The sequence below is a fragment of the Mercurialis annua genome, linkage group LG5 (assembly GCF_937616625.2).
Source record: "Mercurialis annua linkage group LG5, ddMerAnnu1.2, whole genome shotgun sequence".
In the NCBI taxonomy this organism is placed as follows: Eukaryota; Viridiplantae; Streptophyta; class Magnoliopsida; order Malpighiales; family Euphorbiaceae; genus Mercurialis; species Mercurialis annua.
In genome coordinates this window covers 17,716,318-17,788,406 of record NC_065574.1, presented here as the reverse complement: position 1 = coordinate 17,788,406, position 72,089 = coordinate 17,716,318, and the positions used below count along the sequence as shown (strand labels likewise).

General features: G+C 35.2%; 2 protein-coding genes across 6 annotated transcripts; one reads left to right on the top strand and one right to left on the bottom strand.

The window, feature by feature from the left end:
* Positions 1–1,414: 1,414 nt before the first annotated feature.
* On the bottom strand, positions 1,415–4,100 carry LOC126681617 (uncharacterized). The gene is made up of 2 exons (XM_050377162.1): positions 2,218–4,100; positions 1,415–2,141 (listed from the first exon to the last, which is right to left on the bottom strand). Exons 1-2 carry the CDS (start codon positions 4,098–4,100, stop codon positions 1,415–1,417), a joined length of 2,610 nt encoding a protein of 869 aa, XP_050233119.1.
* Positions 4,101–17,594: 13,494 nt separating this feature from the next.
* LOC126680693 (zinc finger CCCH domain-containing protein 37) lies at positions 17,595–61,121 on the top strand. 5 transcript variants are annotated; one of them, XM_050375858.2, is made up of 12 exons: positions 17,595–17,933; positions 53,673–53,917; positions 55,946–56,005; positions 56,101–56,175; positions 56,252–56,314; positions 56,392–56,610; positions 58,006–58,043; positions 58,122–58,168; positions 58,312–58,418; positions 59,501–59,554; positions 59,985–60,101; positions 60,769–61,121. In XM_050375858.2, the coding sequence occupies exons 1-12, from the start codon at positions 17,633–17,635 to the stop codon at positions 60,910–60,912; spliced, it is 1,470 nt and encodes a 489-aa protein (XP_050231815.1). In that variant the 5' UTR covers positions 17,595–17,632; the 3' UTR covers positions 60,913–61,121. The 5 variants fall into 5 exon arrangements, with proteins under 5 accessions (XP_050231815.1, XP_050231819.1, XP_050231816.2 ...); XM_050375859.2 differs by lacking the exon at positions 17,595–17,933 and adding an exon at positions 50,304–50,746; XM_050375860.2 differs by lacking the exon at positions 17,595–17,933 and adding an exon at positions 50,305–50,746 and having other exon boundaries at positions 58,315–58,418.
* Positions 61,122–72,089: the final 10,968 nt, after the last annotated feature.

The following is a 72,089-nucleotide window of genomic DNA, read 5'->3' as shown; positions in this document are numbered from 1 at the left end:
AAGACGGAGTACAAGATTTTGAAGGGAAAGTATGACTCCCTTCATACTGAGCATGGCGGATGCGCCCTCAAGCAGAGCTCTCTTCTTGCTGATGTGGAGAGGTTATCCAAAGAGAGGGAGGATGCTATTAAACAGCAATTGGCGCTAACGGAAGAGGTCGCCCGCCTAAAAAGGGAAAACACTAGTTTGGCGGCGGCGGAGGTGGTGGTGAAGGGGACTGATTATAACGATCTGAAAAAGGAGTTCGACACCACCGTCTTGGCTCTTACCGAGAAGTTGTCCGTTGCTGAGAGGAAGCTTTATTTAAAGCGAGGCAGACTGGCTCGTGAGAAGGAGAGGCGTCGCCGAAATACAGCCCAGCCTGCTAATGACCTGACTGACTTCACTGAAGCTATTGTGGGTACATACTTAGAGCGTCATCCTGAGGGTGACACCGACTTTTTGTATGGCTTTCCCTCCATGGTCAACAGTGAAAGTGAGCCAGACTCTCCTGAAGACTTGTTTGTCTCCTTCAAGTCTGAAAAGGGTGAAAGTGCTGCGGAGGTCGCCGAGTAGTCTGTCAAAGTGGCCAGTGATTCTGCCAAGGTTGGCGAGAAGCCACTTGTTCCTGGTTTGGGGGGTAGTCCGAAGAGAAGGACTTTGGCTTGATTATTTCTTCTGAGCGCCCTTTTGCTGCTCTAGAGTTATTGGATCGGCCTTCTGATTTGGAATCTATTCTTCTTGGGACCGATCCTCTTAGTCTTGCCGATGTCCCTTCTCCCACCTGTTCTGGCAACATTGTTGTTAATGCTTCTTCTTCAGCCATGCGGAGTTCGCAGGAGGGATTATCTGACCCGGCTGCTTCTGAAGGGGATAAGGAGGCTATCCCGGAGAAGATCGAGCAGGAGATTAAGCTTTAGGCCCCCCCCCCTTCCCCTCTTTTCTTTTTGTTATGTACTGTGTACATGTATTATTTTTTATTTTATTTTTTGTACAGGAACTTTTATTTTTCCTTGTAATTTTCCGGAGGGCGTATTTTACCCTCTTTTTAATATATATATTCATTATGCTTTCTTCGCATTCTTTATTTTGAGAAATGCTTGTTATTTTTCTTCATTATGCTTTCTTTATTTTGGGCGATCTATATTTAGATCGCGTGTTTTTGTTGTTTCCTTTGTGGGGTTGAACTCGTCAGTTCTCCTTTTTGGAAATATTTTGAATAAATAATAATTATAACGAAGAGATAGTATCTGTGAATCTTCCTTGTCCGAGCAAGTGTAAATTAAAATACTTGGAGAAATTCGAATACAATACTATGATGAAATATCACTTGGGGGAATTCAAATACAATACTGTGATGAAATATCACTTGGAGGAATTCAAATGCATACATAGTAATTCTTAAAGAAAATGAAATTGAGGAAATAATAGCTAATCATGCTGAGTGGCAAACTATTTTTGCTAAATTTTCCTTAGGTATGATTCTTCCCATGGAGTTGGCGTTCCATGTCCTTGGTATGATTCTTCCCATGGAGTTGGTGAGTTTGAACGTTCCTTCCTTAATGACCTCGCTGATGGTGTAAGGTCCTTCCCAGTTTGGTTGCAGCTTTCCGCTCCCTGTCTCTCCTTTTTTGACTTCGGTCTTCCTCATGACGAGATCGCCTAGTTTGAACTTTCTTTTCTTCACATGGCTGTTGAAATATTTGGCCATTTTTTGTCTGTAAGCTTCCATCCTGATATCTGATTTGTTGATCTTTTCGACCAAGAGATCCAGATTGTTCCTGAGTTCTGCTTCGTTTTCTTCTAGGTTCAGCTGGTTGTCTTCTGTCCTTGGTGTAGGTGCGCCAATCTCTATAGGAAATACAGCCTCCGTTCCATAGGCTAGGGCGAATGGAGTTTCGCATGTTGATTCTCTAGGGGTGGTACGGTAGTTCCATAGGACGCTGTAGAGTTCTTCTACCCATCTTCCTTGGTATTCGTCTAGTCTTCTTTTTAGTCCGGCCAATAGAATTTTGTTGGCCACTTCGGTTTGCCCATTTGATTGTGGATGGTAAACCGAGGTGAACCTTAGATCGATCTGATATTCTGCACAGAACTTTATGAATTTTGCTGAGTCGAACTGCTTTCCATTGTCTGTGATCAGCACCTTCGGTATTCCAACCCTGCACAAGATAGATCTAAAAAAAGTTAGTTATTCTTTGTTGGGTGATTTTTGCCAGTGGTTCTGGTTCTATCCACTTAGTGAAGTGGTCAATCGCCACTGCTAGGAAGTTTCTCTGTCCTGTGGCCGGAGGGAGAGGTCCCAGGATATCCATCCCCCACTGGGCGAAGGGCCATGCACTGCCGATTGGTTTCATTTCTGAAGCTTGTTTTCTAGGTACCAAAGCATGTTGTTGGCAAGGCCAACATCCTCTTACCAGTGTTGTTGCTTGCTCTTTCATCATAGGCCAATAGTAGCCTTGTAATAGGGCTTTCCTGACCAGAGTTGACGCTCCGTCATGTGCTCCGTAAGTCCCCTCGTGTAGTTCCTTCATGATATACTCTCCTTCTTCTTTGTTAACACACCTCAGCCAGGGATGGGTGAATGACCGTTTGTATAGCTGGCCATTGTATATTCCGAACTTGGATGATAATATCACTATCTTTTTGGCTTCCTTTCTGTCCTCAGGGAGTATTCCATCAGCTAAATATGTCGTGAGGGGAGTCATCCAAGTTTCTTCTCCTTCCACCATTAGTACTTCGCCTTCTTCAATTTCCTCTTGGAAGCTGGGTTGTCGTTTGATTTCGTGAGGGATGTTCTTCATTGAATCGTAATTCCTTGTTGCGGCCCACTTTGCCAATTCGTCTGCCCTTCCATTCATTGCTCTAGGTATTTGTTGTAATGACCAAGATCGCCCATTGGTGACGAAGAAGGTTTTGGCTTGCTTGGCGTATTTCTTCAGTGTAGTTTCCTTTACCTCGAAATTCCCTGAGAATTGGTTCACGACCAGTTGTGAGTCGCTGTAGATCTGGGCTTTGAAGATATTGAGTTCTTCACACAACTGTAATCCTGTTATTAGTGCCTCATATTCCGCAACATTGTTGGAAGCTGGAAATTCGAGTCTTGCCGAGTATTCCATTTGGACTCTCCCTGGTCCTTTGAGTACGACACCGAATCCTGCTCCTTCTCCACAAACTGCTCCGTCAACGTGTATTTCCCAGGGAATCGCTTTCTTTTCCATCGGTTCCATAAATGTTAATTCTGCGAAGAAGTCGGCTAGTGCCTGAGCCTTCAAGGCTTTCCGGGCTTCATAGATAACGCCCAAGCTTCCTATCTTGACAGCCCATTCTGCTATACGTCCACTTGTTTCCGCCTTCTGGAGGATTTTTCGTAATGGTTGGTCGGTCCGTACAATAACCTGGTGTCCTTCGAAGTAATGCCGGAGTTTAATTGTGGCGGTGTATACACACAACGCCAGTTTCTCCAACTTTGGGTATCTTAGCTCTGCATCCCTGAGCACCTTGCTGATGTAGTAGATCGGGTATTGTTCTCCTTCTTTCTCCGATACTAGTACTCCTGCTATTGTTTCGTCAGAACAAGAGATATATAAATATAATACGTCGCCCGGATCTGGTCTCGCCAAGAGTGGGGGTGACGAGAGGAAGCTTTTCAATTCCTCAAACGTCGTCTGGCATTCTGCCGTCCATGTGAAGTTCTTGATCTGTTTCAGCATCTTGAAGAAAGGTAAGCATCGCTTCGCCGAGCAGGACATGAATCGACCTAGGGCAGTGATCCGCCCGTTGAGTTTCCGGACTTCGTGTATGCTCCGGGGCGGTGTCATTTTTAGGACTGCTTCAATTTTGTCTGGGTTGGCTTCGATCCCACGCTGAGAGACCATGTATCCCAAAAACTTGCCCGCTGGTACTCCGAATACACACTTCTCTGGATTTAGTTTTAATTGGTACCTTTTCAGTGTCTCTAGGACTACCTTCACATCTGCTGGGTGGTCTTCAGTCCTGACGCTCTTAATAATCATGTCATCCACGTAAACTTCCATGTGCTTTCCGATCTGATCTCTGAATATGGAGTTCACCAGCCGCTGATATGTGGCTCCTGTATTTTTTAAGCCGAATGGCATCATTTTATAACAAAATAACCCCTGGTCCGTTACGAAAGCCGTTTTTTCCTAATCTTCTGATGCCATGGGTATTTGATGATATCCTTCTTTGGCGTCTAGGAACGCATATAGGGCGTGGCCTGCTGTGGAGTCCACTAATTGATCGATGCTTGGCAGCGGGAAGCTATCCTTGGGACATATCTTGTTCAGATCTGTGAAGTCTACACACATTTGGTAAGTGCCATTGGAATTTTTCACCATTACTACGTTTGCCACCCATTTGGGATAATATGCGTCTTTGATCACGTTTGCTTCTTTTAACTTAGCGATTTCTTCTGCGATGTCTAGTTGTTTTTCGGGTGAGTGTCTTCTCTTCTTTTGTACCACGGGCTTTGAGTCGGCCGCGATGTTTAACCGATGGCATATGACATCCGGTTTTACCCCGATCAGTTCGTCTGTTGTCCAGGCAAAGGAATCTCCAAGTGCTCTGAGATTTTCTGTCAGAGATCGTTTGATTTCTTCCTCCAGCTCGTCTCCTACCACTATCTCTTTTCCTGGGGAAAGTTCTATCTTCGAGGTTCGCCCATAATGTTCCGCTCTCTCTGTCTTTTCTGGAGGTTCCACTGTTAATACTGGCAAAGTTACGTGAACTTTTCTGAGAGCCGTAAAGTATGCCTCTCTGGCTAATTTTTGGCATCCCCTGACTTCCGCATCGCCTTCTCTGGTCGGGATTTTCATCAGTAAATATCTCATGCAAATGGATGCGCGTGTGTCATGTAAAAGCGGCCTTCCGAGAATCGCGTTATAGGCGAAGTCCATATTGACTATCATGAATTCCGCTCGGACTTCTTTATAGACCTCTCCATCCCCCAGTTGGATATTTATTTCCAATGATCCTTCCACGTGTACAGATTTGCCGCCGAGTCCTACCAGTGGAGTGGATACGCGTGTCAAATTCTCCTTTTTTAGTCCGATTCTATCAAACACCTCCATCGTGATCATGTTTACCGAACTTCCCGTGTCTACAAGCATCCGAGATACCTCGAAATTGTTGAGCCGCCCCTTAACTACTAGGGCGTCCTCATGGGGGAGTGATAAGCCATGGCTATCACCTTCTGAAAAGATACGCTTCCAAACTTCTTTACGTGTGGTGCACCTGGGCTGACAGAGTAGACCGTTCTAGCTGCTTTCTTTCTGGTAGTGTTGATGTCTCCTCCGGTTGATCCACCCATTATTATGTTAACCACGCCTGTCGGCTCCGGCCTAGGCCTTCTGGTAGTTTCTTTTTTTCGTTCCTTCTTTCTTTCTACTTCGGCCTCTTTGGCTTCGGTATCCCTTTTCACGAACTGGGAAAGGGACCCCCTTTCTATCAGCTTTTCTATCTCTTCCTTCAGGTGCCAGCATTCGTCTGTGGTGTGGCCGTTGTCTCTGTGGAATTCGCAGTATTTGCTATTGTCTCTTTTGCTGGCTGATGCAACATTCATTTTTCTTGGCCATCTGACCTTCTCCCGGTTGTCTTTCACCCAAAATAATACGTTGCTTCTGGTTGTGTTTAGGGGGGTGTATCGCCTATCTTCGTCCATTTTTCTCTTATTTCTGAAACGGCCGTTGCCTTTCTCTCCGAACCTTTTTCCTATGGGCGATCTGTCTCCATTCCTTCTTTTTGAAAACGATCGTTCTTCTGCTCGTCCGTGTCGGTTCTCTATCTCTCTCTGGCCGTCATCCACTCTGATTTGTGTATGTGCGATGGTCATCAGTGTAGTAAATGATTTTAGTGATTTGGCCAGCAACTCTTTCCGCAGGTCAGAATTAGTTGTCCCGTTGAGTAACGCTGTATAGGCGATCTCTTGGCTTAGGTCTTATATTTGCATCGCCTCCTTGTTGAACCTCTCTACGTATCTCCTTAGCGTCTCTCCGTCTCTTTGCATGATAGCCAGCAGATCTGTGGACAACTTCTTCTGAGGGATGCATGCTACGAATCTGGCCTGAAATAGCCCTGAGAATTGTTTGAATGTTAGCACCGATCCTGGCTTTAAGCTTTGGTACCATTCCTGCGCCAGACCTTTTAGGGTAGTAGGAAAAAGCTTGCACAATACATGATCCAAGTTTGTCTGAACATTGATTAATGCTTGGAATTTATGCACATGGCTCTTGGGGCAGCCAGTCCCGTCATAGGATTCCAGATTCGGAGGATATTTGAACTTTGCAGGGAACTCGTGAGAGATGATAAAATCCGCAAGGGGTGAGTCACTTCGAAGAGAAATGTCTACGTCTTCACATCTTATTCCGAGCCTGCTTATGACTTGACGGACTTTTTCCTCCAGATGTTCTTCTCTATCCTTGGGGGTGTATTGTTCGTCCATCCAGCGTTCATCATCCGGGATTGTTATGGGGCGTTTTGTTTCTTTGTGGAATTTTCTGGCGCCTCTTCTTGCCGCACTGGTTCCTTTCCTTTATCTATGGGCGATGTCGACTTCTGTGCTGATAATTTCCCCGATTCTGGCCCTTGCGATTGTAGCGATACTGTCTGTTTGATGTCCTTGAGTTAACTGGTGATCTCTAGGAAAGCTTTGAACATCGCCTGATTGTTGACTGGCTCTTCATTAGGCGTTCTTGTAATCGGAGGGATCGTCTGTCTTATCGCCTGAGGGTCGCTAGTTTCTCCTTCTTCACTGCCTGGGGGGAACAGATTTAGGGCCGGCAGCTCTGTTTCCCCGTCTCCTCTGTTGGTAACTGGTGGGGTATTATCTCCCGGGGGATCCATTCTTGAAAAGCAAACTCTGAAAATATCAATAAGGAACGACGAAACTAATAAGTTCCACGTTCACCGCACCAAATGATACAGGTCGAACTACGAAGGTCGCCCGTACTGTTTTCATGCACAAGTAACAAATGTAAGCTCAAAGGACCTCAGGTTGATTCAGCCTGGAAGGCACTCCGATGCTTAAGTCAATAAGGGTTTTTTGGTAGGTAAATGAGTGTTGATGTATTTAAGTCTGATTTGTGCGTACCTCTCTAAGCATTCTGTGGCTTCCTTTTATAATGAATTTATGGCGGTTGTTATCTGGTAGTTCGTGGGTTTGTCCCACGAACTTTGATAATGGTTAGGGCACGTTTCCCGATTATTCCGGGTAGTGGGTGTAAGAGAACGAAGTGGATGAGGTCAGCTCAATAGCTGACCAGGAGGAGTCTAATTAAGACCGATATGGGCGACACTTGTATTATCTTTGGGCGATGAATCTTTCGGAGACTCAATGGGCGAGTATAGCATTTTCTAAGCGATGCTTGGAGTTCGGATATTTTTAGGTCGGTATCACCTACAATGCGGAATGCGTGGGACCAGACACTTTCTTGGAATTACATTCCAAAGAGACACACAACCGGAATTTTTGGTGCCTATGAGACACCCAAATATCAAAAACCCTAAAATCATAGCAACAAATACTCGTTTTGTATTATAAAGTGACATGTATTGATTATGGACAAAAACAATTTATCAAATCGATAAATAGTACATACCGGAGGGAATAGTATAAAAATTTGAAAGATAACGTACATAAAAAAATGTTTAATTTTATTTTATACAAAATGTAACCTTATTTTATTAGTTTATTAATTAATTATAAATAATTTTGAAATGTAAAAATTATTTATGAAACATTTAAAAACAAAAATAAAATATATTATTCTGAAGGGGCCATATACTAAATTAATAATATTTAATAGAATAAAATTTTAAAAAATTCCAAAGCAATAAACAATAACACCATGTCATTATCGAAAATAAATAGAATAAAAAATTAATATATAGGATAAAAAAATTAAAAATTAATTAATAATAAGTATTTATAAATTATGAGTATATGCAAGTCTAGTTGAACTCTAATTACACTAAAGTTGAACTCAAGCTTTCGACTTCCAGTATGTTATATAAAATTGTGTCGAGATCAAACGATATTTGGATTTTTCGAATTTGACTCGAGTTCAATAAAGTAAAAAAATATGAAAATAATTATAGCCAATTTTATTATAATTTAATCAATTAAAATCGCGAGCCTCATGCGTCTATTTAATTGATTCTCGATTTGAGTTTGACTTGAATTTTTTAATTTTGTAATGGATAATGCAATATATATATATGGGGGCGATTAAAGAATGACCTTTTTGATACGAAATGTCAATTTTTAAATTTGTTTGATGTACTTTGCTCGAAAATATTTTTTTTAAAAAAAATTTATATCAAGTTGACGGAGTAAAGTGATTCGTTGTTCTTTATTTTTGTATAAAATTTACTTCAGTTTATACTGGTTAGTTTAACTTTTGCAATAAAATTTACTTGATAAAAGATTGCTATATATCACTAATTTTTATTTTTTTATAAATTATTATAATTTGATTGAGCTGTAAAATTCATTTTATGAACTTTGTGGTAGAAAATAGAATCAAATAATAATTTTTTTATTTCTAACCTAACAAAAATTTATATAAAATAAATATATTATTTATCTAATTACTTCAATATTAGTTTTTTATTCTTACATATATCAATAGTAATTTATTTATAATTTTAAAAAAAAATTACTGAAATAAAAAATTAAAATTTATTGATTATACAATATATGGTATGATACATTAAAAAAGAATACAGTGTTGGATAATATAAATACTTATACTATAATTATATTAACATAGGAGATCCAAATAAAATTGATGTGCAATTATGCATTATAAAGTCACGGTAAAAAAACTGAAGAGTAAAAGAAAAGTTATTTTCAAGTGTTATCGTAGCATTAAATGATCAAAGAAATATATTGTTTTGTTTTTTGCACAAATAATAGCATTAATTGGTCAAAGAAGAATGGGATAATTAGTCCTTTTTTTTTCAGAAATAACCTCTGTTATATTCTCAATTGAATTAAGTCCTTCGGGCCATTTTCTGGCCAAACAATTCGGTCCAAATAGAATTTCCCTTTTGCAAAACAGTTCTTTTTGGTCATTTTGTGTCCAACAAATTTTCTTTGGTGCAATCATGATCTATGACTTACTTACTTGAGAAGAAACATGACAGAGTAGCTATTTGTTGCTTTAACTCGTTATAAATGGTAATTAGACAGTTGACTTGTAGTTTCTTCACTAGCTTTTAAATTTTTAATACTGCTACACTCCATGAATGGATGCGACTTCTTCTGTCAACTCACAATTTAAAACTGCTTCACCCTCTCAGCTCTTTATCCAACTTTTTTATTTGGGAAATGGGTCCAACTAGACAATACCATCTTAAAAGATTTCACAAGATTCTAGCCGCTGCTAGCTAGATCTTTTTTTTTGTCAATAGCAAGATTTAAAACGTTTTAAAACAACTTATCCATTCCAACGTTTCTTAGCTGCTAGCTAGATCAAGGTTAACTTTTTTTCCCATTAGATATAGAACTACTCCCTCCAATTTTTTTATCTGTCCAATTAGAAAAAATTAGGCTAAATCTATTTTGAGGTCCCTAAACCATATATTTTTGGTTCATAGGTCCCTTAATTTTTATTCGACTTCTTCGGGTCCTTAAATTCATTTTTTGGTTCATCAGGTCCTTCAACTTTTATTTGTCTTTCTCAAGTCACTAATTGTTTATTTTTTTATTCATTGGGTCCTCAAATGGATCTTCGTTTAAGGACCTAATGAATCAAAAAACAAAAGTTTAAGAGCCTGAGAAAGTCAAATAGAAGTTGAGGGACTTGACGAACTAAAAAATGAAAGTTTAAGGATTTGAGAAATCCAAATAAAAGTTGAAGAACTTGATGAACCAAAAAATAAAAGTTTAAGGACTTTAAAATAGGTTTAGCCAAAAAATTACACATAAAAAGATTGTGGTCATTTTTTTCTTAAATTATAAAGAAAAATACTAATATAACCCATTAGTTAATAAATACTAATTTGATTTGAAAGATAACGTACATAAAAAAATATTTAATTTTATTTTATACAAAATGTAACCTTATTTTATTAGTTTATTAATTAATTATAAATAATTTTGAAATGTAAAAATTATATATGAAACATTTAAAAACAAAAATAAAATATATTATTTTGAAGGGGCCATATACTAAATTAATAATATTTAATAGAATAAAATTTTAAAAAATTTCAAAGCAAGATAAAAAAAATAAAAATTAATTAATAATAAGTATTTATAAATTATGAGTATATGCAAGTCTAGTTGAACTCTAATTACACTAAACTTGAACTGAAGCTTTCGAGTTCCAGTATGTTATATAAAATCGTGTCGAGATCAAAAGATATTTGGATTTTTCGAATTCGACTCGAGTTCAACTGTGTCGAGATCAAACGATATTTGTAATAAATACTAATTTTATTTTAGAAAGCATTTATTAACTAATGGGTTATATTAGTATTTTTTCTTTATAATTTAAGAAAAAAATGAGCACAATCTTTTTATGTGTAATTTTTTGGCTAAACCTATTTTAAGGTCCTTAAACTTTTATTTTTTGGTTCATCAAATTCTTCAACTTTTATTTGGATTTCTCAAATCCTTAAACTTTCATTTTTTAGTTCGTCAAGTCCCTCAACTTCTATTTGACTTTCTCAGGCTCTTAAATTTTTGTTTTTTGGTTCATTAGGTCCTTAAACGAAGATACATTTGAGGACCCAATGAATAAAAAAATAAACAATTAGTGACGTGAGAAAGACAAATAAAAGTTGAAGGACCTGATGAACCAAAAAATGAAAGTTTAAGAACCCGAAGAAGTCGAATAAAAATTAAGGGACCTAATGAACCAAAAATATATAGTTTAGGGACCTCAAAATAGGTTTAGCCTAATTTTTTCTAATTGGACAGCTAAAAAAATTGGAGGGAGTAGTTCTATATCTAATGGGGAAAAAAGTTAACCTTGATCTAGCTAGCAGATAAGAAACGTTGGAATGGATAAGTTGTTTTAAAACGTTTTAAATCTTGCTATTGACAAAAAAAAATCTAGCTAGCAGCGGCTAGAATCTTGTGAAATTAAGATTGTATTGTCTAGTTAGACCCATTTTCCAAATAAAAAAGTTGGATAAAGAGCTGAGAGGGTGAAGCAGTTTTAAATTGTGGGTTGACAGAAGAAGTTGCATCCATTCATGGAGTGTAGCAGTATTAAAAATTTAAAAGCTAGTGAAGAAACGACAAGTCAACTATGACGAGTTAAAGCAACAATTAGCTATTCTAATGCAACATATATATATATATATATATATATATATATATATATATATATATATATATATATATATATATATATATATATATATGTTGCATTAGAATCAATTAAATAGACTCATGAGGCTCGCGATTTTAATTGATTAAATTATAATAAAATTGGCTATAATTATTTTTATATTTTTTACTTTATTGAACTCGAGTCGAATTCGAAAAATCCAAATATCGTTTGATCTCGACACAATTTTATATAACATACTGGGACTCGAAAGCTTGAGTTCAAGTTTAGTGTAATTAGAGTTTAACTAGACTTGCATATACTCATAATTTATAAATACTTATTATTAATTAATTTTTAATTTTGTCATCCTATATATTAATTTTTTATTCTATTTATTTTCGATAATGACATGGTGTTATTGTTTATTACTTTGGAATTTTTTAAAATTTTATTCTATTAAATTTTATTAATTTAGTATATGGCCCTTTCAGAATAATATATTTTATTTTTATTTTTAAATGTTTCATAAATAATTTTTACATTTCAAAGTTATTTATAATTAATTAATAAACTAATAAAATAAGGTTACATTTTGTATAAAATAAAATTAAACATTTTTTTATGTACGTTATCTTTCAAATTTTTGTACTATTCCCTCCAGTATGTACTATTTATCGAATTGATAAATTGTTTTGGTCCATAATCAATACATGTCACTTTATAATACAAAGAGAGTATTTGTTGCTATTTTTTCAGGGTTTTTAATATTTGGGTGTCTCATAGGCACCAAAAATTCCGGTTGTGTGTCTCTTTGGAATGTAATTCCAAAAAAGTGTATGGTCCCACGCGCTCCGGATTGTAGGAATGCGGAACACGTGGCATTCCACATTCCTACAGCTGCTTAGCAACGTTTCGCATTGTATCAACGCGGAACGTTGCTTCTCTCCAATGATTGGGGAGCACTTTTGTCTCCCCAATCATTGGAGAAATGCAATGATTGGGCCAATCATTGCTCAAAAAAAGTAAATTAAAAAAATAATATAATATTAGCAAACGATATAAATTAATAACAATTTTAACAAACGATCTAATATTAATTTTATTTAACCAACGATTTTAACAAACGGTTATAAAAATTAATTATTTTCATGAGTATTATTGATGTTTTATTTTCATTATTCTTAGAGACGATGTCGAACAATTTAATTAACAAGCAAACAAACTCCTACCACAGGTTTTCTTGGCAGAATATTGATAATGTATTTATAATTATAGGTAGAAGGCATTGAAAAACCTCACCTGCTGCTATCTAACTAATCAAATGTTTATGATTTCTTGCATATAACTGAAGCTAGCTAGCTAAAAGTATAACTGGCTCATACCAACCAAATTCCACCACCCGACCTCGGCCATTGAAAATAAATATTTATAATATTTTCTTCCACCAATCTTTTATATTTAACGTTTTGGATTCTTACAAAGTCGACCACTTTCAGTGTTTTTATTTTTTCTTTTATTTATTTAATGCAGGTTCAATAGAAAATCGTTTATTAATTTATATCGTTTTTTAAAATTATATCATTTGTTAATAATAATTTAAAATCGTTATTAATTTATATCGTTTATTAATATTATATTTTAAAAAAAAAATTATTTATTAATTTTTTTTGGGTTTTTTAGATAAATACCAAAAAAAAGATAAAATATTCTCAAGAATACTACCTCACAGTTTTTTTTTGAGAAATACAATCTGTACTTTTTTTTTTGCAAAAATGACTTTTATTATTCTCATAAATATCTTTTTTAATCTCAGGAATACGATTTTGGTTATCCAGCGGTATACTAACACTGTTGGTTAACCAACAAACAAAACTATTACAAATTCAAACCTCTATTTTTATTAAACTAGTTGAAAATTGTATTATAAACCCCTCCACCTTTATCACCGCAAGAGCAATCAGCAAATAAAACCTAAATCGTCTTTTTTTTTAAATCTAAAATTATTGATTAACCATTAGTTAATCATTTGTTAACCAACAATTTATTAAAAACAAAGGTCGTTGGTGTACCTTTAGTACACCATTGGTTAAATAGCAAAAAAAAAATCAACAACAGTTAACTAACGATTTTATTAATAATATATTCAAAATAACATTTATTATAAGTTATCCAACGGTTTACCTAATGTTAACCATTGATTACCCAACACCCAAATATATCACTTAATTCTCACAAGCATTTTTTCAAACACCTACAGTGCAACATGCTGTTTAACACAAAAAATCGAACCAGAAACATAAAATTCAGTAACGGTGTTTACTAACGATTTCATTAATGATATATCGCAAATAAAAATTACAGGTTATCTAACGGTTTACCCAATATTAACCACTGGTTATCCACCACCCAAAAAATATTACAATTCTCATAAGCATTTCTTCAAACACCTAGAATGCAAATCTGTGCAACACCAGAAAATCGAACCCAGCAACCATAAAACATATAATTTGATAGTTAAGCAAATCACCATCTAAACTTATACATATCAACAAGTTTAGAAAAAAAATTGAAAAGAGATTAAAACCAAAAATTTGAAAATCAACTTTTATCCTTTGATTAGCAATTTATTTTTTCTATGGCAGCGGAGGTTCATGGATCTTCATCGTCGACAGTGGAGGCTATGCGTCTTTTTAACTAACAGCGGCGATCGGTGATTTCTTCGGCAACGACAATGACCTTAATCCAGTAGCAGTGACAGTCAGTCCGATTAGAAGATGAAGAATCGAACAAGAAATAATCAGCGTCATGAGCCCCATGAACGGCGGCGGCTTCAAGTCCACCGGCGAACGGCGTCAACAGTTGCTTCCTCTGCTTCCCCTCTTATTTACTCTTTGCTGTTATGGCTTTAAGTTTGATTTGAAGAAATTAGGTTATGAAAGGATTAGAAGAGTATTTGATATTTGTGTAAAATCAAAAGTATAGAAATCAAAAAAGAAAAGAACAAATTGTATTTTTCGAAAACAAAAGATATGGACGTAATTATCTAATTAAGTTTATAAGTTGTAGTATTTTGTCTAATTAACTCATTTTTTTTTAGCAATAATTGGCCCAATCATTTGCATCTCCCCAATCATTAGGGAGACAAAAATGCTCTTCAATCATTGGGGAGAAGCAACGTGTATGGTCCGCTTCAGATCAGACATCTGGTTGTATGTTTATAAATAGTTTTACATGCGATTTATATTTTAATTACTGTTCATTAATAATTATGTAAACTCACTTAGTTTTAACTGACTCGTTAATATTTTCCCCTTTCAGGAAAATAGTGATATTGGTGTGACCATGCTTCCATTCTTTGATCCGAAAGTCGTTTATAAGCAATGTACTCAATATTGTTTTTAAGTCAAGAGCTGTAGTAGTTGGGTATTCTATGAGTTTGTTATCCCAGTTATCAGTAATTCATTTTATTTTGTATGAATATGATATGGAACTATTATATTTGTAAAGTTTTTGAAAGCTGCGTGGTTTTATAGTATATGGATGGTTTTCTAGTTATTGCTTATATGGAACGGAATATATAGTTATGGTATTGTGTTTGAGACAAGGCAATTTATATTATTGAGACCATTATTACAATACCAGTTTTCAGAAAACGTTTTCTATAAGTTAAAGAAAAGTTTTAACAGAGTTTTCTAAAAACGTATTATATTGTTGTATTGGTTTTGAAAGCAAAAATATTATAGTGATTTCAGGCTTGCTACGAGTTTCAGAGTTTGGGTCTTGACACCGACGTTCTTCTTCTCTAGACCTCCCAAACCCGTTTTATTCGAACTCATTTTGTTTTTGTGTTTTCAGGCTCGTTTGAGCTCAAAATTGGGTCCCGTTTGAGCCGACAAACTTGTAATAGTTATAGGATTTTACTTTTATAATTTTCCAAACCCGTCCCAGTTAGCATCAGCCCATCACGTCAGATCTAGTACACTCCCACATCACTATGGGCTTTGAAGCCTAAGCCCATTATACCAAAAACTTCCAAATAAGATTCCTGGTCCGTTTGAATTTGAAATCGACTCCGGTTTGAACCATCAGCTTTGTATTGACCAGAGGAACAATTTTCATGTTCTTCCGGATCCTGAATCTGACTATATTGATAGAAAAATGCCAGCCAACTACCAAATACCCTAGACTTAAGGTTTAAAAGTATTTGTTACCTTGTATATATATCACTTGTATATGGGCACGCTTAAAAAATTTATCGCTTTCCGAGCACGTCAAGATCCACCATTTAACAGGCTTAATCGGATAATCACGTTAATTAAGTTTAAATCTAACAAATCACCTATGAATCTTAGGACTGTCACGAAAATATAATATAGGTTGTATAACCTTTTAAGACGGTAATAACTAAAATCAATCTCACATGTACATCCAGTTTAGGCTTTATGCATGTAAAATGAAATAAAACTCACCTCTATCTACCTTCGTCCCACAAAGATAGGCTAAATGGCTATTTTGGAAGTCTCAAAATATAGGCAAAGTTACTATATTAGTTTGAATAATACCAATATTAACCTTCATCAATTTCAATCACTTTTGCTATATTCTATAAATTATCATTAATTATCACTTTATACAATACAAAATTAATAATAAATTTATCTTTTCAAAATTTAATTACAATTCCAATACAATAATTACCTTTCCCATAATATAAATTAATAATATTTAAAATATTTAAATAATTAAATTAAGACTAATATTGGAAGTTAATAAAATATAACTACTTTAACTATCATTTTTAATTCATGTGCAAACTCTATTTTTCCTATCTTTATAGGATGGAGGGAGTATATGATAAAAATCCAGGGATTAGATGCTTGTTTTCGGAGCAACTGTTACGTGCTCACATGCTAATTCAGATCGAGTCATATGTTGTCATGCATGTTTTCCAGTTTTTTCATTTTCGGTTTTCCAGACTTGTTTACTTTCCCGCACTTTATCCTATGAACTACTTTGTACATTGAGATAAGATATTCCAAAAATATCTTATAAATCGATTTTATCAATAAGCAAAGTACAAGAACTTTGATAGTGTCCACGAACCCGATTATTTGTTCTGATGCACGATGATCTCACCCATTAGCGTATGATGTTGTCTAATCAGTATAAAAGGCATTTTCTAACTGAGTTAGGTGGCGACTCCATTATTTTCAAAATCCACCAGATTCTAGATCAGCTATAAGGTTGGGCGAGTGCCCCAGAAACTCGCTCCGCTCACAATGATTATGAAGGATGTTTAAAATAGCATTTGGTCGTGTATTACGCAGGATTTATCTGGCATTCGTTTGTAATAGTAAAACTGCATTTTTATGATAAACAATAAAGATAGTATAAAGATCTTATTCGGAGTTTAGCCAGAAGAAAAAGAAATTAGGAAGGGATAAGGTACAAAAACGGCCTTAATATCTATCGAAAATCTCTCTTAGCCCTTTTATATTTTTCGGATCTCAACTAAAACTCGCATGTTTCTTCCATTAAAAAGAACACATGACTTAGTGCGAACATCCTGTTAAGTTGTTTGACGAGACACTTCTTTCATATCACAACACTCCAACATGACAATGCCTTTTAATAAAAAAGATACAAAAATAATTCTAATGTATACTCTGATTCTTATTTAACCATTTTAACATTTTTTGGATCTTAATTACGATCTTAATATTTTTCGAATTTGATGTCTCCATTAACAAATATGACCTGACATCAATTTATAGACTTTGTAAAATCATAATTTAATAAAATTTAGTAATTAAAAAAAATTGCAGTACCAATTTTAACTAAATCTAAATTTTGTACGCTCATAAATCCTTAAATTACTAATTATTTTGTCATCTAATTTTTTTTATATATTATTAATATAAATTTTTTACTTTGATCATTGTACTTTGATTTTTTTATTTTAGCAATTAAGTTGTAATTTTATATACATAAAATAAAATCATGATTTAGTTAAAATTAACAGTATCAAAAATTTACTATCTAATATCTTTTTTATCACTAACTTTTACCAAATTATGATTTTGCATGCTCATAAATTTTATAATCAATGCTACATCATATTTTTTAATGGAGACCTCCAATTCGATAAATATTCGGACTATAATTGAAATCGTATGTTTTATCGCCATAGGAAGAAATATGGGGGTTCTAATTGAGATCCGAAAAACATAAAGGGCCAGGTGAGATTTTGAATAAACATTAGGATTTATCTTTGTACCTTATCCTAATTATAAACGAAATAAAAGTGGGCCGGAGATAGATAGATAGGGTTTGCGTTTTTGTTCCACGAAATGGCTAATTCACTGTATGGCTACAAAGGCGGAGGAGGAGCGGCGGCGTCGACATCATCATCACTCACCGGATCCTACTTGTTGGAGAAGACGTTGAAACGATACTTAGAGGGGTTTCCAGATTCTGATCCTTCTTCAAAGTACAAGCCCTCGTCCTCTTACTCAATGTATCTGCCACACTATACTAATGAATCCCTTAGGTACAGCACCTACGCCTCTGACAGAGCTACATGGACTCCGCCGCCCGGCGTTGATGTCGCTGAACCCTTGCTTTCTGCTGCCCTCAAACGCTCTTCTGAAGGTAACTTTTACTTGTTTCATTACTCTATCAATACATTGTTTAGTAATCTAGGTCAGAAGTTCATTTAGCACTGTTGTACGGGCGCAAGTGTAGATCTCCTATCTGTTGGGAGGAGGTTGGAGAGCGCAAACTCTCGGGAGCAGAGATTATTCAGATTACCTCAAAGAAGGTACCGTTGATCAAACGGAGGTTAGAGACTGCTTTTCGTCGGCATAAGAGTTATGTTGATCCGAAGAGGAAAGACATTGAGTTTCATGTTGGTGATTTCGTGTTTCTTCGGGTTTCGCCTATGAAAGGCGTGGTTCGTTTTGGTGTCAAGGGAAAGTTGGCACCGAGGTATATTGGTCCTTACGAGATTTCAGAGAGGATTGGAGTTGTGGCTTATCGTCTGGTTCTGCCTCCAGACATGTCGTTAGTACATCCTGTGTTTCATGTTTCTATGTTGAGGAAGTGTATTTCTGATCCTTCGCACGTGATTGTACCTCAGAACGTCGAGATTGACCAAGAGTTATCGTATGAGGAACAGCCAGTGGAGGTTGTTGATACGCAAGTGCATAAATTGCGGAACAAGGAGATTCTGATGGTCAAAGTTCTCTGGCGCAATCATTCTATAGAGGAGTGCACTTGGGAGACCGAGTCGGATATGCGGAATCGCTATCATTTTCTTTATCCGTGAGGTACGATGCTTTGTTTTTATATGATTTCTACGGTTGATGTTTATATACGTGTTATTCTGGTGTTAATTGTTGTCATGTTAAATTCAAGGACAAATTTTTGATTAGTTGGGGATAATGTAATATCCCAAAAAAAATTTAAAAAATTTTATTATTAAGTTGCGGAAACAATTTGAGTCGTTCTCGGTATCGTGGATCGTTTTGTTTGCGTGTAGGGTTTTAATTAGGTTTGGTTTTAGCCCTATATAGGTTTGGTTGGCCCATGGGGGTTTGGCCCATGGGCCAAATCAAATCTCTTTCGGCCCAACACAGGTCTCGAACGAGACCTGTGCCATTAGAGGCCGGTCTCGTTCGAGAATTTCATTCTCGAACGAGACCCTAGCTGAATTCAGCTAGTCTCGTTCGAGAATGGCAATTCTCGAACGAGACATAGCCTAAACCAGCTGGTCTTGTTCGAGAACAGCCCTAGCCTTGCGTGGGGGCACTTTCGTCTTCCATTTCTAACCTAATCGACCTACTTAAATACCTAAACTACAACTCTAATTCATTCTTCATGCTACAAACAAACTCTACCCTCCATCATCTTCCGTTTTCGCTGAGAAATCGTTGATCATAATCGCTCTCAAAGTTTCAGAAAAACTTCGGTAAGTTATGTTCTGAGAATTTCAGTTTTTGGTTTAAACGGCAATTCCGTATTTTTGATCGTTCTATCTCGTTTCTAGATCGAAATTGATTCCGCTTGATCCCGGAGATTCTAGACTCGCGTATCTACGTTTCCCTATCTCGTTTTCATTGAACGGTACACTATCGATCTCGTTTCAATCGCCGTACGGTTACCGTTTTGAAATTGTTTCCACTGTTTTGAGTTGTTATATGGTTTCTGGAATTCATGTGGCTGCCGAATACTTGCTTACTCCTTGGCCATGATTTTGCTATATGAATGGTTGTAAATCTCTTGAGTTAATGTTTGTTTGAGCTTCAATGATTTGTTTCATCGTTTCAATTTTGTTGTTCTTCGTTCTCGGGATGAATAAAATTTAGCAGTTAACATTCTTGATCGGTTCTTGGTGTTTGATGTCAAAGGTTGTATTGGTGATGTTACATGTAGTTTTTGGATTGTTAATTGATAATAGGTTGATTAGAAGAATGAAGTATTGGTTGGCTTCATGAATTCTGCAAACCAAATTAATGGCTTAGGCGGGTTTGTTTAATTCAAATGTAGGGGATGGCTAATTGGCCATTTTCATCACCAATATGTTTTGCTTATACCAAATGAATGATCAAAGTTTAACTTTAGCACTGTTCTGTTAGTGATATGCACTAGGTCAATCATGTTTGACCATGTTTTGACTTTATCATTTTATTATTTATTGATTGGCAGTTTTTATCATTTTATATTAATGATTAAAATACTTGAATGGTTAATTCATTCTAAGGTCATCGAGTATGTGACTTGATAGTAGAACCCTTAGGTTTAATAAAAGAATTATATACCATCTATCCCTAGTCTTAATAGAACATTGAGACTAGTATGATGTTGACTGATGATTATGTTTTACTAATCATGTATATGAGATATTAAGTCAAATCATAGGTGCTATTTGAGAAATAAGGCACTGGATGACCCACTGTGAGAATACTATATAGATCACTGTCATAAGTAATTCTCATTACAGTTCTATTAGTATAATCCTTTGACCTTGAAATCATCATGGATTTCTACATAACTATTTCATATTTTGATACAGTCTTACATTATCTTTAACAGGATAATGGAATAGATTGTCATTGGATATGAAAGTAACTATGTGAGAAATGTGAGTGACTGAGAAGGAATTTGTCCCTCATTTATTTGAGTAAGATATCTATGGGCCCCTTGAAGAAGATAGACTGAAGAAAATACATGGCCATGCTAATTGATAAGAAGTTATCATTTTCAGTCTACTTAGAGTCAAGAAACTAATGATTGAATGTTATAAGGATGACATAACTATGCCTTATATTCAATCTGGATATCGAGAGACAAAGGGATTAAAATATTATTGTAAATGGTTAAATCGGATTATCGATATTCATATAACTTGGGTAGTCATAATGTCTTGCTAGAGGCCACTTATGACTTGTGGGCTAAAATAGGGATTTCGAGCCTACTGCCAACGTTATATGAACCTACAGGGTCGCACACTAAGAACAGGCCCAAAACAGTTATGGGTTGTACAAGCCCAATGTGATTAAGTGATTCTATATATATATATATATATATATATATATATATATATATATATATAATTCGTAATATATATATATATTAATAAATATATATATTAATTCGAAATTTAAGGATAAGTGTTTTCCTTAATTTATTATTTTTGGAAAATAATAAATATAGTAATTAATATATATGGATAATTATCAAAAAGGAGTTTTTGATAAACATAAACTTGTAGAATTGCAATGAGATTGAAATTCGAATTTGTCTCAAACCCTAGTGTTATTTATCACTATAAATACTCATTAAGCAGTTGGTTTGAGAATCACGAAATTCATTATTCACTAAATCACTAAAATTCGAAATTGCTTGTGAAGCAATAGTGCTAGCACACAAGCACTAGTTTTGGCTAAGGTCTGTTCGTGTGGATACTCGTAGAGGACGCGTTCTTTTGGAGGCGTTTCTGATCCGAGGCTAGGTATCACCAAAGTGAACCACCTCCTTCCTTCCTACATTGCTGTTGAATTCGACATACAAGTAAGTAATTATTCTGTTAATTCGAATTACATGGATCTTGGTTTGGGTTTTTAGATAAACTTTTGAAATTCCGCTGCGTTATGAACCTATAAAACCCAACATGTTCTTAATAATAACTTTTGCAATGGTTTTGATTTGATTTGTAAACTTATAAGTAATAATTATTTGCAATTAAGTTAATATAATTACTCGGGTAATGATATTGGGTTTCGAAATTCAAAGTGGCAAAAGTACAATTTAGCCCCTGAACGTTTTTATAACTTATTTAATTAAGTTTTTGGTTAGTAATTTCACATTTTGTTTTAATTATAAACAAGAGCAATTAATTTGATTTCGGATATCAAATTGGCTAAAGTACAGTTTAGTCCCTAATTGGCTAAAATACAATTTAGTCCCTAAACTTTTATAAACTTAAAATGGTGGGATTTTTGGGTTGTAACTTGGGTTACTTGAAATTGAAGTTATTGAGTTCTGCTTTTAAAATGGATTATTATTTTATCGAATTATTTTATAAATATAAACTCGGGGTTTATATTTGATAACCATTTTGAGTCGGGTTAGACTTGGGTCACCCGACAAGAGAGATTAGCTTGGTAGTTATTGGTAGCTCGGCTAACCCACTATTTGGAAATTTATTATTATTTAAAGATTATTAAATAATATTTTGTAAATTGGATTTTAAGCGAGAACTCAATAGACTTGTTTAATTGGGCTTTATTACCTATTAAGTATTTTTGGTGTTGTTTTGGATTGTTTTTCCGACGTGTTATTTGTGCTAGTCCTATGTGGTGTCTAGTACTCTCTAGAGTCAGGGTCTATTTTTAATAATTATTTTATTTGTCTAGACCCGTCTACTGTTCGTGCTTCAGAGGCGAACCAGGATTAGTTACTTGTCGGTTATCACGTGGATTAGCAAGCAGTGAGTTTGTACTTACTATTTACCGCTTTATTAAGTAAATTGTTATTTTAATATTATATGTATATACTGTACGTATATTTCGAACTATTTTTATATTATGGCTCTTAGTTGGAACATGCTACCTAATGGACATCATTAGGACTGCGTGCGCACCGGTAATGATCTGGGTAAGGTATTTATGGAAAGGTGGTAACTCGGTGTGAGCATAGCTCTCAGGACCAAATAGAGTAACTCGGTGTAGCACAGCTCTCGGGACTCTGGATATGGTAAAAGTGTGGTCAGTGGTAACTCGGTGTAGCTCAGCTCTCGGGATCAGGCCTATTGGATTATGTTTATTATTTAGAATTGTGGATTAGGGTTCCAACTATTATTCGTAATATCGTTATTAAATGTTTTAAACGGTTTTAAAGGTTTTCCACTTAATAAAAGTAGATAGTGGTATAAACTCATCTCAGTATATCTGACCCCGTTGTTTCTCCAATTTTCCCCAGGGTTATGATCTGAGAGAGTCTGGTGATCTTCGCATTTACTTTTCCTCGGAGGTTCCATTTATTTTAGTAGAACTATCAAACTATTTTATTCTTAGACCGCAGTAGTTGACTAGACGTCTTTATTATTATTACAGATGTTTGTCGGATTGGTCTGACTAGTTATATTGCTTTGGCATGTTACATTGTTTACACTGGTTTATGTTATACCTATTTTTAGACTCAGAATTGGATAAGCATGTTATATTAATTGTTGAATATTATAACTGCTAGAATTAGGCTGAAGTCTCGGTTGCCCCCGAGCATTGGTTTTCTTGCAGGTTTATTATAATTGTATGTTAACCGAAAGGCTAGCTACGGGTTTTGGTACTACATTACCCATACCCTAGCGCCGGTCACGATTCATGAAAATGGGTCGTGACAAACTTGGTATCAGAGCAGTAAACTCGGTTGCCCCCAAGAATCAGTGTACTGTATTGGGTCAGTTAGCGCAGCAACAGCAACCTCAGGCTGGTGCTGTAGTTGGTATGGGTGGACTTGCTGGTGTCAATCATATTCCGACAGACAGAGAGGTGGTGATGACCTACACGAAGTTGACTCTGACTTCTTTTGATGGCACTGGGGATTCTCTTGATTTCTTGGAAGAGTTTGAGTACAACAGTCAGAGGATTCAAGCTACTGATCGTCAATCAGTGATGCTTGTGGAGATGTCGCTGAAGGGTCCAGCTAAGGACTGGTTTCGCGATAACATCAAGCCAGAGATGGCTACATTGACTTGGGCTGAGTTTGTGAACAGGTTCAGAGGTTACTATCTACCCTTCTCTGTTACTGAGAACTTCAGAGAAAAGCTGCTAAATCTGAAGAAAGGGGATAGATCAGTGACAGACTACACTACAGAGTTTGTCCGTTTGGGGCGGTTTGCTACAGATCTACAGGGTGATCGAGGGCGAGTAAACGACCGCTATGTTAGGGGTTTAGGCTCGGAATTTCTTCCTTTGCTAATAGAGACAGACATGGAGTTCGCTCGAGTAGTGGATAGTGCTCGTCGGATGGAGAATTCATTGATTCAGTTTGGGACGATCTCTGACCCTTTCCAAAATCAGAAGGGAAAGAGTGATCTTCCTAGTGGGAGGCAACAGGCCCCAGCGCAACATGGTAGTGGAAACTACTACCGTGGCTCTTCTCAGGCCAATAGGGGGAGTCGCTGTACGCACAACAAGAGGAGACATAGTACTAGGAGTGATCCGTACAGTTCTAGTAGCAGTGGGAGTAACTGTGGTTCAGGACGCGGGTACAGTGGTGGATCGAACATTCCGTTCTGCCAGAATTGCAGACGCATGCACTATGGACAGTGCCAGTTAGCTCCTGGAGGTTGTTTCTCTTGTGGCCAGCCGGGTCATTTCTCCAGGGAGTGTCCGACATCTGGGCAGCAGATGTCTAACTCCAATGTGGCGCAGTCATCTTACCAGCAGCAGAGACCTACTTTTTACACAGTCTGTAGGGTATTCTCAACCTGCAGCATCTTTTGGTGGCCAGCGGGGCCGTGGTTCTGGTGGCAGAGGTTTCAGTGGCTGTGGTAATGGTGGCAGAGGTTCCAACAGTTATGGTACTGGGCAGAGTTCGCAGCAGCAGCCGCAGGGTCAGGCCAGAGTGTTCGCACTTACTCCTCAGGATGCGCGTGCATCAAATGCTGTGGTGTAAGGTACCATTCCGATTTCTTTTACTGGTGCTTTGGTTTTATTTGATGTGCAACCCATTCGTTTGTGTCTACGTGCTTTGCTGGGAAATTGGGTATTGCACCATCTGTTTTGAGTGAACCTCTAGTTGTGTCTACACCTATGTCTGAAGGTGTAGTAGTGGACGTCGTTTATCCTTCTTGTCCAGTGGTTATTCAGGGTAGAGAATTATGTGCTGATTTGATTGTGCTTGACGTTCTTTCTTTTGATGTCATCTTGGGGATGGATTGGCTGTCACGCCACTTTGCTTCTATTGACTGTCGAGGGAAGTCAGTCGAGTTTAAGATTCCAGGTGATCTACCTTTTTCCTTTCAGGGAGAAAAGGCGAAGACACCTAAGAATCTGATTTCTGCCATCAAGGCGAAGCGGATGTTAGGAAAGGGTTGTCAGGGTTTTCTTGTTGTGGTTCATGATTTGGAGGCTGATAGTGGTGATATGCATAGTGTTTCGATAGTGAATGAGTTCACTGATGTGTTTCCAGGGGAATTGCCTGGATTACCACCTGACCGTGAGATTGAGTTTTGCAGTGATATGGTTTCTGGTACAGCTCTGATTTTGATACTGCCGTATCGGATGGCTCCTGCAGAGTTGAAGGAGTTGAAGGACCAGTTACAAGAGTTGTTGGATAGCGGGTTCATCAGACCGAGTACTTCTCCATGGGGTGCTCCAGTTCTGTTTGTGAAGAAGAAAGACGGTTCCTTTCGACTGTGTATCGACTACAGCAGTTGAACAAGGCTACTGTCAAGAACAGATATCCTCTTCCTGGCATCGATGATTTGCTTGACCAGTTGCAGGGTGCGAAGTGTTTTTCCAAGATTGATTTGAGGTCTGGGTATCATCAGCTTCGGATCCGTGATGCAGATGTGCCTAAGACTGCTTTTCTGACGTGGTATGGACATTTTGAATTTCTGGTTATGTCCTTTGGTCTGACGAACGCACCAGCAGCGTTTATGGATATGATGAATCGAGTGTTCAAGCTGTTTTTAGATCAATTCGTTATCGTTTTCATTGATGACATCTTGATTTATTCTCGGAGTGAGGAGGAGCATGCTTACCATTTGAGGACTATACTACAGACGTTGCGTGAGCATCAGTTGTATGCTAAGTTCTCAAAATGTGAGTTCTGGTTGGATCAGGTTACCTTTCTAGGATACGTGGTGTCGAAAGATGGGATCAAGGTTGATCCAAAGAAGATTGAGGCGGTTATGGATTGGCAGAGGCCGAGGTCAGTTACCGAGATCAGAAGTTTTCTGGGTTTAGCTGGCTATTATCGTCGGTTCGTGCAAGATTTCTCCAGAATATCTGCACCGTTGACTAAACTGACACAGAAGCGTGTCAAGTTTGAGTGGACTGACAAGTGCGAGGCGAGCATTGAAAAGCTCAAGGAGATTTTGACTACAGCTCCGGTTTTGGCATTGCCTTCTGGCATTGACGGTTTCACAGTGTATTGTGGTGCGTCTCGGATTGGTTTGGGTTGCGTTCTGATGCAACATGGACAGGTGATTGCCTATGCTTCCAGACAGTTGAAGAAGCATGAGGTGAATTACCCTACTCATGATTTAGAATTGGCAGCTGTGGTTTTTGTACTGAAGATTTGGAGGCATTATTTGTATGGTGCTACTTGTGAGATTTTCACTGATCATAAGAGTCTGAAATACATCTTTAATCAGAGGGAGTTGAACCTGAGACAGAGGAGGTGGCTAGAATTGCTGAAAGACTACAACTGTACTATTCAGTACCATCCTGGTAAGGCTAATGTGGTAGCCGATGCGTTGAGTCGCAAGTCTTCGGGCAGTTTGGCTCATATTTCTAAGATTGGGCGTAGACCCATGGTTAGAGAGTGGCACGGTTTGATAGCTTCAGGCTATGCTTTTCAAGTTTCTCGGGCTGGTTGTTTGTTAGCACAGTTACAAGTGCAACCTGTTTTGATTGATCGGATCAAAGCTTTACAAGCTGAGGATCCATAGTTGAAACGGATTATTGAGGAGGTTCAGCAGGATGGTAATTCTGAGTTTACTTTTGTGGATGGTGTTCTGAGACATGGTTTGAGATTGTGTGTTCCGGATTCAGATGGTTTAAGGGACCAGATTCTGGAAGAAGCGCACAAGTCTGCTTATAGTGTTCATCCGGGTTCTACTAAGATGTACCATGATCTTAAGGGTACCTACTGGTGGAGCGGGATTGATGGATACACCACCAGAATAGTACACAAGACCCACACAGGTGGCGTTGGTCACTGACTCAGAGACAAGCCTGAAGTCACTGACTCAGAGACAAGTCTGAAGTCACTGACTCAGTATGCAGTGTTACCAGAAGACCAGATAACGCCCTTATCCCATGAAATCAGGGATAAGGACGGATTTTACCTAATCTTAACAAGAAGATGAACTCAAATCAGTAACAAGACTCATAGTACAATGCAATGACTATCTATTATATATTAATGGACCTAGGTCAGGTAAAGGACACTTTTGATTACTCATATTCACTCTAAACTCTTATCGATTCAGTCCATCTGACTTAGGCATCGGAGGGTGTTCGAGCCAACACCGGCTCGAATCCTTCTAACCTATCTTTTCTGTGTAGATTGAAGATCACACTCAGACCGGCCACATCCAGATCGGATCCAGCATCACCGGAACCATCATTTGGCGCCGTCTGTGGGAACGATAATTCGTTCTTGAATAAATTTAATTTTGGTCTCGGTGATAGACAACCATAAAAAAAGATTGGCAGTCACGAGTGAAAATCAACAAATTAGAGCATAAGTGGATATCAAAAGTAATATATGAAGCTGTCGAATCAAGAAAGTTTAGTTCATCCAAACTTCTTCATCTCTCTATGTCATAGAAGGAACAGTTACCGTGTACCAGTGCAACATACAAAAACAAACAGATAAGTTTTCCTTTCATATCACTAGTATTCAAAGTGGCAATCTTATGATGCTTGTAAGATAACGTTTAATTGTATCGATATTTTAGATTTTCTAAATTATAAGTATTGAAGTAACGAAATAAAAAAAACATTACTTTATTATATTGGCATTAAAATTTACTTGTTGAATCGTTTTTACTGAAGTTTGCAATGATTGAAATGCTGCTTAATGGAATTTCATAGGAGAAACCATTGTGAAAGATAAACTACTGTGACAGTCGAAAGAGAAACCACTGTGACAGTCAGAAGAGAAACTACTGTGACACTCGGAAAAGAAATAGTTGTACCAGTCATAGAAGGAAGAAATGTACCAATGAAAAGAATTGGAGGACAAATAATCCCAGGAACAGATGTAGATTGACGAAGTCCCAAGCATAGACGGAGTTCCTAGGCGCAGACGCAGATCCCAGTACAGACACAGAGATGTTATGAAAAGAACCGACGGACAAGTAATCCTAGGAACAATGTAGATTGACGAAGTCCCAAGCATAGACGCAGATCCTAGGCGCAGACGCAGATCCCTGGCGCAGACACAGAGATGTTATGAAAAAGCGACGGACAAGTAATCCCAGGAACAGATGTAGATTGACGAAGTCCCAAGCATTGACGCAGATCCTAGGCTTAGACGCAGATCCCAGTGCAGACACAGAGATGTTATGAAAAGAACCGACGGACAAGTAATCCCAGGAACAATGTAGATTGACGAAGTCCCAAGCATAGACACAGATCCTAGGCGCAGACGCAGATCCCTGGCGCAGACACAGAGATGTTATGAAAAAGCGACGGACAAGTAATCCCAGGAACAGATGTAGATTGACGAAGTCCCAAGCATAGACGGAGTTCCTAGGCGCAGACGCAGATCCCAATGCAGACACAGAGATGTTATGAAAAGAACCGACGGACAAGTAATCCTAGGAACAATGTAGATTGACGAAGTCCCAAGCATAGACGCAGATCCTAGGCGCAGACGCAGATTCCTGGCGCAGACACAGAGATGTTATGAAAAAACGACGGACAAGTAATCCCAGGAGCAGATGTAGATTGACGAAGTCCCAAGCATAGACGGAGATCCTAGGCGCAGACGCAAATCCCTGGCGCAGACACAGAGATGTTATGAAAAAGCGACGGACAAGTAATCCCAGGAACATATGTAGATTGACGAAGTCCCAGTCGTAGATGCACAACCCAGACGCAGAAGGATAACAACCGGAGGACGAACAACCCAGACGCAGAGTTGCTGGGTCAAAAAGTGGAGGACAAACAATTCAAGAAAAAGACGTACAACAAGATAAGTAACGATCCTAGATAGAAATACACAAGAATGAACAATCGATGGAAAAATAGTCCCAAATGCAGATGGATGAGTAGTCCCAGGTGCAGGCACAGATGGATGAGTAATCCTAGACGCAGACATAGAGGTGGTAGGGAAACAACTGATTGAGAAGTACTCTAGACTCAAATGTAGAGTGGAATTGCCCGAGAAGTAGGCCAAACAAAAGCAAAACAGCTGAATAGGAAGAAAAGGCTTCATCTCCGCTCGCAAAAGAAAGAACAACATCATTGCCCTAAAAGACGTTAAAGGTATATAGACTATCCTTTCAATTAAAAATGAAACTTTATGTAGAAGAATACTAATGAACATGCAGCAATAGAAGTAGAAATCCAAAATTCACAACTCGCCCAACCAAGTTTTTTGACAGTTTCAAGCAAAGGACATTCCTCGGAGTCATAGTGTACCGGAGGCAGATAACCAAGCAAGATCATAGAAGGACAACTCCACCAGAAAGACCATCCCACCCGAAGAATTGCTCCATCGAAAGACCCGTCCCACTCAAAGCGTTATATTTCTAGAAGAACATTTCCACCGGAGAGGCATTTCCACTCGAAGGATCACCCAGTTGAAAGAACCATCCCACCTGAAGGACTATTCTACTAGAATGACAGCACTACTAGAAGAACCATTTTACTCGATGTACGGCGGACGCAGTCAATAGTCCCAAAGGAGGTAAAAATACCTCGTTACATTGAGTATTGTATTCTTTCTCTAGGACTTCGGCGGAAGGACTGAGACTCTTCTCTGCGCCATCTCCACGAGAAGGCTCCATGACAGCGCCAATAAAACCAGAGGAAGGATGTAGACCAACTGATACGTAAAACATGAAAATTGTTCTGAAATAAAGGGGCCGGTTCTAATTAACGTAAGAGCCTCAAAATGAAAGAACAAGAGAAGTTTTGTCCCACGAGGCAACACAAAAAGTATTCAAAAGCTAGCTAAAAACAACATTTTCCTTTGGTAGGGTCGCTCCCTCCTCTGGACCATCAGTATTCTCCTCACGAAGTTCTTCCTCCCTCAAAGGATCGTCAATTTTGCACTTGGACTCTTCACCTTGGCAGAAGACTGAGCAAACATAAATGCTTGAAGTATACTTATTTGAAAGGGAGGAAGTAATGATGGATATGGTTAAACCACACCAGAAATATCTAAGACCAAACAGAGTCCTACTCAAACAGGGATAGACATAACGTACCAGACTCAGTGTACTGTATCAGACTCAGTGTAGTGTACCAGACCCAGTGTACTGTATGGCGAATGAAGATCTCCACGGAGGAATAATGTGGATTGTAAAACATCCCCAGAATATTCACCACAAGAAATTGTGGAATACAAAACTAATGATTGTCCCAAGGGACAGGAACAAAACAAACACGAAGTAAAAAGGCCACAAGCCTAGACGATGTTCTCCTCTGGAAAGGTCGCTCCCTCCTTTGGACTTACAACATCAAACGCATTGAGTTCCTCTTCATTACGAGAATCTTCAAAGTTTATCATTTTTCGGTTCGATGCCTCCAGTAGAAGCTAGTCGCAGACCTATGACACAGACGTATGACATAGTCAACAGTATGATTCTTTATAGATAGAGAAAAAGCAACACACATTCATAAAAAGCACGCAATTGTTCTCTGAAAGGGGGAGTCTATCACAAAGCCCCCCTAAAGAAAAGTACAAACAAAAGAAGTACTGCCTCACAAGGTAGCACCAAAACAAAGTAAAAGAAAGCTAGCTACAGGTCCAACATACGGCCTACATCTTTCCCTCTAGAAGGGTCACTTCCTCATTTAGACCAACCGAATCGTTCTCTTCAAAAAGTTCCTCGACTGAGTCAGGGACAAGAGAATCATGATTGAGGACCGTCGAAGTTTCAACCTCCAAATAACAGTTGAAATTGTCTTGGATGCAATCAATAGTCTCAAAGGAGGCAAAAGCTCCTTGCCATCTTTGGCAGTAGTATCAGCAAGCTCTTTTTCCTCCTTGGATTCCATGGCGTCCTTCATGCCATCTCTAGCAGCGTACGAAGGGAGAACTGGAGAAACATGCAACCCATCCTTTTTAAGCTGCAACCTTTGCCGCAGCTCGCTGACCCAGAGCTCAAAAATCAATCGACATAAACTTATTGATATCATAATTGGGGGGTAGTCCTCACGAATGATCTTTATCACAGTAGAACAGAAGTCAGTCAAACAGCCGTTTACAAACACATTGGGTAACACATGTTTAAACCCGACAATCACAACATCATTATTATCATCAAAAGAGAGAGAGAGTCAAGTCATCAAGAAAATTATCACCCATCTTTGCAATAAAGAAAAAAAAAGTAGTAAACAAAATCCAACATGAAGAACAAAACAAAGAAATGAAGTGGGCCGAGCCGAAATAAAGCTCGATAAGAAGACACAGCACGAAGAAAGCAACGTTTCAAAATACAAGATAAAAGGTCATAGACACACTCCACAGAAACAATGAAACAAACATAAATGCTTGATATAAATATTCTTGTTGGGAGGGACTAATGATGGATACACCACCAGAATAGTACACAAGACCCACACAGGTGGCGTTGGTCACTGACTCAGAGACAAGCCTGAAGTCACTGACTCAGAGACAAGTCTGAAGTCACTGACTCAGTATGCAGTGTTACCAGAAGACCAGATAACGCCCTTATCCCATGAAATCAGGGATAAGGACGGATTTTACCTAATCTTAACAAGAAGATGAACTCAAATCAGTAACAAGACTCATAGTACAATGCAATGACTATCTATTATATATTAATGGACCTAGGTCAGGTAAAGGACACTTTTGATTACTCATATTCACTCTAAACTCTTATCGATTCAGTCCATCTGACTTAGGCATCGGAGGGTGTTTGAGCCAACACCGGCTCGAATCCTTCTAACCTATCTTTTCTGTGAAGATTGAAGATCACACTCAGACCGGCCACATCCAGATCGAATCCAGCATCACCGGAACCATCAGGGATGAAGAAGAATGTCGCTGAGTATGTTTCTAAGTGTCTGACTTGCCAGCAGGTGAAGCTGGAACATCAGAGACCTTTTGGCTATTTACAACCACTACCTATTCCAGAGTGGAAGTGGGAGCGAATTGCCATGGATTTTGTGGTTGGTTTACCACGTACTCGACAGGGGTACGATTCCATCTGGGTGATAGTTGACCATATGACCAAGTCAGCTCATTTCCTTCCGATTAAGGTTTCGTATACTTCTTCGAGGTTGGCTCAATTGTACATCGACAGGATTGTCAGTTTGCATGGTGTACCGGTTTCTATTGTGTCAGACAGAGGGTCTGTGTTTACTTCGAGGTTCTGGAAAGCGTTACAGGAATCCTTGGGTTCTCGGTTGGATTTCAGTACAGCTTTTCATCCTCAGACTGACGGTCAGTCTGAGAGGACTATTCAGACGTTGGAGGATATGCTCAGGATGTGTGTTCTCGATTTTCAGGGTAGCTGGGATACTCATTTGCCGTTAATTTAGTTTTCTTACAATAACAGTTACCACGCGAGTATAGAGATGGCGCCGTATGAGGCTTTGTACGGGCGCAAGTGTAGATCTCCTATCTGTTGGGAGGAGGTTGGAGAGCGCAAACTCTCAGGAGCAGAGATTATTCAGATTACCTCAGAGAAGGTACCGTTGATCAAACGGAGGTTTGAGACTGCTTTTAGTCGGCATAAGAGTTATGCTGATCCGAAGAGGAAAGACATTGAGTTTCATGTTGGTGATTTCGTGTTTCTTCGGGTTTTGCCTATGAAAGGCGTGGTTCGTTTTGGTGTCAAGGGAAAGTTGGCACCGAGGTATATTGGTCCTTACGAGATTTCAGAGAGGATTGGAGTTGTGGCTTATCGTTTGGTTCTGCCGCCAGACATGTCGTTAGTACATCCTGTGTTTCATGTTTCTATGTTGAGGAAGTGCATTTCTGATCCTTCGCACGTGATTGTACCTCAGAGCGTCGAGATTGACCAAGAGTTATTGTATGAGGAACAACCAGTGGAGGTTGTTGATACGCAAGTGCGTAAATTGCGGAACAAGGAGATTCTGATGGTCAAAGTTCTCTGGCGCAATCATTCTGTAGAGGAGTGCACTTGGGAGACCGAGTCAGATATGCGGAATTGCTATCCTTTTCTTTTTTCGTGAGCCTCCATCATCTTCCATTTTCGCTGACAAATCATTGATCATAATCGCTCTCAAAGTTTCAGAAAAACTTCGATCGAAATTGATTCCGCTTGATCCCGGAAATTCTAGACTCGCGTATCTACGTTTTCCTATCTCGTTTTCATTGAACAGTACGCTATCGATCTCGTTTCAATCGCCGTACGGTTACCGTTTTGAAATTGTTTCCACTGTTTTGAGTTGTTATATGGTTTCTGGAATTCATGTGGCTGCCGAATACTTGCTTACTCCTTGGCCATGATTTTGCTATATGAATGGTTGTAAATCTCTTGAGTTAATGTTTGTTTGAGCTTCAATGATTTGTTTCATCGTTTCAATTTTGTTGTTCTTCGTTCTCGGGATGAATAAAATTTAGCAGTTAACATTCTTGATCGGTTCTTGGTGTTTGATGTCAAAGGTTGTATTGGTGATGTTACATGTAGTTTTTGGATTGTTAATTGATAATAGGTTGATTAGAAGAATGAAGTATTGGTTGGCTTCATGAATTCTGCAAACCAAATTAATGGCTTAGGCGGGTTTGTTTAATTCAAATGTAGGGGATGGCTAATTGGCCATTTTCATCACCAATATGTTTTGCTTATACCAAATGAATGATCAAAGTTTAACATTAGCACTGTTCTTAATAATAACTTTTACAATGGTTTTGATTTGATTTGTAAACTTATAAGTAATAATTATTTGCAATTAAGTTAATATAATTACTCGGGTAACTATATTGGGTTTCGAAATTCAAAGTGGCAAAAGTACAATTTAGCCCCTGAACATTTGTATAACTTATTTAATTAAGCTTTTGGTTAATAATTTCACATTTTGTTTTAATTATAAACAAGAGCAATTAATTTGATTTCGGATATCAAATTGGCTAAAGTACAGTTTAGTCCCTAATTGGCTAAAGTACAGTTTAGTCCCTAAACTTTTATAAACTTAAAATGGTGGGATTTTTGGGTTGTAACTTGGGTTACTTGAAATTGAAGTTATTGAGTTCTGCTTTTAAAATGGATTATTATTTTATCAAATTATTTTATAAATATAAACTCGGGTTTATATTTGATAACCGTTTTGAGTCGGGTTAGACTTGGGTCACCCGACAAGAGAGATTAGCTTGGTAGTTATTGGTAACTCGGCTAACCCACTATTTAGAAATTTATTATTATTTAAAGATTATTAAATAATATTTTGTAAATTGGATTTTAAGCGAGAACTCAATAGACTTGTTTAATTGGGCTTTATTACCTATTGAGTATTTTTGGTGTTGTTTTGGATTGTTTTTCCGACGTGTTATTTGTGCTAGTCCTATATGGTGTCTAGTACTCTCTAGAGTCAGGGTCTATTTTTAATAATTATTTTATTTGTCTAGACCTGTCTACTATTCGTGCTTCAGAGGCGAACTAGGATTAGTTGCTTGCCGGTTATCACGTGGATTAGCAAGCAGTGAGTTTGTACTTACTATTTACCGCTTTATTAAGTAAATTGTTATTTTGATATTAAATGTATATACTGTATGTATATTTCGAACTGTTTTTATATTATGCCTCTTAGTTGGAACATGCTACCTAATGGGCATCATTAGGACTGCGTGCGCACCGGTAATGATCTGGGTAAGGTATTTATGGAAAGGTGGTAACTCGGTGTGAGCATAGCTCTCGGGACCAAATAGAGTAACTCGGTGTAGCACAGCTCTCGGGACTCTGGATATGGTAAAAGTGTGGTCAGTGGTAACTCGGTGTAGCTCAGCTCTCGGGACCAGGCCTATTGGATTATGTTTATTATTTAGAATTGTGGATTAGGGTTCCAACTATTATTCGTAATATCGTTATTAAATGTTTTAAACGGTTTTAAAGGTTTTCCACTTAATAAATGTAGATAGTGGTATAAACTCATCTCAGTATATCTGACCCCGTTGTTTTCCCAATTTTTCCCAGGGTTATGATCTGAGAGAGTCTGGTGATCTTCGCATTTACTTTTCCTCGGAGATTCCATTTATTTTAGTAGAACTATCAAACTATTTTATTCTTAAACCGCAGTAGTTGACTAGACGTCTTTATTATTATTACAGATGTTTGTCGGATTGGTCCTGTCACGACCCATTTTCAGATATCGTGACCGGCGCTAGGGTATGGGTATGGTCGTACCAAAACCCGTAGCAAGCCTTACGGAAAACAATCAAACATATAAACCTGCAAAAACTTTGCTCAGAGGCAACCGAGACTCTAACCTAAGTCTAGCAATTTATATCACAGTTCTAATATAAATAACTTAAATATCTGAAATGCTCAACAACATGCCTTAAATATAACAATAAAATAATCCAGAGTAATCATGCCTATAATAATCAATCGGACAACCGACAATCCCAATGTGAAATAACCAAAGTAATATATAAACTAGTTCTACTGCGGTCTAAGAGTTCGAAAACAGTAACTAGTTTAAATAACATAAAACCTCCGAGGAATCAAAAAAATCGGAGTGGACCAGCTTTCATATCATAAACCTGGAAAATTTGGGAAAACAACGGGTCAGATATACTGAGATGAGTTCGCAATACTATTTACATTTATTAAGTTTAAAACCCTTAAATCAAAACCTTTTATACTAATATAATATGATTATGGAAAACAGTATTTAAATGATCCCAGCGTAAGTATGACATAGCATACTGATAAACCCAGAGTGGACGGGAACAAATGCTCGTCATATATATACCAGCGTAAGCAAGACTTTAGTCTGCCGATTCCCAGAGTACTTACCGGTGCACACAGTCTCGATACCAGCCTATCGAGTAGCTCGTTTCAATCCAGATCCATAATCCGTAAAAACAGTTCAAAAGCATTTATAATATTAAAATACGATGCGGTACTTAATAAAGCGGTAAATAGCACTACAAACTCACTGCTTGCTTATCCACGTGAACCTTGGCAAACAGCTAACCCTGCGTAGACTCCGAAGCACGAGCAGTCGACGGGTCTAAAACAATGTATAAGTTAAAATTCAATCAACCCCTAACTCTAAGATTACTAGACACCACATAGGACTAGCATTTCAACACAACCCAAGTACAACAAAGAATCCATACAACCCAAATAATAAAATTAGGCAAGTTAAGCTTAGGTGAGTTCTTATTCTTAAAACAAAACCGAAGTCCCTTTCATAACTTAAATACTTGATTTAAAATCAAAAGATTTTCCAAAGTAGTGTGTTAGCTTTAGCTGCAGTATAGCTCAACACAACATATCGGGCGACATAAGTCTAACCCGATCCAACCATAAACCAAAGTGAAAAGAACAAAGTAAATCCAATCCTTAAATAAAACCAAGTTTAAAATAAGAACTCATTCCCTAACTTAATGATGCCAAAAACATAATAAACAATTAAGCTAAAAAGGTTGCCAACACTTGGCAAGTAACACCCAAAATACATACTCTTAAATGCATCACTTAATTAAAATCAATTAGATTTAAACAGCTTTCAAGTTCAACTTGAAACTAAAATAGCGTAGCCAAATCATTTCACAACAAAACAACATCTTACATAGCTTATATACCGAATACCCAAGTGGTTACCAAGCATCCTAAAGTAACTAACATTCTTTATATATCCAATACAATATAGTGTTAATTAATTTCCAGCCCTTAATCCACTAAAACAATCACCCCTAGTAAACCTTAACACTTATGCAAAACCACCACGAAATCATCGATTTAATCCACCAACTAGTTAAGCACTAAAGTACTCATTTAAATTCTTTAAACAACTTTTTAACAATAATTTTATAGCCACTTAATTAACCTTTAAAAACAGCGATATCTCTTTTAGAAAAGCCTCCATTAATACCATTCTTAAATCTAATCAAGGACCATCATCCATCCAATGTATTAACAAACTTAAAAGCCAAAACCAACGCATAGAAAATATTTTTAGATTTTAGTTTGTTCAAAACAGAATTTAATCCAAAGCAATAATGCCAATTCACAAAGCCTTTAGTCTAATCAAAGATTCCATGCCAAATCAAGTAAGAACAATTACAATTATCCACCTCAACACCCAAAGTATGAAATCTCATATTTCAATTACGCCAAAACAGAAAATACATCAAACCATAACATCCTAGAAAGTAGACTAACATACAATATAACAACCTCAATACACAAAATAAAGGATTAGAACTACTAACCTCTTGAAGTCAGCATCCAATATTACCAAAATTGGAAGTTCGCGTCAAAATTACAAAACACGCGCTAAACTTCATAATTTTAAAACCAATGAAACATAAATTAAAACCATAAATTCAGCAGTAAATCAACAAAAAAATCAGGATGGAGTCACTAACACAACCTAAATACCTAATAACAAACAAGAAAGAAGAAGTAGAACTAAGTTCAGCATTAAGAAACTGAACTACATGCAAGCGATCAACTTATCACCTTCTGCTTCTCTCACTCTTTATCCAAGAAAGAGCCCAGCCTTCAGCCACAACAACTGAAGAAACAATCTGCCTTCGTAAAAGCAGCAACCCAAGCACGTCTGATTTCGTTCAACTCAACAGCAGCACCACCCCTGGAACGGTTTTGACTTTTGAGTTACTTTTGAGTTATTTTATAGGCCGAAGGTATAACAAAAAGCCTCGTAGTTGTTTAAAAAGTACAAAACAGCCCTTTAACTTGTTAAAAAGCCTCGTAGTTGTTTAAAAAGTACAAAACAGCCCTTTAACTTGTTTGGGTACAAATCGACCCTTTAATGTTTTTTTCCGAACAGAAAATACCTTCTGTCCAAAATGAATAAATTTTCCTACAACCATTGACATGGCATCTTTTGAGTGGCCATCTTCAATGCATTTAATATTTTTGTAAAATTATAACTGTAAAATTATAACTTACCAATTTTATACTAATAATTTTTTTAGTCCATTTTACCCTCTTCTTCATTTAATATAATAAAAAATAATCCCTTTCTCATGATTTGCCCACTTCTCTCTACACTTCCTTCCTTCCGGTTGACCCGAAAAAGGGTCGAACCGACGATCCGAACAGTCGAATGAAAGATAATCCTCTTAGGTACAACATATCCAAAATACAGCTCGATCTGACGGTTCAATTGGGAGATACAGTCGTTTTACTACATCATGGCAGATTTGGAAAACATGTAAACATTGTTTCGATAACAACCCGGAAAGAAATCAATTCAACATCAAATACTTAGAGGCTCAAGGAGTACACATAAGTCGCTTAACATGACACAACCAAGGTACCACATATGCTAATACGAACATATATTAATCTGAAAACAAGTCGGAATCACAACGAGAAAATGACGAAGCGAAAACACAACCAAAGTCCATCACAAACCAAGCTTTAAACGGACAACCAATCCACCAAAATAAGTCGGAAAATACGGGGTATTACAGGTCCGACTAGTTATATTGCTCTGGCATGTTACATTGTTTACACTAGTTTATGTTATGCCTATTTTTAAACTCAGAATTGGATAAGCATGTTATATTAATTGTTGAATATTATAACTGCTAGAATTAGGCTGAAGTCTCGGTTTTCCCCGAGCATTGGTTTTCTTGCAGGTTTATTATAATTGTATGTTAACCGAAAGGCTAGCTACGGGTTTTGGTACTGCATTACCCATACCCTAGCGCCGGTCACGATTCATGAAAATGGGTCGTGACAAACTTGGTATCAGAGCTTTGGTTTCAAACCAAGGCCATTTGCATGTTATGTGTTTACTCTGTTAAATGTTGTTGTGTCTTAGGAACTACTGCGGATATAGGTTTCTGTCATGTCTTTAAAAACGTCATATTTTGATTTTAAAATATTCTGCCTACACCAATAGGATTGCGTCGAGTCGGTCATTATATGTTGATTTAATGCTTTTGATAGTTGCTGTTATTTCACTTGGGTGAACATTTTAATGTTGTTGATTTCTCGGGAAATCCTAATTGTTACTTGTTTTGTTTCATACTTGGGTATGAATTATGTGTTATTTAAATCGTTTTTGTTCAATCCTTAGGATATGGACAACGTTGTTCGTACTCGTGCTCGTGCTGCGGCAGAGCAAGAAGCTGAGGCTGATGATGCGATTTCCATGGAAGTCGATCAGAACGTACCACCAGTTCAGGCGTATGCTGGACGTGGTAGAGGTAGAGGTGCTGGCAGAGGTAGAGGTGCTGGTAGAGGCAGAGGAGCTGGTGCTGGTAGAGGTGGAGCTAGAGGACGTGGTGCAGCAGGTGTTCAGGCACCGAATGTGCAGCAGGCACCAGAGGTGCAACAGGCACCGAACATGCAGGCGTTCGACTTCACTACCTTCTTGGCTGGCATTGTCGAGATGCAGAACAACCAGGCTCTTCTGCAGAATCAGTGTACTGTATTGAGTCAGTTAGCGCAGCAACAGCAACCTCAGGCTGGTGCTGTAGCTGGTATGGGTGGACTTGCTGGTGTCGATCATATTCCGACAGACAGAATGGTGGTGATGACCTACACGAAGTTGACTCCGACTTCTTTTGATGGCACTGGGGATGCTCTTGATTTCTTGGAAGAGTTTGAGTACAACAGTCAGAGGATTCAAGCTATTGATCGTCAATCAAAGATGCTTGTGGAGATGTCGCTGAAGGGTCCAGCTAAGGACTGGTTTCGCGATAACATCAGGCCAGAGATGACTACATTGATTAACTAATGGGTTATATTAGTATTTTTCTTTATAATTTAAGAAAAAAATGAGCACAATCTTTTTATGTGTAATTTTTTGGCTAAACCTATTTTAAGGTCCTTAAACTTTTATTTTTTGGTTCATCAAGTTATTCAACTTTTATTTGGATTTCTCAAATCCTTAAACTTTCATTTTTTAGTTCATCAAGTCCCTCAACTTCTATTTGACTTTCTCAGGCTCTTAAACTTTTATTTTTTGGTCCATTAGGTCCTTAAACGAAGATCCATTTGAGGACCCAATGAATAAAAAAATAAACAATTAGTGACTTGAGAAAGACAAATAAAAGTCGAAGGACCCGATGAACCAAAAAATGAAAGTTTAAGAACCCGAAGAAGTCGAATAAAAATTGAGGGACCTAATGAAGCAAAAATATATGGTTAGGGACCTCAAAATAGGTTTAGCCTAATTTTTTCTAATTGGACAACTAAAAAAATTGGAGGGAGTAGTTCTAAATCTAATGGGGAAAAAAGTTAACCTTGATCTAGCTAGCAGCTAAGAAACGTTGGAATGGATAAGTTGTTTTAAAACGTTTTAAATCTTGTTATTGACAAAAAAAAAAGATCTAGCTAGCAGCAGCTAGAATCTTGTGAAATCTTTTAAGATGGTATTGTCTAGTTGGACCAATTTCCCAAATAAAAAAGTTGGATAAAGAGCTGAGAGGGTGAAGCAGTTTTAAATTGTGAGTTGACAGAAGAAGTCGCATCCATTCATGGAGTGTAGCAGTATTAAAAATTTAAAAGCTAGTGAAGAAACTACAAGTCAACTGTCTAATTACCATTTATAACGAGTTAAAGCAACAAATAGCTACTCTGTCATGTTTCTTCTCAAGTAAGTAAGTCATAGATCATGATTGCACCAAAGAAAATTTGTTGGACACAAAATGGCCAAAAAGAACTGTTTTGCAAAAGGAAAATTCAATTTGGACCGAATTATTTGGCCAGAAAATGGCTCGAAGGACTTAATTTAATTGAGAATATAACAGAGGTTGTTTCTGCAAAAAAAAACAGGACTAATTATCCCATTCTTCTTTGACCAATTAATTCTATTATTTGTGCAAAAAACAAAACAATATATTTCTTTGATCATTTAATGCTACGATACCACTTGAAAATAACTTTTCTTTTACTCTTCAATTTTTTTTTACCGTGACTTTATAATGCGTTGCACATCAATTTTATTTGAATCTCCCATGTTAATATAATTATAGTATAAGTATTTATATTATCCAACACTGTATTCTTTTTTAATGTATCATACCATATATTGTATAATCAATAAATTTTAATTTTTTATTTCAGTAATATTTTTTTTTTTAAAATAATAAATAAATTACTATGGATATATGTCAGAATAAAATACTAATATTAAAGTAATTAGATAAATAATATATTTATTTTATATAACTTTTTGTTAGGTTACAGCTGAATCAAATTATAATAATTTATAAAAAAATAAAAATTAGTAATATATAGCAATCTTTTATCAAGTAAATTTTATTGCAAAAGTTAAACTAACCAGTATAAACTGAATTAAATTTTATACAAAAATAAAGAACAACGAATCACTTTACTCCGTCAACTTGACATAAAAAATTTAAAAAAAAATTATTTTCGAGCAAAGTACATCAAACAATTTTAAAAATTGACATTTCGTATCAAAAAGGTCATTCTTTAATCGCACCCATATATATATATATATGTTGCATTAGAATCAATTAAATAGACTCATGAGGCTCGCGATTTTAATTGATTAAATTATAATAAAATTGGCTATAATTATTTTCATATTTTTTTACTTTATTGAACTCGAGTCGAATTCGAAAAATCCAAATATCGTTTAATCTCGACACAATTTTATATAACATACTGGAACTCGAAAGCTTGAGTTCAAGTTTAGTGTAATTAGAGTTCAACTAGACTTGCATATACTCATAATTTATAAATACTTATTATTAATTAATTTTTAATTTTTTTTATCCTATATATTAATTTTTTATTCTATTTATTTTCGATAATGACATGGTGTTATTGTTTATTGCTTTGGAATTTTTTAAAATTTTATTCTATTAAATATTATTAATTTAGTATATGGCCCCTTCAAAATAATATATTTTATTTTTGTTTTTAAATGTTTCATAAATAATTTTTACATTTCAAAATTATTTATAATTAATTAATAAACTAATAAAATAAGGTTACATTTTGTATAAAATAAAATTAAACATTTATTTATGAACGTTATCTTTCAAATTTTTGTACTATTCCCTCTAGTATGTACTATTTATCGATTTGATAAATTGTTTTGGTCCATAATCAATACATGTCATTTTATAATACAAAGAGAGTATTTGGTGCTATTTTTTCAGGTTTTTTAATATTTGGGTGTCTCATAGGCACCAAAAATTACGGCTGTGTGTCTCTTTGGAATGTAATTCCAAAAAAGTGTCTGGTCCCAAGCGTTCCGCATTGTAGGAATGCGTAACACGTGGCATTCCACATTCCGACAGCTGCTTAGCAACGTTCCGCATTGTATCAACGCGGAACGTTGTTTCTCTCCAATGATTGGGGAGCACTTTTGTCTCCCCAATCATTGGGGAAATGCAATGATTGGGCCAATCATTGCTCAAAAAAAGTAAATTAAAAAACAATATAATATTAACAAACGATATAAATTAATAACAATTTTAACAAACGATCTAATATTAATTTTACTAGCGTTAGGCCCGCGCGTTGCACGGTTTTGATTTAAATTTTTTATTAATATTAAAAAAGTTTATTAATTTTTTAGGATTCACTTAAAAAAAATCTAACTAATAATTATAAAAACTCTATATAATATATATATATATATATATATATATATATATATATATATACACAAAACACATATGTATGTATCATAAATTTTTATTTTTTTCAAATCTATCACCAAATCAATTTTTGGTGTATTTTTGATGACGTGGCCACCATAATCCGGCAGATTTGAAAAGAAAATGAAAGGTAAAATTCACCGGAAAAATAGCCGGTGATAGATTTGAAAGAAAAAAAATGAAAGATCATAGTTTTATATGGCAATTTTTTAAAAGTTATGATTAAAATGAAAATTCGTGTAAAGGTCGTGACTTTTTATGGAATTAACCCTATTATATATAATTAAAAAGTCGTGATTAAATGAAAATTTGTGTAAAGGTCGCGACTTTTTATGGAATTAACCCTATATAATATACTATTTATATTTTCTTATTACATTAAATGTAAACAAATACTATTATTTTTAATTATTTTCTTTACCATTTATCCTCAATTTTTTTCATTAGATAATAACAAAAGTTATGCATTATTGCCAAATTACATATAAATTTATTTTATGTTTTATTTTCTATTTTAACGAAATTTTAATAAATCTATAGTTTATAATTTATCCTCATAAGTATTCCAGTCTTTGAATTCTAAAAAAGGAATAGAAAAGCTTTTTATTTTCTTTAATTTATAGAATTTTGGATTGCGATTATCAAGCCGTGCAAAAATCATTTCCCTAATTTTATTGTACAGTGGCAAAAAATAAATGAATGCAAAATATCTGCAATATAAAAAAATGGCTTAAGGTCTGAAAAACTACCGACCTTTCATTTTTTTTTCAATTGCACCCTCACCTTGTAATTTCTTCAATAACACCCTATTTCGTATTTTTGACTTTCAATAGCACCCCGACCTTGTAAAACAATCAATTTTACCCTATTTTGTATTTTTGACTTTCAATAGCACCCTAAATCATCAAATTAAACTCATTTTTCAAAGACTTATTTGAATTTTTTAAAATTAAAGGACTTGTTTAAAAGTGTCCAAGTAGAAAAAAGTATGATTTCACCTTTAAATTTAATTTTTTTGAAAATTTTCATCCTTATAATAATCAAATCATCTAACTTTTTTAATTTAGAGTGCTATTGAAAGCCAAAAATACAAAATAGGGTGCTATTGAAAAAATTACAAGGTGAGGGTGCTATTGAAAAAAAATTGAAAGGTCGGTAGTTTTTCAGACCTTAAGCCCTAAAAAAATGCGTATCTTGCCATTTCAGTCGACCACAAAATATCTCTAATAGGATCGTTCTATAGTAGAATTAAGTGTGAGTAACACTATAAATATTCATTTAAAAGAATTCGATCTGAACCGTTGCTTACTATATATGTTACATATTCACCAAGTAAATACAGCCATACACAATTAATAGTAGAAAGAGAAAATTTCAAAATTAGCCCCAACATTTAAGGGTTATAATGAATCAAACCCTATCAATTTTTTTTAATTAAATGAATCATAACGTTTGAAAATATTTTAGAAATGACCCATTATCATAAATAGTGTTAAGAAAAAGTAACATTAGCTCTCTCGATTTATAATAAATGGTGCTGAATGGATGGAGCAATAGTTTATCTTTTGAAGAAACGGTAAAATGAGAAGACAGCCGTTTATCTTAAAAATAAATGCTAAATTAGTGGCATTCTAATTTATTGCATTTTTATAAAAAAAATGGTTTTTAATAGGGAGGAGTTGTATTATTGACTTTGATTAAAAAAAATGGTTAGAATATAAAATATCATATTAAAAAGGTAATGAATATATTATCATAAATATAAATGAAATTGAATTGAGTTATCATGAATATAAATGATTTTTAAAAGAAAATATTTAAAATTAATATATAATTATTTAGCATGTGGCTATGTTTAAGAAAACTATTTTTACTAAAAAAATAAAATTTATATGTTAAATGTCCAAAATTAATCTATTTTTGAAAAGGTAGATGTGAATAATTATATATTATGTCCATAACAAAAATGAAAGTTTTAAGGAAACTGAAATATTAAATACAAAGGAAGGAAATTTGTAGTCTATTAGGTAAGTTTTTTAAATATATATACTTATTGTTATCTTAATAAACTTTATAATCTAATACTCCATAAACTTATTTTGAAACGTATATAGCTATTAAAAAGGAAAAATAGCGTAGGAGGAGTTTTAAGTTTGAGAATATTATTTGTATAATAATAAGCAAATTTATTGCTCTAAATTGGATTTTATCATTTATAAGTTAATACATTGCTATTTTTTAACCATTAATACAAAGTTGATAAGAAAAATAATAGAAAAGTTGTTATGACTTATGAGTGTGAGATTTTAATTAACAAATGAAAGAGTGCCAAATGTCAATCATTGGGAGAAAATGTCCTGCTTTATAGACTAAGATCAAATAGTTACGTGGATAAAAAGGATAAAATACAAAACGAAAAAAAAATCAGTCTTTCTTTGTAGTCTTTTGAAAGTTATTGATTTTCAATATGTATTAATTTTTTGCATTGTATATCCACCTATTTTAGTTTTTTCCGTTTATAATATAACAATAATTTAATATAAAATGTATAGAAACACAAACCTATAATGAAAAATCTAACAAATGCCACCAAATGCTCAAATCAGTCAACAATTTATTTACTGTTTATAGAATTCAAACTCAACAAAATAAATTAATTAATTTAGGAATTTGTAGAAAATTACTCTTAAATTTTAAAAAATTACATAAAATATAAAAGAATGTGTGCACGATTGAATAAGTAGGGTTTAATGTGCCAAGAAGAAAGACGTTCGATGTACTTTCATTCAAACATCCCTCTCGATTTGATTAGAATCCTCTTTTATTTAGTTTATATCTAATTATGAAAAAAGCGAATTTCGAGCAATTGACATTAATATCCAATTAAAAAAATAAAAGATATCGGTTAAATTAAGATCATACTCACCTTCGAACTCGCTCGGAAATAGTGAATAATCTGATTGTTTGATCATTTTCTTTAATCAGCTGAAACCAATATCCAAACTAAATACAAATTAAGAAACACAAAGAAAATTGTAAAAGCCAAACATTACATCCACGAATAATTGACAATAATCGAAAAAACAATTAGCTCAATCTATATAAATGAAATAAACTTATTGTTAGACATAATGCTTTCCAACTAAATCACATGTCGTAGAATTGACATTCCTAATAAAAAAATAAATATAAATTAAATAATTTTAAAAATAAAATAATATAAAAATAATATAAATATAGACAATTAAATAAACAATACAAATTACCCTATTATAGTAATATGAAAGTAAAAATTTACAATTATATATAAAATAAACTGAAATAGAAATAATATGAATATAGACACTTAAATAAACACATAAAAAATGGTTAGTCTGTAATACAAATTACCTTGCAATTGTAATTTGAAATAAAATTTATACAATTTTTTAAGTATGCTAAAGAGATATATGGTATGAATTTGTTTAAGAAGATTGAGGTTGGAAGAAGCTATTATATAGTATTCAAATTGAGATGTTACGTTCTTGTGTCATTTATAACAATTATAAGTGGGCCTATGTTTAATTTGTATTGAATTGATAATGTTAATGTTCAAAAACTGAAATTCCAACGTTGCTATTGTTTTAATTTAATTTGTAATTTAATTGATAATTGCTATTGTTCAAAAACTGAAAAACTGTAATTTAATTTGTAATTGAATTGATAATGTTTATTGCTATTGTTTTTAGAATGCACCTTCAATAATTTTCATAACAGTTAAATGATAACAAATGGAAAGTAAATAATTTAGGAATAGATATTAATGACTAAAAGAAAAAGGTAAGAACCAATATTAATGACTAAAATATTGCTATTTTTGTAAAACGATTTTTGAAAGAAGAAAAAGGTGAAAAGATTTTAAAGAAGAAGAGGGAGAGAACCAATTATATGTGGCCAAATGTCAATCATTTGAAAAAAATGTCCTGCTTTATATATATAGTAGATTTTAACCAACGATTTTAACAAACGGTTATAAAAATTAATTATTTTCATGAGTATTATTGATGTTTTATTTTCATTATTCTTAAAGACGATGTCGAACAATTTAATTAACAAGCAAACAAACTCCTACCACTGGTTTTTTTGGCAGAATATTGATAATGTATTTATAATTATAGGTAGAAGGCATTGAAAAACCTCACCTGCTGCAATCTAACTAATCAAATGTTTATGATTTCTTGCATATAACTGAAGCTAGCTAGCTAAAAGTATAACTGGCTCATACCAACCAAGTTCCACCACCCGACCTCGGCCATTGAAAATAAATATTTATAATATTTTCTTCCACCAATCTTTTATATTTAACGTTTTGGATTCTGTCAAAGTCGACCACTTTCAGTGTTTTTATTTTTTCTTTTATTTATTTAATGCATGTTCAATAGAAAATCGTTTATTAATTTATATCGTTTTTTAAAATTATATCATTTGTTAATAATAATTTAAAATCGTTATTAAATTATATCGTTTATTAATATTATATTTTTTTTTAAAAAAAATATTTATTAATTTTTTTTAGCAATAAGTGACCCAATCATTTGCATCTCTCCAATCATTAGGGAGACAAAAATGCTCTCCAATCATTGGGGAGAAGCAACGTTCCGCATTGCTAAGCAGCTGATTAAGCAATTAATCAACTGCTTAACACGTTCCGCATTGTAGGAATGCGGAACGCCACGTGTTCCGCATTCCTACAATGCGGAACGCGTGGGTCCAGACAGTCTTTTGGAATTAAATTTCAAAGAGGCACACAACCATAATTTTTATTGTCTATGAGGCACAGAAATATCAAAAACCCTCTAATGTGTACGGTCCACTTCAGATCAGACATCTGGTTGTATGTTTACAAATAGTTTTACATGCGATTTATATTTTAATTACTGTTCATTAATAATTATGTAAACTCACTTAGTTTTAACTGACTCGTTAATATTTTCCCCTTTCAGAAAAATAGTGATATTGGTGTGACCATGCTTCCATTCTTTGATTTGAAAGTCGTTTATAAGCAATGTACTCAATATTGTTTTTAACTCAAGAGCTGTAGTAGTTGGGTATTCTAGGAGTTTGTTATCCCAGTTATCAGTAATTCATTTTATTTTGTATGAATATGATATGAAACTATTATATTTGTAAAGTTTTTGAAAGGTTCGTGGTTTTATAGTATATGGATGGTTTTCTAGTTATTGCTTATATGGAACGGAATTATAGTTATGGTATTGTGTTTGAGATAAGGCAATTTATATTGTTGAGACCATTATTACAATACCAGTTTTCAGAAAATGTTTTCTATAAGTTAAAGAAAAGTTTTAACAGAGTTTTCTAAAAACGTATTATATTGTTGTATTGGTTTTGAAAGCAAAAAAATTATAGTGATTTCAGGCTTGCTACGGGTTTCAGAGTTTGGGTCTTGACACCGTCGTTCTTCTTCTCCAGGCCTCCCAAACCCGTTTTATTCGAACTCATTTTGTTTTTGCGTTTTCAGGCTCGCTTGAGCTCAAAATTGGGTCCCGTTTGAGCCAACAAACTTGTAATAGTTATAGAATTTTACTTTTATAATTTCCCGGACCCGTCCCAGTTAGCATCAGCCCGCCACGTCAGATCTAGTACACTCCCACATCACTATGGGCTTCGAAGCCTAAGCCCATTATACCAAAAACTTCCAAATAAGATTCCTGGTCCGTTTGAATTTGAAATCGACTCCGGTTTGAACCATCAGCTTTGTATCGACCAGAGGAACAATTTCCATGTTCTTCCCGAATCCTGAATCTGACTATATTGATAGAAAAATGCCAGACAATTGCCAGATACCCTAAACTTAAGGTTTAAAAGTATTTGTTACCTTGTATATATATTACTTGTAAATGGGCACGCTTAAAAAATTTATCGCTTTCCGAGCACGTCAAGATCCACCATTTAACAGGCTTAATAGGATAATCACGTTAATTAAGTTTAAATCTAACAAATCACCTATGAATCTTAGGACTGTCATGAAAATATAATATAGGTTGTATAAGCTTTTAAGACGGTAATAACTAAAATCAATCTCACATATACATCCAGTTTAGTTTAGGCTTTATGCATGTAAAATGAAATAAAATTCACCTCTATCTATTACTCCCTTCGTCCCACAAAGATAGGTTAAATGACTATTTTGGACGTCTCAAAATATAGGCAAAGTTACTATATTAGTTTGAATAATACCAATATTAACCTTCATCAATTTCAATCACTTTTGCTATATTCTATAAATTATCATTAATTATCACTTTATATAATACAAAAATTAATAATAAATTTATCGTTTCAAAATTTAATTACAATTCCAATACAATAATTACCTTTCCCATAATATAAATTAATAATATTTAAAATATTTAAATAATTAAATTAAGACTAATATTGGAAGTTAATAAAATATAACTACTTTAACTATCATTTTTAATTCATGTACAAACTCTATTTTGCCTATCTTTATAGGATGGAGGGAGTATATGATAAAAACCCAGGGATTAGATGTTTGTTTTCGGAGAAACTGTTACGTGCTCACATGCTAATTTAGATCGAGTCATATGTTGTCATGCATGTTTTCCAGTTTTTTCATTTTCGGTTTTCCAGACTTGTTTACTTTCCCGCACTTTATCCTATGAACTACTTTGTACATTGAGATAAGATATTCCAAAAATATCTTATAAATCGATTTGATCAATAAGCAAAGTACAAGAACTTTGATAGTGTCCACGAATCCGATTTTTTGTTCCGATGCACGATGATCTCACCCATTAGCGTATGATGTTGTCTAATCAGTATAAAAGACATTTTCTAACTGAGTTAGGTGACGACTCCATTATTTTCAAAATCCACCAGATTCTAGATCAGCTATAAGGTTGGGCGAGTGCCCCAGAAACTCGCTCCGCTCACAATGATTATGAAGGATGTTTAAAATAGCATTTGGCCGTGTATTACGCAAGATTTATCCGGCATTCATTTGTAATAGTAAAACTGCATTTTGATGATAAATAATAAAGATAATATAAAGATCTTATTCGGAGTTTAGCCAGAAGAAAAAGAAATTAGGAAGGGATAAGGTACAAAAACGGCCTTAATATCTATCGAAAATCTCTCTTAGCCCTTTTATATTTTTCGGATCTCAACTAAAACTCTCATGTTTCTTCCATTAAAAAGAACACATGACTTAGTGCAAACATCCCGTTAAGTTGTTTGACGAGACACTTCTTTCATATCACAACACTCCAACATGACAATGCCTTTTAATAAAAAAGATACAAAAATAATTCTAATATATACTCTGATTCTTATTTAACCATTTTAACATTTTTTGGATCTTAATCACGACCTTAATATTTTTCGAATTTGATGTCTCCATTAACAAATATGACCTGACATCAATTTATAGACTTTGTAAAATCATAATTTAATAAAATTTAGTAATTAAAAAAAATTACAGTACCAATTTTAACTAAATCCAAATTTTGTACTCTCATAAATCCTTAAATTACTAATTATTTTGTCATCTAATTTTTTTATATATTATTAATATATTTTTTTTACTATGATCATTGTATTTTGATTTTTTTATTTTAGCAATTAAGTTGTAATTTTATATACATAAAATAAAATCATGATTTATTTTTTTAATGGAGACCTTCAATTCGAAAAATATTCAGACTATAATTGAAATAGTATGTTTTGTCACCATAGGAAGAAATATGGGGGTTCTAATTGAGATCCGGAAAATATAAAGGGGCCAAGTGAGATTTTGAATAAATATTAAAATTATCTTTGTACCTTATCCCAATTAGATACGAAATAAAAGAGGGCAGGAGATAGATAGATAGGGTTTGCGTTTTTGTTCCACGAAATGGCTAATTCACTGTACGGCTACAAAGGCGGAGGAGGAGCGGCGGCGTCGACATCATCATCACTCACCGGATCCTACTTGTCGGAGAAGACGTTGAAACGATACTTAGCCGGGTTTCCAGATTCGGATCCTTCTTCAAAGTACAAGCCTTCGTCCTCTTCCTCAATGTATCTTTCACACTATACTAATGAAGCCCTTAGGTACAGCACTTCCGCCTCTGACAGAGCTACATGGACTCCGCCGCCCGGCGTTGACGTCGCTGAACCCTTGCTTTCTGCTGCCCTCAAACGCTCTTCTGAAGGTAACTTTTACTTGTTTCATTACTCTATCGATACATTGTTTAGCAATCTAGGTCAGAAGTTCATTTAGCACTGTTATACAACTACTGTAAGTCATGAATTCTGAAATTCTAGCTACTTAATCTTCCACTTAGACTAAGAAGTAAGGTCATATTCACTAACTTGTACATTTGATTAGTCAGTTAGATTACAAACTGAGGAGAATCTTTATATCATAACTAGTTAGGGCATTTCTAGTCCACTAATTAAATAGTTTGACAACAAATAAGAAGTCGAATAGACTCTTTATTATATAAATTTGGAGCATTTTTTCTTTATTAAGAGCATATTTTATAAAATATTGAGCATTTTAAATATAAAGAATTATTTTACTCTCTAATTTATAATTTTATTTTATTGTTTTTCATAAATATTAGATAATATTGACTGATTTCTTTATTATAAAGGATGTAATTGGTTAACAAAGAATTTAATTGGCGATGCTCTTAGTCAAGGTGGTTTATGAGTTTATTTTTCTTGTTTTGAGTCATAAAACAATGCCTGACTTTTGGTTGTTACTTGTTATTTGTCTTTAGTTCCAATTTCAATCCCATCAGTGTTATAATGACTGTTATATTAAACTCTATTTTCAAGTTAAAATGGTTTTGTTCAGCTTTATTATGTCTTATCTTTCTTTTTTGGATTTTTCAAGTACAATGATCAAGGTTGCCAATTCTTTTCAATAGCCATCCTTTTTTCTTAATAGCAAATTACAATTTTGGATAACCTTTGGCTTTGACCCAAGTATGTTAAATTATATGTGAAAAGGGGAAATTATAATCTCAACAGTCACAAAAACAGAACTGAAAGGCGATTTAAGGGAGGGATAAATTCTTTGATTGTTGATGTTTTTAGAAGTTCTTGATATGTCAAAAGTTTGGAAGATATAAATTGCAAATTTATAATCAAGGATACTGACAAGTCTGAACGCTTTCCAAGCTTCAATTATCAAGGAGCTGGCTTAGGATGTTTAAGTTTATAGTTTAGTGACTTACTCAATAGTGCCAAGAATGAGGTTGAACTTCTTTGAAGTTTTATATTCAAAGAAATGCCACTACCACTTTTTAGGATGTTTAAGTTTATAGTTTAGTGACTTACTCAATAGTGCCAAGAATGTGTGCAAATTTTTAACCTATTAGTTTTGATAGCATTTTTAAGGTATTGGTCTCTTACAAAAAGTGACCATTCCTCAAAGAAGATGATAAGCTGACGCTTTTGTCCTCTACTACCAATGTATAACATCAACCAATGTGGAGATTTTGTAGGGCAGAATGATACAGAATCAATACCACTTTTGAGTTCTTAATTGTTTTAATTTCTAGTACAAAAAAGCTTCGTATCTTGATTAAAAGTTCGAGCTTTATCCATTGGTGATAAGATTCTTATTCAGTTCACAAGAGTCGAAATATGTTAGAGATACATAATATTCAAACATTATGTTTCTGTTTGAGCCTTTAATTCTGATATTTGGTGTCAGCATTTGAGAGTCATATAAGAGAGACTTTTTGTTTGATCCTCCAATTGTGATCCTAGGCATCAGTTCTATTTTTCTTTGAGGTCTGTGTTTATAATTATTTCCCCGTGTAAGTGTAATTTTATATACATTTGTCTCATAGGTTTCGAAAGACATAATGACTATTTTATTTTGTGTGTGTGCATGTTTTTTTCCTCTTTCCTGGATTTACTTCCCAAAAAAAATTAAATAATTCCAAAATTAATTTTTTTAATGTATATTACCATTGGAGGTGGATTCCTCATGTACTCATTGATAGATGAATTTCACCCATTTATCGTCATTCCATGATTGAAATTATCATAGGAGATAGCTTTATGTGGGTGCCACTTTTTCACAGGCGCATGTATGGACATGCATATAAAAGATTTTATACATGATGCTTAATTGGATCAAACTGTCCTGTCGGATGTATTCACAAGTGTTGATGCATGCTTTGGATTAGAAATGTGCAATTATTCTATACTTCTACCCTAGCTAATACTTTGTGGTTTAATCAACTTATGCTACAAGTGATATTTGACCTAATCATGAATTTCTCATAAATATTGGTAGATGATTCAACTACATTTTTATGTAGCCTTATAATCAGATTGCCTTTGCAGTTGATCCATAAATGTATATATTCAGCTATCTAGAAAAATCATTGATGTTATTAGTGTTATACCATTTGTCTGCCTTGAGTTTGACAAAGGTTGTAAAATATGACTTCCTTGTGTGCAACTTATGCACTGTTTACACAAACACGTAATGTATTTTATGATTCATATTTCATGAATTAACCTGCAAATTAACTTCTCTACTTTGTAGATCATGCATGTTTAATGTCAGTTTTGTAGGACAGGATTAAATAGTTTGTTAAAGGGACAGTGATGTGGCTAGTAACTACATTTGACCATGATTTGGATACTAACTACGTTTGACCATGATCTGGTTAGTAATTATGGTAACCATGATTTGGATAGTAACTATGGTAGACCATGATTGGGCTAGTAACTACATTAGACCATGATTTGGCTAGTAACTACGTTTGACCATGGCTAGTAACTACGTTTGACCATGATTTGGCTAGTAACTATGTTTGGCCTTCAGCATCCAGTTGAGATTTAAAATAGATGATCTGCATCAATTAAGTCAGAATTCAAATGGCCGGTTGTGGAAATATGTATCTTAAACTAATCGTGGAACAATGTTAAAAAAGATGTAACTTGCATTTCATGTATATAAGTTGATCCTAAATCTATATTAAATTGAAAAAGCTATTTTCTTATTGTATTTTTCTTTTCATTAAAAATTATTTTCTTTAAGCATATTTATATAATAACAATATGTTCTTATGTTATGTTTTTGTATAAACTTCTCTATTATGTATATAGTGCTCTATCCGACTGTTTTGGGTGCCCATAACACAATTGGGCAAACTGAAGCCTGGTATTCTACAAACTCTTTAGCAAAACGTTCTAGATTCGAGATTGCAAGCGATTTCTATTTATATCCACAGAGACCAGGGGAGAAGGATTGTGCCCACTATATGCTCACTCGAACCTGTAAATTTGGAGATACTTGCAAGTTTGACCATCCTATTTGGGTTCCCGAGGGTGGAATCCCAAATTGGAAAGAGGTGACCATTTATGATTATTTTAATGTATATTATGCTTATTTTGAAGTACGTTTTCATAAATATCAATGTACTATTATGTATTTTTGTAGAGTATTAGCTCAAAGCATTTTGAATTTATTATTTACATAAGGCATATGAAGTATTTATTAGCGTAAAGCTTGATTACAACCATATTGTATATTAAACTTTAGTATTTCTAACCTGTATAGTTATTTAATTATGAACATATTTTTGTTTACAGTATTCTAGTTTATGCTTTTAGTTGTCCCATCTTTCAAAATATTTGCATCTGAATAGCACTTTTATACTTTTTGTGGCAATGCTAGTTTTTTTTTGATCCTTTTCTGTTTTATGTAAACATGGGTAGGAGTCTCTTACTGTCTTATTTGTATCTTTAAAAGGTTCCAGTTAGGCCTCTGGTAAATAAGTTATACATACTCTTGTATATGTATCTATTTTGTCTCTTTTTGCTGTTAATAAGTGTTTTAGTTCCAATTTATTTTGTTACCATGTTACCTATCACACACTGCAAAAAATTTCCCCGTTTTTCTATGTTAATGAAACAGAGGTGTGGGGTTGCTACAAAAATTTAATTTATATATATAAAAGTTAGATTGTTCGCAATAAAATTTCTGCTAGGATTTGCATGGTACTTGTGTTATTGCTACCTAGGGTTGACCTGATAACTTCCTTGTACCTGATTTGAACACAAATGAGAGAATGTAATTGTACAAATGGCAATCTGCTCAGAATATCATGAGATTATTTGGTTTTTCTGAAAAAAAATTAGCCACAAAAAATTAGTTTAATAAACTCTCTATATTTTATGATACCTGTGCTCAGTACGTTCCCTCTCCATGGCTGCAGTTTGAGATTTCCTCCATCCTAATCTTAAATTCACAATCCATTTTAAATTCTTTTTCTGTTCTTTTGTCTTTCACTGCTATGCAGTGGGTTGTTTTGATCTGTAAGTATGTAACAGACTTTTGTTATTAACATTTGGCATTTTTTATATTGGTAAACTTGTGTAAGGAAAAGCTATGTTCCATGAAGGTATTCAGAATAGATTTACGCTTGTGAGTCCTTTAAGTTATGGAACAGAATTGCATTTTCATTGTATGCATAAAGGCCAGAACAAGAGAAGTTATGACTTATGTGCCACCTCTATCCAGATCTTTATTGTTTTAATTAAAAAGGGTTAGTAAAAAACAGGTCCTCAACTTTTATTCAACTTGCAATTCTGACTTGTATGTAAGGATGTGCATATTAATAATAAACTACCAGAGCTTTCCGTGCGTGTGTGCAATTTTATTTTACCATAATTTTAAATGCAACAATTGGGTGGTTTTCCCACAATGATTGCTCACTTGTAGGCAAATCTGGCTATTCTACTAATATGAAGTGATAGTTTTTGTTGGACGTCATTTTTAAGACAGGTTGTTGAAACCCACAAAATTAGGAATGAGTATCAAACTGAGAAACATCTCATGAGAACTAGATTATTGTTTAACGTGCTTTCTAGTGGTATAATGATTTTAAATGACATGATGCTTGGTTTTTATTCATGATTTTGCTACTTCTCCCTAATCTATCTTCATGGCTTCTTTTTGTTTAAAATTAACATCCTTAAAATCTTTTTTGCGTGTGAATACTCCTCTGTATTAAGGCTCTTTTTGTGCTTCTTTTTTCACATAACAAGAATTTTACACTTTCAGCTCACCTCTTTGTTCACACATTGCTCTCTCATATCCATCCCAACTTTTTCGTTTGCTCTTTCTGCTACTATTTTTCATAGCAATTTGATGCTGGTGTTGTTATTTTGCTATGTCCTGCTTATAAGGTTTACATTTTACTTGGAGAATATCTAGAATTTGAAAAGCTTAATAATCAAATCGCCTAAATCTACCTAGTTATTTTGTCAGTAAAAAATGCTGCTCAACATAGATCACAAAATTATTTAGTTTCCCTGTTGCTTGGCTGTCGCTGCCCTGTTATCACTAACAATATACTGTTAATTTTGCTGTTTAGATCCCACTTGCTGCTACAACTGAACCCCTTCCTGAGAGACCAGGAGACCCAGATTGTCCTGTGAGTAGCATTGCAGAGTGTTATCACTTATTTAGGCATTGAATCAACAATGTTTAAATTTTTTATTAATTAATTACTGCTCAATTATTGTGTAGTACTTCCTAAAAACTCAGAGATGCAAATATGGTTCAAAATGCAAGTTTAATCATCCAAAGGATAGTTTGGCTTCGGTATGTACTATCATTGAAAATTTCCACCCAAACTGTCCTGGGTTCTTTCATATCAGTTTTTTGATGACATTCTCAGGGTGGTACTCAAAGCAATGATGATTTCTCCTTACCAGAGAGGCCGTCTGAGCCCTTATGTGCAGTAAGATATTAATACCTCATCTTCTCACGTATATATTCAAGTCAGGTCGCAAGTTTGCTCATTTTGATGTGTAACAGTTCTATGCAAAGACTGGAAGATGCAAATTTGGTGCGACATGCAAATTCCATCATCCAAAGGATTTGCAGATAGCATCAGGTCAAGAGAATGGTAACACAATGCAGAATGAATCAGCAGTTATGACTGATGGAACAACTGGAGATGTCAACGCAATGAAATCATTAGTATCATTTGATCAAGCCTTATTTCATAATTCCAAAGGACTTCCAATACGGGCGGTAATTTATTTCTGGTGATCTTGCTAACATTAAATGGTTGACAAGTCATTAAGGTGTATTTTGTGCCTTATTGTTATTATTATTTATTGAGTACTCATAAGGAACTTCTCTTTGGCCATTCGCCTCCCTTTTTAAGTTTTTCCTACGCCATATATGGCCTTTCTTTATATGACTTCCATTATTCATTCCCATCCCTCATAAAATTTAGCTAGTTCTTTTTTATCTTGCTACAAATTATGTATAAAATCAATCTATTTTTAAATTACACATTTACTTTTTCAAATAGAATGCTTTCACTCTCACTCTCACTCTCACTCTCACTCTCACTCTCACTCTCACTCTCACTATCACTCTCACTCTCACTACTTACAAGTTAATGGCGATTCTTAAGTTTTTTTCTTTCTCTTAATTGATAGAAGTTTTCGGTTCTCTTCTAATATCCAATATAATGTGAAATATGAATATAATCATTTATATTCTAAAGGTGATTCTAAAATGTTCTAGCTACAAAATAAGTAATACTGATATCCTGCACTTTGTACATGACTGACTATTTTGTTACTTGAAATTAATGAACCCAATGTCTTGGTTGCATTCATTGCAATTAACAAGAATAAATGAACATCATGTTCGTTGAATAGCATCGGAACTTAACTAAAGTGCCAATGAGGCTTGCATTTTTTGCAGGTTATTTTTTTTAATTTAAAATGTGCTATGCTTGATGTATATTTCTGCATCTTGTTTTTTTCCCTAACATACACAATTGTTTTCCTTTTTCTCTGTCTGTAGTCGCTTTTCTTCCCTCTCTCTCTTTCTCTCTTGTCTCAGTTGAAAATTTTACATTACTGACTTTTGGAAACTAGGGAAATTTTCCAGCCAATCTTTCCAGACAAAGATTTCCTATCAATCTTGAATCAAGGTTAATTGTTAGAGGGCAATGCTCTTATTCAGCTCAACAGTTCTAAGTTCATCTCATAAGAGAACATTTCAGTATGACACTCATAAAAGAAAGAACTTTACTATATGCTATCCTTGTACTTGTTTTATCGACTTTATTCCAGTTCTAAATGGCTGGAAAGCCCTAACTTGGTACCTTTTCCAAACTTCTTTGTGCTATCTCATTCTTCCGATTTCCAAGATCATTTTATTTGATATCACGTTTTTTTCTTAACTTTTATTTATATGATTTAATTGTCTTGGCTGCTTGATGTCTGCTGCTTTTAAATATATCCCATTGGCTTTCTTGATAAATCCTTTAGTTGCTGACTTGGTTTGGTGTATATGAGAGCTGTCATTTGTTTTATTTTTTACTCACTTTAATCTTTTCAATATAATATTCAGCTTTGTAATGTCTCTTTACCTGAATTTTTATTGAATGTGATCCTTTGTTCATAGGGTGAAGTGGATTGTCCATTCTACCTGAAAATGGGAAGGTTTGTATCTTCCTTTTGTTTGCAATAAAAAAAGAGAACGACCAAGCTCACTAATTTACTTCTTTTCTTCCCAATCAGTTGCAAGTATGGTGCCACTTGCCGCTATAATCATCCTGATAGAAATGGTATGTACACATTCTGGTGCATTCAGTAAATACTTTTTCTAAACTTATCAAAACTATCTTTGAAGCGTTATTCTGCTTCTTCCATTTCCTTTTTTTTTTCTGACTATCTGAACAACTTTAAAACTTACATCTGTTTTTTGCAGCAGTTAATCAATTTGTCGCCTCTCCAGCAGCTAATCTGAACGTCGGCATTGTTAACCCAGCTGCCTCAATATATCAAGCTATTGACCCTAGATTTGTTCAGCCAATGGTAAATAGGATACTATAAACATATTCATTTATCAATCTTTTCTTTTTAAAGGATCTGTATTTGATGCCTGAATTATTCAGTTGCATGCATGCCTAAGTTAGATGGATTAAGAATATTTTCTCCCTTCGTGCATGGAGATTGGGTTTATGGGTTATGTCTGGGGGTAACTTAGTTTGAAATTTGTGAAATTGGTTGAATCAGCTAGTGTTCTTAAGCTTGTGTTCTTGCTGCAGCAATGAGACAAATAATTGCCAAGTGGGATTAAGGTGGTGAATAGATGGCGTGATTTTCTGTTGTACTCTCACGTGATTTAATTATTTATTTTTGTGTCAATTGGCTAGTGGGCACTTGTGGTCCTCTCAAGTTTGACGGAAAAAGGAACCTCCCATTTCCTCTAAACTTTCTCTTTGATCAATTGTTTTTTGAGATATTATTCATTTGGAATATTGGTCTTCTACTTAGGCTTCATATGTTTTTGGTAAAAAAACTTGTTGAGTAAAAACTTATTTCTAGTTGATTGATTGCCTGCAGATATTGATATGTAAATCATGTTTCAGGTAAATGGAATACAATGAAGAATATCAACTTTGTATGCATTTGTAAATTATCTATTAATTTTATATTTTCTTTAAGTTTGTACAAATCTGTATATGAGTTCCCTTTTTGAAAAGTTATTTTCCTTGCAAATCACTGTCGACTTGCTGACCAGGAACATATAATTTTCATCAACCAATTTTCTTGGACATCTAAATACTTGAGAATGCAGAAAGTAATTTTTGTGAAACAGAAACAGTTCGGCAGTTTGTATCAGATTCCATGCATACTGTTTGTATACTATATGAGTTTTTCAGTATGTTAAGAGTTTTGCCCCGTAACATTAGTCTGAAAAATAGTCTGCCTTTCATGAAATTCTTGTTCAATAACATAATTGCTTTCATTTGTTTGGTTTATATAGCTAAAGTTTTTAGTACTGTTACAAATACGTGTCTTCCGATATATCCCTTGGCATTGTATGACTAATGAGAACTAACTTATGTGGTTTTTGCTTTAATACTGATGTCTTTTACTTGTTTGCTATGCAGCTTGGAGTGGGACCAACTATATATCCTCAGAGACCTGGACATTCAGAATGTGATGTGTGTTTCTGTGATTTCACATTCTGTTTCTGTGATTTCACATTCTGTTTCTGTAGTACATAATCAATTTCATCAATTAGGCCATAGGAGTTTAGCTGGTGGCATTTGCAAAAACAATTTAGTTTTTGCCTTTCTGGTTTTCTTTGGGAGGGTTTTTGTTACTTTATAATAGAAGTCTCAAACTTTTGTAACTAGCATTGTTATACTTTTTGTCGAGTAAAGATTAGTTTTCGACAATTTAGTTTTTGCCTTTCGGGTTTTCTTTGGGAGGTTTCTGTTTCTTTATAAATAGAAGTCACAAACTTTTGTAACTACCATTGTTTTACTTTTTGTCGAGTAAAGATTAGTTTTCGGTTTATATTTCGGATTCTTTTTCTTGATTCAAGGCATCAGTTAATTTATTGATTCGTGTTCTTTTCACCATTCTCAGTATTATATGAAGACGGGTGTGTGCAAGTTTGGGGAAAGATGCAGGTTCCATCACCCTATTGATAGGCTGACACCACAACAGGCTAAGCTTACGCTTGCAGGATTTCCTAGGAGAGAGGTATGAATTAATGCTATGCCCTTATAGATTCACAATTCTCTCTCTTTTTCTCATTTGACAAGTGGTTTTCCCTCCCTTATCAGTAAAAATAAAAAAACCGTTTTGATGTATACGACTTTTTCCCTAGCCAAGCCAAATTTAGCTTTAGGCAATCAAAGATGAGTTCTTCCTTTTTTTGATTTGGTGTTACGTGTGCTAGATTTATAAGGAAATAATAGTCGGGGGATATAATTTTTGTTTTTTTGGACATGTTACTATCCATCTGCTATATTAATATTGTAAGCCTGAGATTTGTTTACATCGTTTTAGCATGCCTAGAGTTTGACCAATTTTTTAAATTCATTTTTTAATAAAAATAGGAGTCGTTTTTTCTGCAAATGATTTCACTCGTATGACCACAAGAGAACAGCAATTTCATTATTGCGGTCTTTGCAATCTAACACCTTATCATCTTGTGTCGATATTTTATTTATTTTTTCATGTGCCAATGTCTCCCCCATGTTACATCTTCCTTTCGGTTCGACACTCGAACAACTTTAGTTTTCTGGTTTAGTTTGGAAATACAAAATTTCAGTTCAGTTATAAAACAAACTGCTGGGTTCGGTTTGAGTTTTAGTTCAGTTCAGCTCCGTTTAATAAGTGAAGAGTGCATGGTAAATTTTGACAGGGTGGTGTTCATTGTCCATATTACATGAAGACTGGAACATGCAAGTATGGTGCAACATGCAAATTTGACCATCCACCCCCTGGAGAAGTAATGGCAGTTGCATCATCACAAGGGGCGGAAGCTGGAATTGTTCAAGTTCTGTAGCGCCAAGGCCACGAACATGAATGTTATCTTTAATCTCGTGTTAGTTTTTGTGTTTAGTAGATGAGCTTTGTGTGTAATCTAATTTTCTTTTACGCATCTCTAGTATTTGCTTTGAAGTTAGGCAACTATTTTACCATCTGAAACACTTGTCAGCCTTGTTTAGTTACTTTCTACGTTTTATTATTAATTTTTCTTTATTTGTTGTGTTATCTTCTAACTTCTCGGTCTAAAGCTATCTATTTCTGAAATTTTATATTTATAATCAATTTTATGTGCTTTTCGTTTTTCATCTGAGTTTCTTGTTTGTGCAAACTAAAGTATGGCATTAAGACTTTCTGTTTGCTAATGTGGCCAAGTGAATGATAATAAATAATTCTTAGGTACGTACATGCAAATTATACAAATAAACTCTTAAAGTCTTGAGCGAAGGATGCTTCTGCCCCTAATGTATAATTCAGTATACCTCAGCCCTTAAACTTATTAAAATAATACAAACAACTTCTTAGCGTTATTGAGTTAATGCAGTCCTTTAATTAATAAAACATATGAACAAAGGGTCAATGCACCCCCTAAACTTATAACACAGGATCATTTAATCCAGTTTTTTTTTTACTAACTCACAAACTCTTCATTTATGGATCAAATTATCCATAATTAATTTTTTTTTTATTGGAAAAATAGGTTTAGAATAATTTTATCGCAACAATTAGAAAATTTTCTAATTTTTTTTTTGCATACCTCACCTTCCAAATTCATGAGTCGCGACCGGCGCTAAAGAACAGGAGTGGTTGTTCCGGAATCTGTAGCAAATCTTAAAACAAATACCTTTTTCTTTAAAAACCCTATATAAAATTCGTTACAAATCGTTACAAATATTTCGCAAAACGTGAGACAATTTGAACATGGTAACATGCACATTATTATCCATCATGTCTTTATTAAAGTCTATTAGCATTTTCGTGCAAACATGCATCTCGTGATCTTATAATTTTAGGCATGACAAAACAACTATATATCATAAACCACAAAACCAACATATGAACATATGACCATCATCGTATCATCGTACCATCATACGGAAACCCAAAAAATTACATAACAGATATAAGTACCACATATATAAACATTGGGTTGACAGCTTGTTCTTTTGACAACTACTAGTATCTACTACAGAATGTCAGAATCAAACACTGTATTTCTAGAATTTCTAATGTACCTCTGATGAACCAAAAAGATCGGCAGGTAAAGTCGAAAGATCGAACCACACCTGTAAATGTTCAACTTTAAAATGTCAGTTAAAACTGGTGAGTTTGCACGTTATAAATAAACATTAATGATGGACTAAGCCCACAAAGCTAAGCCCATAAAGCACCTCGTTAACACATAACTCACATCGACTAAGAAAAGCAAGGAATGCACGCTCGCCTATAAATAGATCGGTCCCTTACTCATACAAAGGATAGGACATCTAAACACACTGCTCACATATGTAGAATAAACAAATACATGTACTATTAGTCCGATTCTGTATAAAACTTTACTTACAATATCACCGCATCTATCATTTAGCGTCGTCTGTGAACCAGCTCTCAAAACAAAATTTAGTGATAGAAGTGGGGAGCGGTAAGAGCTACACAAACCCACAACATCACTTATAGCCAAGGTGAGATGGACACATTCAAAAGAAACCAAACTGACAAGAGAAAGAGAGTTACAGTAGATGAAGATACGGAGAAGAGATACAAGAGGAAAAAGAGATGCCTCACTAGTAGTGGAATGCAGCGTAGACCTAGACCCATCGCGAGAATGAACCGAAAGGACCGATCGTAGTAGCAGCCAGAGTGGGAGGACATAAGCTCCGGAGGATATCGGTAGACCCGGGAGCGAGTACCAAGTCATCGCGGAGAAGGCTTATTGGGAGTCGGGAGGAAGCAATATCCTGATCATATGGAAATCCGGAGACCTACAAGGAATTGGAGGAGGAAGGCTCCGAGCCACGGGGGTAGCAAATATTCGAGTGAGTTTTGGCGATCCAGGAGAATGGGAGAAGACGATTACTTCCCCTTTCCATATCATAAACAGGAACCTCATGTATGACCTTATATTGGGACGGCCGTTCCTATATGAATATGAAGCTGCCATTGACACGAGGAACGAAGGATGATGATTCCTACTGAAGTAGGAATAATGACGACAGAAGGAAGTCGAGAGTAAGCAGAAGTCAGCCACCGCATAACCATGGCCAAGCTGCTCCACATAGATGAGTGTCACGACCCAAAACTATTGAGCCGCAACCGGCGCTAGGGAACGGGAGTAGTAGCTCCGGAACCCGTAGCAAGCCTAAAATCACAATTAATTTCTCGTAAATATAATATAAAATAAACAATATCAAACAACGGAAGCAGGACACATATATATAACATATAATCATACATTTACACTAACTGTTTCAAAACCTCGCGGGCTCTAATTACCGTACCCTGTACGAACTGGCCTCGCGGTACTATATACATCAGTTAGTGTCTCAAAACATCACACCGGCAACTGGGGCCGTGGATCATATACATAACACGTAGCCTATCAAAATGCATATAAAACAATAACAGCAGTTGATATATACAATCAAAATGAACTGCTGTCTAGGCTACTATACTATCGACAATGGACCACTACTGCAGCATTTACAGAAGTCAGAACTAACATATACAGCTGACTTCTGGACTTCAAAATTGGCCTCTAGCTAAGTCCACAAGCTAAGCACCTGAAAGACATCAAAGGTGAGGGATCAGTATTTGGGAAAATACTGAGTGAGTTGACATTTACTAACAGTATTAATATAAAAACATAGCATCGCATCTCAAGAAAAACATTAATATGGAACATATAAACATGTATTTGATCCGTACGAAACTAATATCCTAGCATGCGACACATCTCTCGAATAATCATATATCATTCAACCCAATCGTAAATATCAATTGCGAGTCCAACTCGCTGGTGGCCCAGCCACTAGATACGGGGACTCCAGACTACACCGTAGCCGAGTACTCACTCGTATCAGAAACCCAATCGTAAATTTCATATTCATCAACAGCTCCCAGCTGTGTCAAGTCATTTCTCAAATGCAAACATACTAGACTGACTCGATACTGGTGATCACACAGCCTATTGACACCCAATAGGTAGCTAGTTTCTTCGGATCGCATACTAGTTCTCATATATAGAATTTAAATAAACATATAACATTTCAGTCAATTATATATATAATGCGATGCGTGAAAACAGTATATATATCAAATAGTTTTAATACATGAAAGTAAAAGTACAACTCACAGTGACCGCAATCCAAGAAATGATATGATCGATCTGATAGTACGCTCTCGCTAGTCCGCCTCTACTGACTCCACTACTCGCTGACACGTCTGATAAATCGTTAATAGTTAGACGTGATTCTCGCATTCTTATACGTATAATACTTTTAAGTTTTAGGATTTAGTTTCATTTTACACTTATTTACATATTCGATATCTCTAGTCGTATAGACGACTTAGCGAATACTATTTCTCATAATTGAGAATCGCTTAACGTCCTTGACGTTTCCCATTATTATTATTCATTTAAAATGTCGAGATAATCTCGAGATTAATAACTTTCCAAGTCCGAAATCTGTCCTTTAGCGTCCAATTACTCTAAACGTCAAACACCTATGTCAATTACAGTTTGTATACGCGTGGGGGCGAGTTGGGGTGCACGGGTGTGCGTTTTGGTGGGTGCACGATCGTGCAACCAAGTACACGTTCGTGCACCACAGGGGTACACGTTCGTGTACTTATTGTACACGTTCGTGCACCATGAAAAGTGCACGTTCGTGTACTTCAGTACACGATCGTGTACTTTGCTAGGTGCACGTTCGTGCACTTCCAGTACACGTTCATGCACCCGTGGTGCACGGTCGTGCACCACGTGCACAGCCCCGGAAATCAGATTTTTCCGGGGTTTCGCCACAATCCCGACGTGCTAAACATACCCACGCTCAATACCCATATCTCGGTTTCTTCACAAACGCCATAATAACCTCAAAAACGTCAAATTTCAACCTAAACTTAATCCTAACCAAAACAGCCAACAAACCCATCATTTTCATGCCAAAACCCGACCTCTTACCTTAATTTAATGGCCGGAGATGATAGAGCTTTCAATTCTGAAGAAATCGCCGCTTGAATCGCTCGAATCGGACGTCGAACGGAGAAACGGCGGCGAAACGACGGAAATCGATCGGTAATCTCTCAATCTCTCTGGACGCTTCCTGATTCTCAATTCATATTCTCATTCCTTATATAATCCGGCTAAAGTGCCACTTTGTTCCTTGTTCTTTTTGCTTACTATCATTTATCCTTTAAACTTTTCAATCATACGATTTAGTCCATAGCTAAATCGTTAATCTCTTTTATTACGACTTATACGTATTATTTATCCCTGATAAATAATACGAAGCTCGATATTAATACTTTCCCATCAAAATCCAATATTTCCATTTTCGACACAAAGTGGCTAAATTACCACTTTGGTCCCTATACCTTATTTTGGACTTTTCTCGTCATTTTTCTATTTAATTCCAATTCCAACTTTAGAATTGAAATATAATATAAATTTTCTCCATAATAACCTTTTCTAAAACCGACCTACTAAAACTTATTTATCAGAAAACTTTTCAATATCGCCACTTCTGCGACTCAAAACTGGACACGTGGTCCAATTAGCTAATTAATTATTTTTGGGGTATTACATTCTTCCCCCCTTATAAAAATTCGTCCTCGAATTTTCATAAAACTTGTTGGGACCTTACAATTATTCTTATACCTTCCTTAACTGTTTATCGTCGTTTCTTACTCCTCTCTACAGTTATCTAATATTTCATTCTTAATTAGCTAATTTCTATCAACTTGTACTTGTTATTTCTCAACGTTTTAGAATTAGTCGTGATCCTTCGTACATTCCCCACTGCTATATGTACTTTTCTTTGTGTTGACTTTAGCCGTATAGCTTATACGATCGTCTTCGTTGACCAATACTATCCGTATTTTTATCTTCTTGACTTTCTCTGATTAGTCCTTAAAGACCCCCCTCCAGTCATTAATTGACTTGTCAGTCAAAAACGTCTCTCCTTTATGTCACAATTCCCTATTTGTAATAACCTTATAAGAATCTCGCATGTTTCTTTTAAGTCTAACTATTTCGAGAATCCTTCGTTTATAGCAGTTCTATTGCTGCTGTTCTATTCTGACAATCCTTATGACGTATTTCTAGAACTTTCACTTCTCTAATCACCTTACTAAATTTTGAGGGTATTTGAATTTTTACCCTTACACTTCTTATATTATCCACCATTCTTACATTTACTGACACATATGTCTATACGTGTGCCTTTGTCCTTTCTGTTAACGTAACTTACAATTCTTAATGCTGATATTAGTAACTTTACTTAATATCACTCATATAACATCATCATCTCTCTTGATTTATCTAATTTAAACTTTCATATCTTGCAAAATCGTATGCTTCATCATTTCGTATCCTTTCTCTTTCTACTTCTGTGTCCTTAAACACTGATATTGATAACGCTATATATCCTTAAAATATCCCTTAATGTTCATTATTCATATTACCATCTTCTCGTCCTTCATACTTTTAATCTTTTTCCTCCAATTATGACTTTGGGGTGCTACTTTCTCTATAAAAACAATCGTTATATTCTTCATCCTTACGTGCTTGTACGTTTCTTTCGCCTAACACAACTCTCTGTCATTTCATTCTTTGTTTTATCATAAGGATAAATATCGTATCCTTAAGTATTGCCAGTGCATTGCAGCTTATCTGCACATGCTCTCCGGTGATAAGTCCTTATTCACATTCTTCTTTAGCTCCACTAGCTTCGTTGCCATAATTATTAGGCTTAAATGCATAAAAAATCACCAACTTTCGCGTGTTTTTGGTATTTAACACGAATGTTTAATTTTGGCATAAAAATACACGAACTATATGATTTTTGCAATAATAACACGAACATCATTTTGGGCATAAAACGACACCGTTTCTCCCCTTAAACGGCGCCGTTTTTGCCTTAAAACGACATCGTTTTTTGAAAAAAATGCAAGATTGGTCTTATATGCAAAAATTTGATAGTTCATGTATTTTTACGCCAAAATTAAAAGTTCGTATTAAATACCAAAAACACGCGAAAGTTGGTGATTTTTTGTGCATTTAAGCCTAATTATTAACATGGCTTTATTCTGTTATTGGAGTTTCTTTTACAATTTTTATTCTTATTTAATAAGAATCTTTTATTCTTCGTCGCAGAGCTTTATATCCGAGTTTACTTACTGACAAAACAAATTTAAAGCTTCTTTTGGCTGCGCAGCTCTTTTTAAACCACTTTTCATAAATCATTTAAAATCGTTAGTACAATTGTTGCTCAGAGTGATGACATCTCTCATCACCAAGGAGTTGCTCAAAATCGCAGTTTCTTTTTCCATTACAAAGATATGATGCATGATCTAAAATTTTGAAAATCATTCTTTTATGCATTTTTATCGTAGTTATGCAATGTCACATGCGATGCCTGAGCACAATTGTACTTTGAAAAATCATAAAAACTTTCAGAATCTTCATAAAATCGTAAGTCTTACTCTAGATTATACGCTCTGCGACTATTAACGGCTTTCTTTATACTTATTGAGTATATTTCAAATTTTTGTACTGTTATCATATTTTTGTATTTACAGACTGTTCGTCTGTCACATCACTTCTTCCTCCATATCTCCAATAAATCAATTAAGTTCAAAATTTTCTACTGCTATAATCACCACATTCACTTCTGCAACACTCTTTACTACGTCATATCCAGACACAGATACCGATGTTTCACATCGACTTCCTGTAAGCAATCCATTTCTTTCTTCAAATTCTAAAACGTAATATAGGAATTACGCTTGCGATATTTATATGATGTGATGTTTATTATATTATTGTTTCTGTAAGTTATGTTTATATGTTCTTTTATTAGGCGCGTGTTTAACTACAACGCTTCCTATAGGTTCTCACTTTCTGAGGTATTATCCTAGAGGCAAAACCTATTAATGACATTCTACTATGCAATGCAGCAATTATATAAACACAATAATGCAAACACATAAACACAATACTTAAAGTACTTAAATCACTAATACCTGGAGGTGCCTGATGTGGAACGTTAGGTTCCCTAATAACTATGCCTGTATGTCGGCCCCTAACTGTTCTACCAGAGTTCCTTCCACCTCTTTGCACAAAATAAGGGTTGGTTGTAGTTCTGGAGGACGTACTGACATAATCCGGGTGGTACTCACGTCTAAAGTAATAGGGTCGTACCGGATCACCCGCCCATTCATGCTCTGTTTCAATCCTACGGGCCATTGTAGTAAGTGTACTAAAATGTTCGTCCACATGCTCATATAGCTCATCAAACTGAGGTCCTAAACCCCTGACATATCTACGATTAATGGTTCTATTGCTTTCGTTCAGATCAGGGACTCCCTCTGCCATCCGCAGAAAATCAGTAGAGTACGCCCCTACAGTCAACATCCCTCTAGAAAAGGAACGCATCTGCCTTCTAACCTGATTTAAAGCTATTTGTGCCTGACCGTTAGCTATGTCCGCATATTCCCCCAAATTGCGGTATCTCCGCACACTTGACCAGAAATAGTCACCTCTATATTCCTCGACATCTAATTCATCTAACTCTTCTTCTTCTTCATACTCTTCTTCCTGAGGATTTTCCTCTTCTACTTCTTCTTCTAATTCTTCTTCTGGATCCTCCTCAGAATCCTCCTCAGGGTCTTCTTCAGGATCCTCTTCCGGATCTTCCTCCGGTTCTTCTTCCTCTTCTTCGCTGTATTCTATCTCTGGTGAATGCACTCTAACTCTGCCTCCAGAAGAACTACCTATCTCCGACACAGACATAAAACCATTTTGATATATTTCTGGCGACGCTCTCGTATTTGCGTGGAATCCATTTTGATGGACCCCAGATGGTTCGCCTACTTCATTATGAAACCCGTTTTGAAATATAGGAGTCGCTTCCTCCCGTTCTTCCTCAGCATGCGACTGAGCTCCGTTTTGCCCAGACATGCTGAAAAGAAACAATTTCGAACGTAAGCGACCATCTGAGCCCATTTCACACGCAATTCCAAAATCAGCTTGTAAAATGCTGTAAACATTTAGCATTTAATCCAGTCGCACGTAATTCGCAACAAATATCCATTTCATAATCCCAGCACAAGTGATAATCACTTAATAATCTCAGCGCAAGTAATCAATACTTAAACATCTCAATCATTCATAAATTGCCACCACATAACCACTTTCTATCTCCTAGTATAAGCAATAAATACTTAGTTGTTTTCGTCGTCCGTATAAACAAATACTATTTACTTACTAACTTAATAGTCCTGGTTCGCGCGCGTCATACTACATATTACCAATACATATATCACATAATAACAGACAACTACGGTCTGACTCTTGCTGCAGTAGTTCCTAGGTATACTTACTGACAAATACTCCCAGTCAAACAAGCAATCAAACAACTCTAGCAGTGGTAACTGGACCAACTGCTTTCAAACAAACATTGAAACAAACTTGCAGTGGTAACTGGACCAACTGCTCTGATACCAACATTATCACGACCCAAAACTATTGAGCCGCAACCGGCGCTAGGGAACGGGAGTAGTAGCTCCGGAACCCGTAGTGTCACGACCCATTTTCATGAATCGCGACCGGCGCTAGGGTATGGGTAATGTAGTACCAAAACCCGTAGCTAGCCTTTCAATTAACATATAAACACATAAACCTGCAGAAAACCAATGCTCGGGGGCAACCGAGACTAATTTAGATTTATCATAAATCAATGTAAGTATTATAATCATGCCAAAGCAATATAACCAGTCGGACCAATCCGACAAAATATACAGTAATAATAAAGACGTCTAATTACTACTGCGGTCTAAGAATAAAACAGTTTTACAGTTCTACTAAAATAAATGGAACCTCCGAAGAAAAGTAAATGCGGAGATCACCAGACTCTCTCAGATCATAACCCTGGGGAAAATTGGGAAAAACAACGGGGTCAGATATACTGAGATGAGTTCATACCACTATCTACATTTATTAAGTGGAAAACCTTTAAAACGTTTAAAGCATTTAATAACAATATTACGAACAATAGTTGGAACCCTAATCCACAATTCTACATAAATAACACAATCCAATAGGTCTGGTCCCGAGAGCTGAGCTACACCGAGTTACCACTGACCACACTTATACCAGAGTCCCGAGAGCCGAGCTACACCGAGTTACTCTACTTGGTCCCGAGAGCTATGCTCACACCGAGTTACCACATTACCATAATTACCTTTTCCAGATCTTTACCGGTGCGCACGCAGTCCTAATGATGCCCATTAGGTAGCACGTTCCAACTAGAAGCCATAATATAAAAACAATTCGAAATATACGTACAGTATATATATTTAATATTAAAATAACAATTTACTTAATAAAGCGGTAAATAGTAAGTACAAACTCACTGCTTGCTAATCCACGTGAAAACCGGCAAGCAACTAATCCTGGTTCGCCTCTGGAGCGCGAACAATAGACGGGTCTAGACAAATAAAATAATTATTAAAAACAGACCCTAACTCTAGAGAGTACTAGACACCACATAGGACTAGCACAATTAACATGTCGGAATAAACAATTCAAAGCACACACAAATAATACTCATTAGGTAATAAAGCCCAATTTAAATAAGTCTATTGAGTTCTCGCTTTAAAATCACATTTATAAATATTATTTAATAATCTTTAAATAATAATTAATTTTCAAATAGTGGGTTAGCCGAGTTATCATTAACTGCCAAGCTAACCTCACTTGTCGGGTGACCCAAGTCTAACCCGACTCAAAACGTTTATCAAATATAAACCCGAGTTTATATTTATAAAATAATTCCATAAAATAATAAACCATTTTAAAAGCAGAACTCAATAACTTAAATTTCAAGTAACCCAAGTTACAACCCAAAAATCTAACCATTTAAAGTTTATAAAAGTTTAGGGACTAAACTGTACTTTAGCCAATTAGGGACTAAACTGTACTTTAGCCAAATTGATTTTCAAAATCAAATTAATCACTTTTGTTTATAATTAAAACAAACATAAAGTTACCAACCAAAAACCCACTTAATTAAGTTATAAAAATATTCAAGGGCTAAATTATAATTTAGCCAATATTTAATATCCGAAAATAAATATAATTACCCGAGTAATTATATTAACCTAAGTTTATAAAAATATTTGACATTTACAAAATAATACTTATAAATCATAAAGGAATCCAAGGTATTATCAATTCAATAGATAAAGTTTAACTTAAAGGCTTTGATTGATTACACCTAACAATTTGGGTGATTAAATTAACATATTAACCATCTCTTTCATTTCAAGTAAAAACATTTCCCTCCATAACTCATGTTGCAGCAACTTAAATCCTTAACCCCTAACTATCAAATCTTCACCATAACACATCAACATTAATCAACCAATATCCTAATCATCTATTAGAACTCAAACACATATAAACCAAGAACAAGTAAAGAAAAATATTGAAACTTAATCTTCCCTATGAACGACGAACAACAAAATGGAGCCGATGAACCAAAACTCAATGAAGGGTTAAACGAACAATAACCCAAGGATTTCATGATCATTATCAACAAAAACATGGTCAAAATGGAAGGACACTAATCGGCAGAATTAACTTCCCCTCAAAGCAGACTATACAAGCTTAATACGGTAAACCGTATGGCGGTTGAAAGAGATCGTTTACGTACCAAATTCGAATCCAGCACATAGGGATTGACGAGGGCATTACGTATAGATGAAAGATCGAAGAGAACCTCAGGTTAAAACTAAAATAAAAGAGATATGAATCAAGAACGATATTTAACGATATCGAAACGAATAAACATAGTAACGTATTACTTACCGAATATTGAATCGATTAGGAAAAGGAGTGATTAGCGTAGTATTTTCTGAGCATTTTTGAGATAGACAGTCGGCTAGGGTTTGTGTTAAATTTAGGGTTTTAAA

Bases quoted from the DNA above. Each gene is read 5' to 3' on its own strand.
- LOC126681617 (XM_050377162.1), bottom strand. From the start codon at position 4,100: ATGATGCCATTCGGCTTAAAAAATACAGGAGCCACATATCAGCGGCTG. The intron at 2,142-2,217 runs GTGGATAGAACC...TATCTTGTGCAG, and splicing joins GCGATTGACCACTTCACTAA to GGTTGGAATACCGAAGGTGC.
- LOC126680693 (XM_050375858.2), top strand. From the start codon at position 17,633: ATGGCTAATTCACTGTATGGCTACAAAGGCGGAGGAGGAGCGGCGGCG. The intron at 59,555-59,984 runs GTGTGTTTCTGT...CACCATTCTCAG, and splicing joins CTGGACATTCAGAATGTGAT to TATTATATGAAGACGGGTGT. The intron at 60,102-60,768 runs GTATGAATTAAT...AAATTTTGACAG, and splicing joins CAGGATTTCCTAGGAGAGAG to GGTGGTGTTCATTGTCCATA.